At 35.3% G+C, this 72089-nt stretch overlaps 3 protein-coding genes across 3 annotated transcripts; all 3 read left to right on the top strand.

Moving 5' to 3' along the window:
• Nucleotides 1–7510: 7510 nt before the first annotated feature.
• LOC129269893 (D-aspartate oxidase-like) lies at nucleotides 7511–15012 on the top strand. Its single transcript, XM_054907352.2, has 7 exons — nucleotides 7511–8051; nucleotides 8664–8775; nucleotides 10570–10652; nucleotides 11179–11244; nucleotides 12059–12113; nucleotides 12384–12485; nucleotides 14926–15012. Exons 1-7 carry the CDS (start codon nucleotides 7792–7794, stop codon nucleotides 15010–15012), a joined length of 765 nt encoding a protein of 254 aa, XP_054763327.2. The 5' UTR covers nucleotides 7511–7791.
• An 11861-nt stretch (nucleotides 15013–26873) lies between these two features.
• On the top strand, nucleotides 26874–39568 carry LOC129269905 (D-amino-acid oxidase-like). The gene is made up of 4 exons (XM_064095369.1): nucleotides 26874–26976; nucleotides 34175–34292; nucleotides 35183–35284; nucleotides 35867–39568. Exons 1-4 carry the CDS (start codon nucleotides 26912–26914, stop codon nucleotides 35981–35983), a joined length of 402 nt encoding a protein of 133 aa, XP_063951439.1. The 5' UTR covers nucleotides 26874–26911; the 3' UTR covers nucleotides 35984–39568.
• A 2274-nt stretch (nucleotides 39569–41842) lies between these two features.
• LOC129253822 (geranylgeranyl transferase type-2 subunit alpha-like) lies at nucleotides 41843–67799 on the top strand. The gene is made up of 12 exons (XM_064095368.1): nucleotides 41843–41963; nucleotides 50095–50205; nucleotides 51748–51872; nucleotides 52217–52404; nucleotides 54735–54932; nucleotides 56902–56985; nucleotides 57760–57938; nucleotides 58895–58994; nucleotides 61413–61553; nucleotides 63371–63606; nucleotides 64456–64654; nucleotides 65234–67799. Exons 1-12 carry the CDS (start codon nucleotides 41961–41963, stop codon nucleotides 65389–65391), a joined length of 1722 nt encoding a protein of 573 aa, XP_063951438.1. The 5' UTR covers nucleotides 41843–41960; the 3' UTR covers nucleotides 65392–67799.
• Nucleotides 67800–72089: the final 4290 nt, after the last annotated feature.

Genomic DNA, 72089 nt, shown 5'->3' with positions numbered 1-72089 from the left:
AGTAAAAAAAAATAATAATGAAGCCAACGTATAGTTCAGCGGAACAACCAAAATACAGAGACTGAAGCTTTTGGTCTATAAGCTCAGCTGCAATTATATGTTCTGCGGATATCTTCCGTGCGGACTTTTGGATCGCGCGCCCAGCTGATTATGTAAACAAACGCAAGGCCCTATGTTTATATAGGGCCTTGAACAAACGCAGACGTAGACTCTTCACTAGTCGCTTTGTGGCTATTTTTCCGGAAAATGCCTTCGCCAGGGTGTAAAACGGAAACGCGCCTCCCGGCAGCTCAGCGTGTTTTTTTCCGTACCGCTAACGCGTCTTAATGCCAAAGAGCGACTTGAGCAGAGGCCGTTAACGTTATCTGTCTACGAATGCCTCAAACGAGTCAAAGATCAGGGGGCTATTGCACGACGAGATGAGCGATACTGTCGTAGTCCGTAGATGTAGTAGGACCATTCTTCCGAGATAGGAAGATTGGCGACAAATCAGCGCTTTCCGTTTCACGAAGCGAAGGCAATTTTGTCTTCCAAGTCCGCGACATCGTTTGAATTTTGATCGTCTTCATCGCCACCTGAGCCTTTTAGTTTTATTTCGGAATGACGACTTCATAAAATCATATATTTCAATAAATGGAGAACAAATAATGTTTTATTTATTACTGATTGTAGAATCGATGTGTGGAGCTTACCTTATGTAATATGAGGTAAAAAGAGAAAAAACTAAAGATTCACAAACATAACGGGATAAAATAAAAAATTTCATCGGCCCCCATTCCACAGAACGGAGACCGTTGAAAGACCACTGAAAGACTTAAAATTTATGAGGTCTTACAGCGGTCTTCAAGATCACTGAAATTTGTCATCTCTGTGGAATGGCTCAGAAAGACCCCTCAAAGAACTCTGAAAGACTGATGGATATTTCTTCATTCTTGTCTTACTGGTCTTAGAGTAGTCTTACAGAGATCTTTCAAAGACAATGGTCTTTCAGAGATCTTTTAATGCAACAAGTGATCTTTCAGAATTCTTTCCATGGACTTTGCCTGGTCTTTCAATGCCAATGGTCTTTCAGGAGTCTTACAGTGATCTCTCAGGAGTCTTACAGTGATCTCCGCAAAAATCTTGAGAGACTGCCGAAAGATCATTGAAAGACTATTAAGACCTTTGAAAGTTCATCGAAAGACTGCTGAAAGACCGCTGAAAGACCACTGAAAGACCATTTTCTTGTAAGACCGTTGTAAGACTGTTTTGAACCGTTTCAAAAAGTTTTGTAGCCCATGAAGACTGCTGAAAGATTGGTCAGGACTCGTGTAAGACCTCAAAGACCATTGTAGGTTTATTGAGAGACCTCTGTAAGATCAACCAAAATTCATGGTCTTTGAAAGGTCTTTCAGCGGTCTTGCTCTCTGTGGAATGGCCCCTTTATTCAGAACACGGTGTACTTTTACTTTTAGAGACACCTTTCATTGATATTTCAACGAAAGAGACCCTTGTCCGACATAAAAATTGAATTAAGTAATTTATATTTTATTAGTTCAATATTCTGATTTTTTTATAGAATACTTATTTATAATGATAATGTTGCAAATTATGCGTACTTAAATATTATTTTTTTAGGTGAAAATAGGGTTTGAATGGAGTATACAAAATCAACGTGTCTGATTGTACGAGACTAAATAGGAAAATATGAAAGGCTGCGTGTCAGATATAACGCAAGAAATACAAATGTTAGTGTTTAGAGGATAAACATACATTTGCATGACGAGTAACCGAAGACAAGCAAAATATGAAAATTGCTGCAAAGATGTCCAAGTGGGTAAAGTAGTGCTTTGCAATAATAATTAATAAATAGAAAAATGTGTTAAGTAATATCACAATGGAAAAAATACTATTTACAGAAAAAATGCTAAAAATGACAATGATCATAAACGTTGGTCATATCTACAGTGCGTCTCAAAAAAAACTATACACTTTTGAAATGGGTACCAAACAAAAAATATGTCACTTTGGGGGAAAATACCTGTATATATGGAAAGCCAATGAAGCTAACTTTTAGATGACACCAAAAAGTTGGAAAACTATTCATGCTTGAGTGAGCATTACCCACTTAAACAAAGGGTATGAAAATTAGGGTGGGCAGGAATTAGCCTTTCGATTTTTTCAGTTTTTGAGATGCGAGTCCCTTGGAACTTGCAAAGTTGAGGGTGTTCTGATAAATCAATGATCAAGCATTTTCAATTTAGGTTTTTAGAGCAAATTTCAAGAATTATTAAATTGAAATTTAATGCATGAGTGAACATGAAATATAATTTTTAACCTTTTCACGTGGATCTCAGCAATGTGTTCATGGAATGAATAGGACTTAGGTGGGGGAAGTAGGTTGGTGGGATAAGGGTCCACAGATCACTTAACCCCCCCCCCCCCTCTCTATCTCTCTCTCTCCCTCTCTACCCCTTTCACCCCTCCTGAGAGACTAGTCTTTGCTAGGGTGACAAGGAATTAGCCTTCCACGTATGTTTTCAAAGGTGAGTCCTTTGGAACTTGCAAAGTTAAGGGTGTTATGCTAAATTACTGATGAATTGAGATCAGTTACTTTTGGTTTCTTAAGCAAATTTCATGAGTTACTAAATTGATGTGTAATGCACGAGTAAACATGAATTAACATTTTAGTGTAGCATTTTTAGTTTATTATGTGGATCTTTGCAAGTGTGCTTGTGAGAGCCAGAGTAATGTGATGGTATTTGTTACATGCAGGGGTGAGATAGGGTAAGACTGGGTCAAAAGGGCATTCTTCTTTGTGTTCTCTTACAAATTACAAATCATGTACTCACCCCCGCCCTCCAACCCCTTCTTTCTCCTGGATGATATACTTAAATGCCAAGTGACTAATGGTTGATGGGACTTTCTTTTCCGTTGAATGATTATTAAGAACATGACTAATTATGGTGATTCGTGAAATAATTTATTGAAAAAGCTGAATGTTTGATAATTTATTGAAAAAGGTGAATATTTGATTGATCACATTAATTGAGTTGATTTACTAACAATTTGTTGATTGAATGATTGATAGGTGAAAGTTGATGACCTAATTTTTAGAATTTATTATCAAATTGACAGTCCGCTCTGGACTTAATGCGTACATGTAATAGCAATCAGTCTCAATCTCAACAGGAGGGGGGAGGACCTGTAGGAGGGAGGCTAAACGTTCTGTTGACCCCCTTTCCCATCAGCTTACTTCACCCATTGAAGTCCTTCCTATCTTACCCCTATTCTCCTGACTCCAATGAACACACTGCTGAGATCCACATTGTAAAGTTAAAACGCTGCACTAAAGATTGCAATTCACGCTCACTCATGCATGAAATTTCAATTTGATAATTCATGAAATTTGCTGTAACAATTTAAATTGATAATGAATGACGATTAATTTATCACAACACCCTAAAGTTTGCAAGTTCCAAGGGACTCGCCTCTCAAAAACTGAAAAAAATCGAAAGGCTAATTCCTGCCCACCCTAATTTTCATTCCCTTTGTTTAAGTGGGTAGTGCTCACTCAAGCATGAATAGTTTTCCAACTTTTTGGTGTCATCTAAAAGTTGACTTCATTGGCTTTCCATATATATAGGTATTTTCCCCCAAAGTGACATATTTTTTGTTTGGTAGCCCTTTCAAAAGTGTATAGTTTTTTTTGAGACACACTGTATAGTTGATAACTTTATGAAAGTTTGTATAAGAACATAAGCTTCAAGAATTAATAAATAAAAAATATATGTTCATTGTTCAACATTTCAAAGTAAGGAGTCGAGACGTATATTATTGCTTTGACATGACATAGGGCCTATACCCTACGATTTAGAATGCACCTTTTCGTATGAACTTTCCATAATCTTATCTTTTATAGGTACGATGAACTTATCTTCATTTATAATGACTGTGATGGGTTCGTAAGCTATAGGCCTTATCTATATATTAAATTCAATTAGCTATTTTGTTACTGCAGATTTTTTGTTTGTTTCATTCATCATCTCAAGTTAGCACAAATCCAACAAATAATTTTCATTGATGAAAATTAATCTCAGCAAAAAAAAATTATAATTAAAACGAAATTAAAAAAAATGTTTTAGCATGTGTAGTAACATCTTAGTTTTGTATCGTGTTTTTTTTTTGTTTTGCTGAACGTTATGAACAAGTCAGTTTTTTACCATATATAATTCATTTTCTTAAAATTTGTTTTCATGTTGACTGTATCTACTGAGAAAGCATGAGGGGTCAGAGATATTGCCGCGCCCATTTCGAAAAATTGGAAAATGGGTGGGGAAAAGACGGAGGGAGAATAAAAGAAAACATACTAAAAAATTATTTGGGCCTATTACCCGGAGAAGTTAAAATGACTTCCGCTTTCTGAAATTGATGACAACTAGCCCCCATATATAACAAATAACTTGGTGCCATCCCAGATAAAATGCATCAGACTGCAATCGAATGGAATGACACCCCCCCCAAAAAAAAAATCTTTAAAGGTGATATGTCAGTGTGGCTTGCCATAAACGCATTTTCTCTCAATGCCGACGCCGGCGGGCGGTGTGCAAAGAAGATCATGCCTACGTAGGACATGTCTGGAGGTGTCTTTCCAAGGACCATTCTTCGTATCGCCCAAATCGGCTTTGTGAAACAGTTGAGCGATATCTTGTTCTTACGTAGAACGGTTCTACGAAAGACCCTTTCATGCAACAGGCCCCTGCTATCTCGATCTCACGCACGCACTATACGATACAAAAGTACCTTAGCTAGCTAAATGTAGGCCTATTGTGATAAATACTTGCAGGTACAACTGAAGAACATACATGTATATGGTCAGAGAAGTGTTTTGAAGAATGATGTTCAAACTGATTGGAACATACTTCTCTACTTTTGTTGATAATGTTAACAAATATTTTACTATTAACATTACAATAAATAAACATGTACACCAAAAATGATACTCAATAGTTTCTCATCATTTGATTGCATTGATTTACATTTGGCATTACAGGGATGTGAATAATATCACCAGTGTTGTGTTTGTTACAGATTGATGAAGATGGTGTTGGAAAATGATATAATTATGAAGTTTGGTGATAATATGATATAAAGGATGGTGTGGGTGATGATATTTATAAAGGCAGTTGTGGTAATGTGATTATTCTATACCATGAATTTGTGTGTGATATGATAGTGACAATGCTGATGGTGATAATTAATATAGAAATGATGGTGGTAAGATGGAAGTATAGCAATATGTACTGGTGGTGTAATAATGATTGAATTAAAATAAATTTAAACGTCCCTAGAAATTTAAATACATGTTGATTTTTATTAATACAGGTGTATGTATATATACATGACATCTTGTGACATTGTGATAAATTTGTGTCATAAATTTTAGAATATTTAAATAACCCCGTCCCTTAAACAAACTTCCACTGAGAATATAGGGATGACATTTGTCAATCATCAGTCAGGTAACATGAATAAAATAATAAACTGGCAACCTGTTGACGATATCATATTGCTTTTTTTATACAATGTCAACTCACAATTATGCAAATACAATTAACATTTTTTTGCTGTCAGAAATCCCCATGCAACATCAGGGAAACCACATCAGCTATGATGGGATATTCTAGGAAACATTCAAATAATGTTATCGCGATCAAATAGCTAGTACATGTAAGTAAGCAGAATCTGAGTTTTCTTAAGGGGTGGCTTATTGAAGATTTTCTTTTCTTTTAAAAATTAATCATATGATTTAGATGTGATATTACTTTGATACAGATCATAAGAGGTGACCAATCTGCCATTTTTACCTCTGCCAATATTACCTCTGCCATTTTTACCTTTGCCATTTTTACCTCTGCCATTTTTACCTTTGCCATTATTACCACTCCCACTTTATACATCTGCCATTTTTAGCTCTGCCATTTTTACCTCTGCCATTATTACCTCTGCCACTTTATACTATCTGCCATTTTTACCTCTGCCATTTTTACCTCTGCCATTTTTACCTCTGCCATTTTTACCTCTGCCATTTTTACCTCTGCCATTATTACTTCTGCCATTTTTACACCGAACTGAAAAATCAAAACCACTACTGATCTACCCCTATAAATTATGAGATCTGAGACAATACATAGAGCAGATTATTTACTATAGGTAGTTCAGTTTTTGTTTCTAAGTATATCCATAGAATTAATCTGCACGAATTTGGAGGTTGGGAAGGGCTTGTTGCAAACTACCATTACAATACACCCCAATTTATCCTCATTATCAGGTCCCTCGGAGAGGACCTTAAGCCGTCGGTCCCCTGGTTGCTTGCTCACAGGCATTCGTGCTTTCTTAGCAGTCAGGTAAAAACCTCGATATAAATATAAATAATTATTATACATGTGTACTCATGTCAATATAGTGACTGCAATCACTAACAATGAGGCAAAGTCCATGCGCATGCGTATTGCACAATTCTACTTCTGTAGTATTGCACTACTTCCGTGGTATTGCACTTTTTTGCGTACCGAAAGCGATAATGGCCCCTGCTCAAGACGCTCTGCGGCATTAAATTAGAGAATCTGATGCGTTAGTGGTACGGTAAAAAAACAAGCCTCCCGGCAATGTCGCCCCCGCAAGACAAGTCAAGCAGGAGCCCGAGCTCAAGGGCAGGTGGAGTCAAGCCAATTGCATGAACAACAACATGAAAACTTGAAAATGGTCTTACTATTCGCTTGCACTAGGACCGTATTTTGTGTCGCCATTTTATAACTTGTGTCTTGTAAATTCATTTTTAGCTCAGCCTCACTCAGCTCAGACTCACTCTCTCGGGACATTATCATTTAATTATTTTTATAATTTTTTTTTTAAATTAGCATGATTAGAGAGTCAAGTAGATCTATTTTGTTTTGTATACATGCAGCATTCATGTATTTAAGTATTAAGGAGACGAGAGTGCATGAGTAGTGATGAAGGGGGATGATTGGAACCTAGCTCTGGAAGGGGGTGTGTGTGTCACTGTGTGTGCGTTTGTGAGGGGGCATGAGAGTGAGTGCTCGTGTCGGCGTGTGTGAGAGTGGAGTGCCGTTTCTGTATGCAGAGAACATTTATTTATTTTAAGTGATTGAAATGTATGAAATTAATGAAAACGTTTAGTTCTTTTTTTTTTATAAGTTTTTGCAAATCATTAATTAAAATTGAGTCTCGTAGAGCACATCGCAATAAATAAAACTTTATCATCTCGAATTCAGTTGACTTGCTTTGATTATGAAACTTGTTTTTTAAATACTATGATGCGCAGAGAAGGAGATTTATGAAATTGAAATAATTCCTCTTCCTGCCCAAAGGGTGGAAGCAAACACGTTTTATCAAATTTTGAGAAAAGAAAAAGGCATTCTTGAAGTTGTATCAAATCTCCACTTTCTATCATTACCAAAGCTACATGTATCACAATGGATTGATTGATTCCATGTCCAATAATGTTTTTTTTTAATTGCTTCATCTTTTGCATAATTTTGGATTCTAGCATTAACAAGAATTTGATCATAGTATAATGAAAAATGGATATAACGACTTGTTTTCACTCTGGTATAAATCATATGCGTGTTTCAACCATCAGTTATGTCATGTACATGTAAAGGTCAGTATACTATCGTAAGATGCAAATATTTGAACAGTATGATGAATATTTAGATAGTTATAAAGTATTTAGATTGTTATAAAGTCTTTGTTGCTTTGATGCTAGGGAATTTGTGAAAATCTACTTGTATGCCACATAATTGTATTTCTTTTGTTGTTGAAATATTAATGTCTCTCTTTCTATCACATAGCACTATGAAGAATAAGAGAGTAGGCGTTATTGGTGCTGGTATTATTGGGGTGTCCACGGCATATTATGTACAGTTGTTATGTCCCAGTGCCGAAGTGTCAATCATTGCTGCAGAGTTTTCACCAAACACAACATCTGATGGCGCGGCAGGTTTCATTCAGCCTTATCTTGCTCCTGGGACACCAAAAGAAGACATACAGTGAGTCTATAGAATATTATATGAGAGGACCTACCCTTATTATGCATTGTAAATGTGTCTTGAATGCATGGAATCTAAAAATATTTATGTTCAGTTTGTCTTTTATATCTGAAAACATTTTCTCATGATGACTGAAGAACCACTTGGGCCCGAGTGAATTTTAAACTTTAACTTTCAATGGACTAGTTCCTACAAACAGCCTAAAGTTGATTTCATGCAGTGAAAGCAAAACATTTTTTTTTTTTTTTTTGGTCTTAGTCACACTTTGTACAGAAATCACCTCTTTAGGTAATTTTAGCCTGACATTCAAGTATCAATTATTGGAAGTATACATGTACCTCTAGAGGCATTACAAATTTGTAGACTTGATAGAAAAATGACAATCAAACTCTGGATTAATTGTTAATTGCCCTTTGGACTGGGGAGATGTGCAAAATGTCAAATTTGGGGGTGGGGCGTTATTATATGTTATCGATTATTTTTATTGTTTGTTGTTTTGACAAAATTTTACATCTTGAATTTTATGTTGTAATTCTTTTAAGAGTAAAAAAATACTTTAATGAACTTGAACTGAAGCTGCTGTTGATCAAAACAAACGATATTGTTATACAGGAGATGGTTTAAATCAACATGGACGCACCTAACCAAGCTCATCAAATCTGCTGATGCTGGAAAGGCTGGGGTACATTTCACATCAGGCTTCAATCTATTTAAAAAATTTGAGGTATGATCATGAATATGTAGCTACTTATAACTTTAATTGCACATGAACAAAAGAGAAACATTGCCATTTTTGTTATTCCACCAAGATTCTGGGGGAAATATATCAACTTGTAGCCCCCCCCCCCCCCCCCCCCCCCTCCGGTTCCATGACAATTGCTGGGACAGCAACAATTGCTCTGATGGAAAATTTGCATGTTAAGCCAAACCTAAAAAATAAAGTTCTAAATAAACCCTATGCACTCTGAGATATTAAGACGAGAGTTATTGTCCCAGCAATAAATGCCGTGTCACCTCCCCCCCCCCCCCCCCACCATCACCCTCAAACAAATTTGCTTGAATTAGGTTAGCACAATCTTTGCAAATATATATTTTGTTTGTAAATTGAAGATGGTTAAACACACAAATAGTGTTAAAAGCAATAGGCCTACCATGCACTAAATACCAGGAACTACATGTACTCAAACAGTCAGTACTCATTGTTTTCAGAGTAGTATTGCAAGCTTGAAAATAACAACTGGTGATGCTGTAATGGATTTCATAATGCTGCACCAACAAAATGAATTGGAAAATGGAAAAAGGGGTCAGAAATAGGATGTGAGAGATTGCAGAAAAGAGGGAGGCCTTCTTTTGCAAACACCATACATTGCATACGTGTAAGTGATATTGGATATATTGGTAGGTGGACACTAATGTGATGCCATATTTTCTTCCCAGTTAAGTAACCAGGGTAAGATAGAGTTACAGAACATAGATCTCCCATTTTATACTGGCTTTTCTTTTCCCCCTTTTTTCCTTTTTTTCATGTAGTCTTGTCCGAACGAAGTTTGGTAGAGACCTAGTAATCAATTTTCCTGTTGGTCTGTTACAAAAATGTTAGTTTTTGTTCAAACTTAATCTTATTCATTTCTGCATCAATTGTATTTACCCTTGGTACATATGATCCTTGGGTAATACTGCACATGTGTTCATGAGGATGATAGGGTCAAAGGTCATCTCGGGGTCAAAAGATCATATTGCATGTTTTATTGATTGGGAAATTGGGCGAGACTCATGATTCGCAAACCACTTTGTTCTCTTAAGTTTTACACTGCTTGATATATCATTGGGGGAGGGAAGGGGTGGATGCCCCCTGCTTCTCCCTGTTGTGTCACCCTTGCCCTTCTATTATTGCCAAAGTTCATGTATACTTTGAAATACACTATACATATGATAACTTGTGAGATGGTAGTTTGGTTATAAAATATGAAAATAATGTTTATGAGTATAATAGACAGAATATTTCATCTTTCACCTCGAGTATTCTGTCCATTACATGAATGGAAAAAAAACGTTATATATGAAACCTAAAAATAGATCCCTATCATTTGACATTTAGGAATTTGGATGTAAAAGTGCATGTACCTGAGCATTCGTGGTCCGTTGATTTTCACATATACCACACGCTGCAAACGAAATTGTTTTTACATGTACTAATGCTGGTGGTTTCGGAGAGATGGTGATGTCATTGTAAAATAGGCTGAATGATCAATATCAAACAACCAATCAAATGACAAGGATCTGTGTAGGTGTCATATAATATCAAATGATTTGCAAATGACACACAAACACAAGTTCATTATATGATCAATGTAAACACGGGTTGAGGCTGTGTTCAAACTATTGCATAAAGATGTTTGATAAATAGGCGAAATGAAATGTTGCCTTAAGTACATTGATGAATTGATTAGAAATTATGTGTAGTTTACTCTTTAGTTTTATCAAAACTTTCATCCCTTTCCATTTTTTTGTCTTACAGCCTGACCCTGAATGGAAAGATGATGTACTTGGATTCAGGCATGCAACTCAATATGAACTCAATGATTTATTTCCATCTTTCAAGTAAGTTAAAATGATAATTAGCAAACAATTTTTTTTTTTAAAACCCCCATAAGTTTAGCTTTGATTTGTTAGTTATACTAAGGAGTGATTTTCATAATTTTGTGTACTTCAATTATATGACCACACATCTCCATAAATAAGGAACTTGCAGTAAAGAAGGATACCGGTATTCCCCTTTTGTGAAGAAGATATGATGCTTCATTTTGAGAAAAACATAAGACATGCACATTATGTTCAATACTTTCTTCCTTGTTCTCTTTTTACTTTCCTCTTCTGTTTTTCCCCTCTGTATTCATATTTTTCTCTTATTGTTGCATTTTTTGTCGGGGAGTGGTAACTTCCTGTCACTTTTCAACATTTTTTTACACAGACATACTTGTACATGTACTTGAAAAAAATAGTATTGAGCTTTTCCAACATTGCTTGCAATGTTGGAAAATTAAATTGTAATTTGATGATCTTGCACAATCTATATACAATGTTTAATGTGTGTTTTGTTTTGTTTATTTTGTTTATTTCAAATTAGGCATGGATGGTTCTTCACATCTTTGATTTGTGAGAGTCAGAGATATATCCCATTCCTAACTGAAAAGTAAGTATCCATCATTTTCCACAATTTTACATTTACTTGAAGGAAATTAGCTGCTTTGATAAGAAAAACACGTTCAAGAATCGTTTAAGGACAGAATGCCTCTGGCAGGCTGAAAGTAATATGATTTTAACAGATCTATAAAGAAAAATAAGACAAAAAAATAACTATCAAAATTTGATTAAAAATCGGCCAAGGCATAAAAAAGTAATGACATTTTAAAGATGTGCATTATTTCGGTGAAACCGTTCTAAACATGTCATGAATATTCATTGAGCAAACTTATGATTTCATACCCCCACCTGTTTTTATTTCATTACGGGAAATTATTAGATTTTTCCTCCATGAACTAAAATAATATGGATTGACAACTGGTTAATGCAGTAGATACTCATTGCTGCTACTTATTTTATTATAAGTCACACGTGCATGAAGAAATGAAGTAATTATGATTTCATGTAATAACATAATAAAAAAAAGAAAGTGGGAATGTGACATCATCAGCCCACCTTACGAGAATTAATGTAAGCATGCTTGTAACTGCTTTTACAAAATATTGCTACATTACATGTTTTTGATCAATAAGTCTGGAGAAGGTCGTAAATAAGCAATTCAACATTAACTTTAATTTCAGGTGAAGGCTTGTAGGCCCTACAATATAAGACAAAAAAGTTAGTATTTCATCTTGACATCTGTGAATATATATATTCTCTTTGCTGTGAATGTCCCACAGGTTACCACAGATCAGCTTGGATTTGCTCATTTTCATTTTTGGAAAGATATTGAATCAATAATATCTTTTAATTTCTTCACCTAGATTTCTAAAGAATGGTGGAAAACTGATTCAGAGGAGGGTTAATAGTTTTGCAGAGGTAAGTAATATAAAGGGGGCCTGACAGGAATTTGATATGCAGATCGTGTAACTGATGCTCTGCCGTAACCAGAGTAATTCTCCCTATTGCATATAGCTGTCCAAATCTGGCCACCTGTGGCACTACATTTCCGGTTTTGAATGCGCACTTTAATCATGTTTACTCTCGCAAATAAACGTATTTTACAATTATCATAAACTTCTGATAGAGTATTTTAGTTGCTACATGTAAGCAACAAGTATAATTAGTGTTGTTTTTGTCCCTTTACAGCTGGGTGATCAATATGATGTAATTGTCAACTGTAGTGGTATTGGAGCCAGATTTCTTGCTAATGATGATTCAGTAGAGCCAGTCAGAGGACAGGTCATGAGGGTATGTCACGACACCTTAATTTCAGCTTAGAATTAAATTCTATCAAACAATTTCAGGTCAAACTATGCTAGCATAAAATTTAATGTTTCCTGTATTGTTGGAAGGAGTACTTTTTTCTTTTAATGCCTGTGTGAATAAGTTTTTCTGTTAATTTTTTTTCGTTTTCGTTGAATAATTCTAAGTAATAGTGGTTGTATTCATGTGTCTGTCATATGAGTTTAATACTTTCAGTGACTTGACACATTTTATGAATGGTTTATTCATTTCAGAATTTCTAAAATAAATTACCTTGAGATCATGTTCATGTTTGCACAGTCAATTCAATTGCTGTTTGCATATTAAGTAACTTCATAGCTTTTTGAATAATTCCATTAGGGATAGCTCTAAAATTATTGTTACTGATTTCATACTTATTCCGTGCCATAATAATCAATTGGCCACATTCTTTGTGTGGAAGGAGCTGTGACTTTTACTGTTTCAGAAGTTTTGAGAAGCTGATGTTATAAAAAAAAATGCTAGCCCAGCCCAGGTCTCTATTGCCCGTAGCTGGTCACAGTCAATAACCTCAGACCCTTTGGAATCGTAGCTCTACTGTTTTTTATGAGCCTTAGGCTGCGTTTATGCGACCTCAAGCCAGAATCATGATTTGAATCATGATTCAAAACACAAACATGAATCACAATACCACAGAATCAGCGTTTAGACGATCTTCATTCCAATGCTGTTTCTCCTCGGATTCGGGCCAAACCAGTGCGCATCACACAGTACGCAGTTTGACAGCGGAAGTTTTGCACGCGTGTCGGCTCTCGAAATATTAATTTTTTGCTTTCATAATTCAGTCTATATAACCTCTTTTTTTTTCTTTTTTTTAAATACTTTTATTCATCTTGTATTAGGTTTATCGAAAATGGTGTTCGGAAGTGAATTTTAGCGTAGCTCCAATTTAATTTTGACATTGTTAACTCAACAAGATATCATTGTCCAGTTAGTTCATTTACTAGAAGTTGAAGTTGAAGATATGACCAAAAAAAGACACGATGTGATGACCAACACAGAACTTGAAGTTAAAAGCATGTGACAAAAAATGCATGCGTAACACATATGTACCTTTACCAAGACATGTACATACACTGAGTATAGCACGCGCCTTCAGCTTGGCAAGAGTCAAACCGAAAGTAGCCCGACACAGTGACGTCATAGAATCATGATTCAAATCACGATTGCGTTTATACGACATTTTTCGTTCGTGATGCTACAGAAACGTCTTTCCAAATACCCCTTTTTCCGTGTTTTATGTTTGTGATTTGAAAGATGTTTATTTTCAATTTTGACTAATCGCAATCGTGATTCTACAGAATCATGATTTGAATCATGATTCTGATCATGATTCTAGGGTAAAAAGTGGTGCATCAACACACCCTAAGTCTTCAGCAAGATTTATTGATGACTTATCTGGGGGAGTTATTAAATCTTTAAAAATTGAAGAGGAATGTTCAAAGTTTGAGGCTAATTGATGCACCAGGATACAGGTGGTAATTGTATCACCTTCAAGATTGAATTCGGATGATAACTTAGACATTTATTGTTTTGAAAAGTCAACTGGCACAACATATTTTTTATTAAGGCAGTGTTGCTATTTCTGTCTGTAAATGTTAGTCATGATTTTTATGCCTCCCCCATTGAAGGCATTATCTTTCCGAATTGTCTTTCCATACGTATGGATTTTGGTTGTGTTCAGTTGCGGAAGTTTGAAAAAAAAAAGCAAACTGTTGAGCTAGAATTCAAGGCCTGTATGTTAGTCTTCATATTGAACTTGTTTCATTGCGTTTTGTTGGATTGACTGCGTTTATCTGCATTCAGGCAATATACAGCTGAAGGCAGGGTTACAAATAATGCAAAGTTGTTAGTCAGGCTTTAGAGAATTACATGAAATTGTTTTGGCCAGGAAGCACTGTATTTGAGTGTTAACTGTTACAGTGACCTCAAGTTCAAATCTTATAAGATAGCTGTATCTGTTTAATTGTGTGGCTCAGTGATGCATTAGTCTTTCTTTGAAACAGAGGGTCGTGGATTCGAATCCTTGCAATGGCATAATTTCCTTCGGTACAAAATTGAACCACATTGTGCTGCACTCAAACCAGGTGAGGTTAATGGGTACCTGGCAGGAATTTATTCCTTGAAATGCTTCTGTGCTGTATAGGCTGAAGGGCTATATAAAAGCTAGGGTAATAATATCCAAGTTATTTGGCAGCAGCACATAGGGACCTTATATCATACAGTATATGAGCTACACAGCAACTGCATTATTACTATTACACTGAAGCGCCTTGAGCATCTAATCAAAATGGAAAGTGCGCTATACAAATCTCATGTATTATTATTATTATTTCCTCTTGTTCAGTGTGTTCAATCCTTTTATTTTGACTGTGATTGACCTCAGGTTCATGCGCCGTGGATCTTGGGTAATAATCGTTACCGTGGAGATCCAGGTACAGGGACAGATAAGCACCATATCTATGCTCGGTGAGCCCATATAAGCTGTCAATATATTAAAAAACTTTTTGCTTGTTGAATTTTCTCAAAGTGCTAATATTTTTTAAAATACTCTCTAGGCCCTGTCACATTTTGCCATCTTACAATACCTCAGAAGATTATAAAAGGCTGTTAATAAATGGCTAGCGTAATCTGTCAACGTCTAGATTATATGTCAACGTCTAGATTATATGTCAGTAAATCTGAAAAAAGCTGAAAAGATTAAGAGCTACATTATATAGATGTAAGTGGTTTATTAGATGGCAATATGTGACAGGGTTTGAAGCTCTTTTTTGTTTTAATGGATAGTAAACTTTCAAGCTCTCTTTTTTTCCTTAGATAGTCATTTATAAATGATTTCATTCACTGTTCATTCATTTTATAGCTGCTTATATGTTTAAACTCACCCCACAAAAAGGTGTTTTGTTTTAGTCTTTTGCAAATTTTATTATATTTAAATGGTGCGCTAGTGCCCTTTGGTAAGGCATTAATCATCATCACCAGGTCCCTCAGAGACGACCTTAACCTGTCTGTCCTCTGGTTGCTTGCTTACAAGCATACATGCTTTCTTAGCAATCAGGTAAAAAAAATAACCACCATTCAACAGGGTTGTAATAAAAAACGTTAAAAAAAAACAAAACAAAAAAACTTCGTTTTAAAACGTTTTTTTTCCAACGAATGATGCAATTTTCTGTAAATCAATTAAATTATACACTAAATACAGTATGATTTAAGCTCTTGATGTTTTAAAAAAGACATGACCACAATTTTGTTAATGAATTTCCAACAGAAAAGTTCATATTTCTCCCAAAATTACTAAATCATGGAAATTGAATGCCTAAAAAAAAAAGATAGGTTGACATTTTATTCCTAATACATGTAGTCCCGAGGTATATTGAGTCTTGTCAATCAGGGGGGGGGGGGGGGGGGGGGGTGTGGCGAGAAGAATTTGCACAATGAAAGAAATTGACCTACATGGGGTTTCAAGCTTAATTTCATTAAATCAATACGCTTTATTTCATTTGAATCAATTTTAGTGCATGAAATACAAATTCAAATCTATAAATAAAACCCTTGAACTGCTTATTATTTAATTCAGGAATTCTGATTGATCAAATGTATATTTAAAAAAAATTCGCTATCGAATGTTTTTTTAACCCTATTAAGACTGCGGGGCTGATTCAGCCCCCCCTCGTCATTTTTTGCGATAAATCCACGGCGCAAAATTTTTTACCGCGTTGCTCACACTTTCCTTTTTCGAGTCTCATGCAAATTTTGAGACCAAAATTGCGACCCTCTGGTATGCGGTTCCGAAATTACGCAACATTTTGTAAGTGCATGCAGACCCAAAATTGCTCAAAAAACATGAATTCGTGTACAAATCCAATGCAAATAGTGTTTTTAGGCAAAATTCATAAATTTGTCATTATTTTTCCTTTTGCCGTTTAAAATCAATTAATTTCACCTTGTTTATGGTCAAAATATAGTCCCTAACTATTTCCATTGAAAAAACAATAAAAATCATAAGAAAATAAATGTGATGTTGAAAATTTTTGTAATGAACATTTGATCAGATTCCTATAGAGTCTGTGAACCAAAAATGAGCATTTCGGGGGCATTATTTAGTTAATTAGAGCAAACTTTTGATTTTACGCATAAATTAGCAATGAGATTTATGCAAAATTTGATTTACAGTTTTTAGATTATGCCATGGGTAATGCACGTGCCAATTTTCGTTGTGATCCCGCGATTGACGGCCCAGATCATAAGGGGGCCCCCCTCGGTCTTAGGAAACGAAATGATACAAATACAAATTTTGACAAGAACTCACAATGGGTTTATACATGAAATCAAGTTTTTGAGCAATTCAGGATCCGATAACAGCACTTGTGGTATATATCATAAATTCATACCCATGCATGCATCCCCAAAATAGTCTTGAACGATATGGCGTGGCCCTGTTGTGTCTATGGATTTATCATATAAATTTTTGAGGGGGCCATTAAGGTCCCCTCGAATTGTTAGGGTTAAGGTTTGCTAGCTGATTATCTTATACTGTTTAAAGTACTTTTCTTCATCTTTACGAAACACGAAGTTTTACCTGCTTTTGTGTGTACCTCAAGAGTATGATGTCAGGTTTACAGTCTATTTGTAAAATATTATTGTGCTTGTGCAACACTTCCATTTCATTCAAGCACTTCTATTACATGTACAGTACATGTATTTGAGCTCATCAAATCAAGTTGAGATTATCACAGAGTTAAGATCTCCATCTACATTGCGATGTTCTTGAGAACCCTAGATGTGATACTGACTGGAAATTGATTATTGATAAAGTATTTCTTGATTATATTGTACATCGAACATTCCTGTGTCATCATTGATGCTCCCAATACGACATGAACGATCCCAACACAACAATATGCACAGAAATTTGCAACATTTATCATGCCAAATAACGAGGGTGATTTGAAAGTGGTGGAAGTAGTATCACATGTAACTTTCTGGCCCATACTCTGGTTTAACTTAAATCATGGGAAGGTATGACTGTCAACTTCTTGTATGGGATCCAGTCGTAATGGATTAATGGTGAACCAAAACTATTGCATTTATCACTTCATGATACTTGGAATATTTGTATGCCAAATGTGATGTTAAATTGATCATCTAATTCCAGATACATGTTTGTATTGATGTCTTATTTGGCCTCCCATAGTTAAACCCCAACTTTAGACCATGGTTTTAAGTTAAACCAGAGTTTATAATATGAGCATTTAGGTTTGGTGTACTTTGGTACTAAACATAAATGGATTTAGTGCAAAATGGGCTAGACATTTGATTTAGGGTGTGTTTATGCTTCCATTGCGAGGACAGTATCAGCGTTTTCAAACGTCAATTCAAAACGCTGATCGTAAACGTGGTTCTGGGAGTGCTGTTTATGCTTAACTTTTCAGAGGCGAAATCACGATCTCCAGCTGGCTTCGCATTGTAATTTTCGTTGAGCAGGAAAGCGATGTCAAATTGGGCGCGCCCTTTTTCGAAAGTTTTTTTTTCCGAGTGTTGTTATGGGGAAGGTACGTCAACTGTTATATAAACATCGAACAATTTCTGATATTTTAGTCATTGCATGGAGCTTCTTGATATAGCCATATAATTCCCACCATGGTGAGGATAATAGTAAGAAAAAATAAAGAATATAAAGTACACAAAATAATAAAATATCTATTTGTTTATGCTACTGGGGCATCTGGCGATGTCTCCTCATTTTAACTCATGTTCCAGGTTGGTTTTTTTTGGTGTAAATCTCTGTCTCAACGTTCATCGTGATTACAAATTGGAAGAGTATACTAGTAATAGTACTACACATGCAAAACAAGAGAGATGAGAGGTAATTCCATGGAGGTAACATGCGACCATGGAGCAATGCGACTGTATTTGCCCGCGGATTTTCATCTCGCCGGAAGCATGTACCATGCATGTACCAAATGACGTCATTTAAACACGTTTACGATCGTGGTTCTGTTTATACTTCCCCAGAAAGCCTGATTCTGGTCAAACGACTTTTACAAACTCACCTTTTTTTTAGTTTACGATCGGCGTTTTGAAACAGCGTTGTTTTGGACTAATCACGTTTGGAAACGCTGATTCTGGCCTGAAAAGTGGAAGCATAAACACGGCTTAAGTCTCATAATCCTAATTCCATGTAGGCCAGGGAGGGGCATCCGATCCCCCCAGACGTTTTGTGCATTATTTTTGCAACATAAAAAGCTCTTGCGACGATGTATCATGACTTTTTTCCTTTTCTCCAGCATCTCTTAAGACCATGTCCTGAATATTATATTTTTACTCAAAAGATTTTAAAGACCCAGACCAGACCTAAAAGTGAAATTGACAAATCATATACCAATCAAAAACTTATAAACTACTTACACAGAAATACAAGCTTTGTGTTTTAAAATCTTTCCACCTGAGTATTTTGCTTACGAATAACTCCAATTATCGGTATTCAAAAATAGGCTTACTTGTACGTGCTTTCACGGCCTCGAGACCATGACGTCATTTTGTGTTAGAAGCGTTGTGATTCCATTGGTTTATACACATAAAATCTATGTTAATTTTTCTTCTTTTCCAGATTCTGAGTTCAATTTTTGAAATTTTAGTGTTCAAATGGATGGAATCCTACAACTCTTCACAAGATTTTTTTGTGATTTCATTGTTTTGCTCTTATTGGGCCTAAATTGCTAGGTCAGGAAAAGTTGCTACACATAACTTGAATGCAGGTAGAATTGGAAAGCTGCGCCAAAAAAGCAGAAAATAAAATATGGTAAAAAGTATTCAAAGGTTTTAGATTTCATCAATTCAAGCTTGCTGAAAAGATATTTAATATGCTCTGCTGCTCAGGCGCGAGCTTTGAACACTCCAATTTTTTAAAAGCTTGCAGAAAAGATATTTATGACATCCCTTTGTTATAGAAGTGAAGAAGTTAAAGTATGTAATCTCAAAAGCGGAAAAATCACAAATTTTTTTGTAAAACAAATGGAATCACAATGCTTCTAACATAACACAACACCTGTGAAAGCGTGTACAAAAAAAAATCTATATTCGAAGCCCGATAAGCAAAATACTCAGCTTATAAGCGGTGAAAATGCATGAAGCTTGCCTTTGTTTGTTAAGTAGTTTATAAGCTATTGGCTGGTATATGATTTGTCAATTTAACTTTTTGGTCCGGTCTGGGTCTTTAATTCTTTGTTCTTTATTCTTTTATGCCCCTTTAAAATATTTTATGACTCTTTATTCTGATATGTGCACTATGGGTGACATAATGCAGTAGGGCAAGTTCAAAGAGCATAAAACCTTCTTCACTTTATTCGCATGGTCTTCTACACTTTGTTCACATCAAAAGATGATGTTTTTATGATTAGCCTACACTTTGTTCACATCAAAAGATGATGTTTTATGATTAGCCTTCTACGCTTTGTTCACATCAAAAGATGATGTTTTTATGATTAATGAGTGAAAATGTTTTATGATATAGCTCTTGAATGTAATGTTAGGAATTTATATGATACAGGTATTTCCTCCTTTAACAGGATTATATATTTCCTGAAGTGTGACATGCTCATAGAATGATTTCCGCTGAGAAATGTTGGTGTTGGATGTCAAAGGAGATGTTATTTGTACAAGAAACAATACACCAGTGCCCTGTAACATAAAGCTTAGATATTGAATATAGGGTTGATTTTTACAATTGATCACACTCAGTAATCAATGCAATCAGTCGTAGAGATCACCCCCATGATCAATCGCTATGCTTTATGTTACAGGGCCCAGGCAATGAAGATAGTGAAGAATGTTATGTAGTGTAGTTGATGCACGATCCAAATTAATAATGAATACCCAAAATGTGATTCACTGAATCCAACCCAATAGACTGTTCTTTTAAGAGAAGAAAGAAAAGGGAAAATAAAAGACTCAGTGCATAAAATAAAATAAAATAAAAATAAAATTGATTATGGTAAACTCCCACAGGAACTCGGCAGGACAGCACTTTGCTGGTAAACGCCAAGCTGCTATATAAACAAAATTACATCAACGAAACATTTTACGTCTAAAAAGTTAATCAGGCATTATTGGCTGACCTTATAGACAACAGATATTACTCTTGGGTCTTTTAAATCAAAGTGGAGACAATGGCAAAGTGGGGAGTCGAACTCACAACCTTGTGATTATGAGTCCAATGCTCTAACCACTAACACCACACCACCCCACATTGGAACAACATATAAAGTTGTATTATTATCACTATACATGTACCTTAAGTACCCAAATCATGCATGGAGTCAATGGAACTAAATTTGGCACACATGTAGATCAGTGTTGTGGTGCCTGATGCTTGTTCTTGGCCTTATGCCCGGGGGGGGGGGGGGGGGTGCACTTGAATTATAACATGATACCTATGTGCCGTACCAATAAAGAAAATAGGGGGCTCTGGAACTAAACTTTGGTCTTAAAATGGGGATCTCTGGAACTGCTCTTGGATCAACGATTGCTAAAATGCAATGCTCTGGAAGGGCACAAATTCTGTTTTTCAGAGCGTTGCATGAATATGCATGAAATTGGTCATGACGTTTCTGCGCAATGAACCAATCAGCGGTCTCCAAATCGCTGTCCATTGAACACAGTTAATGATATTTTGCCTCTGTGCTGTGCTGAGTATGAGTGGGCACTGGAATGGAATAAAACAAAATTATAGGTCTTTGGAATGGGGAAAATAGGAATTTCTTTCTAAATCGGTGATGCTCTAACAGAAATTTAGATTGAAAATGGGGGTCTTGATCACGGTACATATGTATCATACATTTATACTAAGTGCCCTCCCCCTCTGGCCTTATGACACCTTATAAAGGCCTACCAATGCCTTGGCCTTCAGCATGCCATAAGGATTTGAAATCCCAGAGAACTTTCCAGGCATATCAAGATTTTTGCATCAATTCAGCCCCCCCCCCCATTCTCCATTATAATTCCTGTTTATAATCTTAATTGTTCTTTTACTTAGAAAATAATTGAATCAAATGAATAGATGACTAGTCTATGTTTTAAAAATTTAAAACACCATAATCTTTGCTAATAATGCCTGTTAAAGTATACTATGCTCGAAACATAAGTTTGAGGAATTTATTTTGAAAAGTTTATTTACATGAGCTTTTATAATTTGTTTGCTGAGCTCATTTGCATTTTAGTAGATGTCCTCTTTCATTGCTTCAGACAATTATGTCGAATTTAGTTTTGCTACGGTCTGCAATGAAGTGTTTTTTATCAATCTTTCCTAGATGGGTGTTGATGTTCATTTCAAATGGCTACTAGCATGATTTTCATTTTAGGATATGTTTTTATATATCTAAAGAAATAGAATGGAGGTGAATTGAATGGAATTGAATTTCCCATGCTATTGCAAGATCAAGATGTCGCTTTGTCACCAGAATATTTGCTGGGATTGTTCCTCCTGAATGTACATAGAGTGGCCTTGTACATATATGTAGATCTCAATGTACTGTCAAATTCCTTTTTCCAAATAACTTTCTGTGTAATTTTATAGATTAAGTTCAGGATTCCATTGTGACGTCATACTGTATGTATCTTTCTAGCATGGTGGGACAATATTACATGCCAGAATTAATCACCTTGATTCTTGTGGTGTTTGGACATAAATTGATTTTCTGGTGTTACTTTTCACACCCTCCTGCTTGAATCTGCTACATTGGTATAGGCCTGGTCCCACTGGACGACGGACACAAAACGTATTCACATAACGGATAGAGCGGACAAGCAAAATTTTGGGGTGGCTCCATCCGTTTTCATCCGCTCCAGACAATGGACAAAATTGGCGACCAACGAAATCACAGTGGACGGCTCGATGGATATAAAGCGTATGAAACATGTATGCAAAGAGTACACAACAGATATATAACGTTTTCCAACGGGTGTCAAGATATTTTTTTCCGTTTTACATCCTCTCTGCATCCGCAAGTGCAGTGGGACCAAGCCTTTAAGCGTTAATATTGTAGTGAATGGGTATATATTTTGTTTTAATTTCCAGGGGCCACAAGCCCCCATGTTATTTTTTTCCTGGTTATGACAGAAGGGGCAGTGTATTGAATTTACCCCAGCAATGTAGATTTGATTGACTCTATCAATGCATTATTGCATTCACTGCAAGGGTTAGGAGACTGTGAGGTAGGATTGTACATCACTGACTTCCAAGTCAGATTTTCATCCCTTGAAACAGTAATGGTCTGATCCCTCATTCAAGTAATAGAGGATGTTCCGTCTTCTATCAACGAGTTGGCTTTTTTTTTCCTTTAGTTGAAATCCACAAAGATATTTCTCAAGTTAACTTGAGATTGAAGTTATTTATGGACACTGTGACAGATTGATACAATTGATTATTTTTTAACCACTTTTACTCTGGCTCCGAAGTTTATCGACAAGTAATCTTGATCATTATGTAAGGTGTACTGTCTGTCTTCCAGTGTATGTCTGACAGGCGACGGATTATATTTAACACTGTATTTACACTTGTAAATTATTCTGGTGTAATCCCTAAATTAATTTCTACATTTAATTAATCTTTCAAACAACAAATAGTTTCCCATAATTTCTTAATCAGTTGACATTGCAAATACAGATAGTGTCATCATAAGATGAACAGATAGGATAACAACTTGATTTAAATTGAATTTTCCACAAATACAAGTTCCTTCAAGAAAGTTAGCACAATTTGAACCATCTGATTGCACCATCTAGTATTGTTTTAAGGAATTTTTTAATGAAAAATTCTCCCTTTTCTATTGTATGGTAAAAATGATTGTTTAAAAAAAAAATCTTTCCATCTGTCTTCTCTTTGAAATTTGGAATATTTGACACAATACGGATGATGTTAGTTTGAGTGGAGTGGCAGTTTATTTATTTGGTTTGTTTTAGTTATTTCATCATGTGTGCAGTACCGGTATATAATTTTCTCAATGACAACAAAGTAGTGTTACATTTGCAGATAACAGTACATAATGGTAGTAGGAAGTACTAGGAACTAAGCATAAACTAAAGATGTTTGAAGTGCAGAGTCCTTTAAATATGTAGGTATAAATTTGCTTAAGTACTGCAAAAGATGGCTTGAAGTATTATCATTCAATGTAATTATAAATGTATGAAATTGATTAATAGTAATATATTTCATAGAAAATAAATGTTCCCATCTTCAGATAGTCAAAGATGTTATAATGCACCATACATTTATGAAGATCACTTTGAAAAAGTAGAAATAGACCCCTCATATTTTTAAATGATAAAATATTGTTGCAAATTCATAAATTCAAATTTGAGGTCCTACATATCTAATCGATTATGGTCTAAAGCAATTCTCGGAGTGAACAAATGGAAAACATCCAGAGATATACTGCACATATTGTTAATCTTACAAGTTACAGTTCATTATATGTGAAACTTGCTCATATTTGAGTTTCTTTTACAGTTTGACCACAAAATTTCCTCCTTATTTGTGCCTATAGATACAGGCTCCCTTTCTCAAAGAATTCTACGTGTATGAATTTGAAGACGGTTCTGAAACCTACTTGTTTGCACGGTAAACCAAAAGTCCAAATTACATGTATCTTCTTTTTTTAAATCCAGTCACCATATACATTCAACATCATCAAACGGTGAATTATCGGATGGTCTAAAACCACTTGGTCTACTTATCAGTTCATCCAACTTCACATAGTCTAAACCCAGTTCATCTACAACCACTTTGTCTAATTTCCATTTGGTCTAATGACCAGTTGGGGTAATTCTCACTGGGTCTAATATCCAATTTGTCTCATTTTGCTAATCATCAACTGGTCTAATTTTCATTTCGTCTAATTTTCATATGGTCTAATGATCGTTTGGTCTAATTCACACTTGGTCTAATCAATGTCCATTTTGTCTAATATAAATTCATTATGATTTATTTGATCTGAAACTAACAAATATGGTCATGGATAAATAAATACACCATGCATCATTTAATACATGTTGCCAGGATCCAGAGGGGTAGAGCCAGGGTAGGGCTGGTGGCGGGCGCAAAACCTCTCCTACCGATGACGAGATAGTCGCTCATGGAATGAATAATTCTGATTCGAATCAAATATAATTCTTATAATTAGGCCTATATTGATTAAATATCTATGATGCTGAAAATTGTATCATACTCATAATCATTACATCACCGAATGCACATTTACAGATTCTAAGTATTGGGTGAACAATAAGTTGGGGACCTTGTAGCTTATAATGGTCAAATGGTGGGGGTTTCATCAGAATAACATTATTATGAAGAAAGGAACAAAAATATAATGTAATTGATTGTGTGGAATGTATCTGGTAAACATGTTTATGCCTCCTTTATAATCATTGTTGATGTTATACACCATTATGAACGGTACTTGAACTTGATGGAAGATAAGCAATAGTTATGCAGTTTGGGGATTCGAAAAGTTACAAAGCCATTAGATCATGTAATTTTGTTTTGAATATTTTGTTAGAAAGTTATTCATCTTATCATCTCATTCTGTTTTTTTTTTTCTACTTCTTCGCCTCCTCCTACTTAAAATGGATTGGGGGAGGGGCAACGGGTGCGCGATCCCTAAGATTATGAATGTTGTCCCCAACAACATATTTGAAAGAAATTGCAGTTTTGTATGTGGTAGCAAGATAAGTTCTTTTCGATGTCCTATGTTTCTTTTCACCCTTTTCTATCTTTTCATTTCCTTTCCCTCTTATTTCCCTTTTTTCTTTCTCTCCATTTCCCATTTTTCTTCCTCTCTTTTCCCCTCTCCTTTCTAATCCCAAATGGAAATTAGACAAATGGGAAATTAGACCAAGTGGTAATTAGACCAAACGGAAAGTGGACCAACTGCACATTAGACCAACTGCAATATAGACAAAATGAATAATAGACCAAGTGAGGATTAGAACTGGTATTAGACCAACTAGTATTTGACTAATTAAAGGACAAGTCCACCCCAACAAAAAGCTGATTTTGATAGAAAGAGAAAAATCAAACAAGTATAACACTGAAAATTTCATAAAAATCGGATGTAAAATAAGAAAGTCATGACATTTTAAGGTTTCGCCTCATTTCTCAAAAGAGTTATATGCACATCCTGTTCGGTATGCAAATGAGGGGACCGATGACATCACCCACTCACTATTTTGTATTTTATTATATGAAATATGAAATATTTTGATTTTCTCGTCATTGTCATGTGAAACAAAGTATCATTCCTCCCTGAACACGTGGAATTCAATTTTCTTAACATTTTGTGGTTCAAGCAAGGGGGTCCTAATTGTCAAATTCGTAAAAATTGAAATATTGTATAATTCAAACAATAAAAAACAAAAGAAATAGTGAGTGAGTGACATCATCAACTCTCTCATTTGCATATCATTGAGTTGAGCATAGAACTGTTTTGTGAAAAATAAGCAAAACTTTAAATGTCATAACTTTCTTATTTTACATCCGATTTTGATGAAGTTTTCAGCGTTATTCATGTTTGATTTTTCTCTATTTATTTAAATCGACTTTTTCTGGGGTGGACTTGACCTTTAAGCGACAATTAGACGAACTAGTATTAGACCAAATGCAATTAGACCAAGTGACAATAAAATGCATTAGACCAAATGAAAATTAGACCAAGTGACAATTAGCCCAACTGGGCATTAGACCAAATGGCTATTAGACCAAGTGGTCATTAGACCGATTGGCTATTAGACCAAGTGGTCATTAGACTAATTGGCTATTAGACCAAGTGGTCATTAGACCAAATGACAATTTGACTTAGTGGATTTAGCCCAAATTGTTAGTTCATCTGAAGATTAGACCAAGTGATATTTGACCAACCGTCAATAAACCCAACAAACATATTACACCAATACCCCTTTTCAGTGATTGCTCCAAGGAAAAAATACATGGTGGGGCTCGGGGGGGGGGGGGGGGGGTTCGCCTCAAAAATGCTCAAAAGGGCCCTGGAATAGAAGGAGCCCCGAAAAATTCCCATTCACTGCCATTTTAAAACTGTTGCTGATTTATTCAGTAGGTTGTAACTTGAAGCCCCCCATAAATTAAAAAAAATAGCCTGGATTGTTCTCTTGAGCGGACACTGACACAACCTGAAAAATTTTCAAGACAAGGGAATGATATGATCATGCTCATGCAAAGCCATTGTATTATTCAGAAATGTTCCATTGCTCAATCCTGCCATGTGTACATGACAGTATTGTTTCTACTATGCATGTAATGTTCTCGACGCAACTCCATTGTTTTCATTTTCATGCTGTAGTTGTCTTACCATGAGAACATGTGTCGCTCACATATAGTAACAAGAGAATCTACTGGCGAGTCACATACTCATACACTCGTGCGGTAAGTTTTTGTCTCACCTGCATAGCAGAGTGAGACTATAGGCTTCGCTTTTCCGACGGCGTCAACACCAAATCTTAACCGAAGGGTTTTTGAAATGACAGCATAACTTAGAAAGTATATGGACCTAGTTCATGAAACTTGGCCATAAGGTTAATCAAGTATTACTGAACATCCTGCCTGAGTTTCATGTCACATGACCAAGGTCAAAGGTCATTTAGGGTCAATGAACTTTGGCCGAATGGGGGTATCTGTTGAATTACCATCATAACTTTGAAAATTTATGGATCTGATTCATGAAACTTGGACATAATAGTAATCAAGTATCACTGAACATCCTGTGCAAGTTTCAGGTCACATGATTATGGTCAAAGGTCATTTAGGGTCAATGAACTTTGGCCAAATTGGGGGTATTTGTTGAATTACCATCATATCTCTGTAAGTGTATTGGTCTAGTTCATAAAACTTGGACATAAGAGTAATCAAGTATCACTGAACATCCTCTGCACATTTCAGGTCACATGACCAAGGTCAAAGGTCAATGAACTTTGGCTATAATGGGGATATCTGTTGAATTACCATCATAACTTTGAAAGTTTATGGATCTGACTCATGAAACTTGGACATAAAAGTAATCAAGTATCACTGAACATCCTGTGCAAGTTTTAGGTCACATGTTCAAGGTCAAAGGTCATGTAAGGTCAATGAACTTTGGCCATGTTGGGGGTATTTGTTGAATTACCATCATATCTCTGTAAGTGTATTGGTCTAGTTAATAAAACTTGGACATAAGAGTAACCAAGTATCACTGAACATCTTGTGCGAGTTATAGTAGTTTTCAAAGTCAGCACTGCTGCTATATTGAATCGCGTGATGCAGGTGAGACCGCCAGAGGCATTCCACTTGTTTTGTTTTAGAGAAACTCTCTGTTTACTCTGCACTCGACCCAGGTGAGGTGAATGGGTACCCGGCAGGATTAATTCCTTGCATGCACTGAGCGCCGGTGATGGGAGCTCGAGCTAAAGCCGGGGTAATAATAGCAGTGCTTTGTATACTCAGGCAAAAGGCACTTTATAAATACAGCTATTATTATTATTATTATTTTCATCAGTAATTAGACATATCCATATGCTTGCTTTTTCCGAAATTATGCTTTCTTCAATATATTTAAAACCGGTCATAAAAATCTCCGGGTGGCACTTGCTCAACCACATTTCTACACATGCAATCAGAGTATGGAGTCCTTGGGCAGTATTTCTAAGGCCATTTTATGGTTTTAAAATATTTCATCTTTAAAAATGAAATCTCTCAAAGTATGAAGTTTTATCTGAGATCATTTTTAGTCTTGTGTATCTAAAGACGATTATGCGACAGAGCAGTGTCTGCGTAGACATATCCATCGCTTATCGTGCACAACGCAGATGATATGCTTGCATCCATGTTACTTTGAAGAAAAGATAAAATATACTTTAAATAGGGTGGGGCTATTTCATCCCTGTGACATCAATTTCAGCAATATTTAAATTTTCTAGGTGATTTAGCTCCAAAATTCTTACCGTAAATGTAATAAAGGAAAATTATATAATCATTGAGGGTATTAATTCAGGGTTGGCACGTTTTTAACGGTGTGTTTTAAAACACCGTTTTTTTTTTAAACAGAAAAACGTGTTTTAAAACACCGCATAGACTCGTGTGTTGTAAATTTGCATGGATGTGATTTTAGATGAATGCTTATTTTATACTTTTATTTCTTTGGTGGTGTATTATTTTCTTCTCTAAGTAAAACTCTTTCCCAACACTTCTCTTTTTCCCCTCTTTCTCTTTACCCCTTCTCCATGTGCACATCAATCCATAAGAATATTGTCATTTTAACAAGCATATCTGAGTGTTCTGCTCACTTTTTGGAGGGGGAAAGAAACACTATTCAAAATTACATGTAGCTCAAATATACATGTAATAGTAGTACTTGAATGAAATTGAAGTGTTGTGCAAGCATCATAATATTAAATAGAATCAGTCTTTAAAACTGACATTGTACTCTTGAGGTACACGTGAAAACAGGTGAAACTTTGCACTTCGTAAATATGAAGAAAAGTATTTTAAACAGTACAAGATAATCAGCTAGCAAACCTTAACACTAACAGTCCCAGTGGACCTTAATAGCCCCCTCAAAAATTTCTATGATAAATCCATAACACGACAGGGCCACGTCATATTGTTCAAGACTATTTTGGGGATGCATGCTTGGGTATGCGGTCATGATATTACACAAGTGCATGTCAGACCCTGGATTGCTCAAAAACATGATTTCATGTATAAATCCAATGTGAATTCTTGCCAAAATTTGTATCTGTATCATTATTCGTACTTTTTGTTAATGATTGGAAAATTATTGATAATAATTCCATTAAAAATAATAATAAAAAACAAAAAGTAAAAAAAAACTTCCATAAGAAAAAAAAAAAAAAAAACACTTAAAAAACATTACAAAACATTTTTATACTGATATTTTTTTCTAATATGCATTTGATCAGAATTCCTCAATTAAAAAAAATAATTTACAGATTTTAACCTAAATTTGTATTTCATGCACTAAAATGGCATAATTGATTCATATAAAATAAAGCTTGATTTAATGAAATGAAGTTTGAAGCCCCATTGATTACGTATGTCATTTTCTGCCATTTCAGGCAAATCTCTGATGCCATTAGACACTAGCGCCGGTCCGACGGTCCCAGACCGGTAAAAATCACTGTCAGGCCAGTAGATTTTCAGAAATAGCAAGATTTACTGGTCCGACATGACCAGTAAAAGATATCATTGTTGGGCCAGTAATTTTTCCAAAAATAGCAAGATTTATGGATCCGACATAAACAGTAATAAAAACCATTGTTGGGCCAGTAACTTTTCCAGAAATTGTCAAATTCGCTAGTCCAACATAAATATAAAAAATATTCCATGACTCAAATTGCAAACCATTTTCCTCCCGTTAAATTCTGGCATTCACACACAGAATGAATCGCATGCAATTTTTAATAGGGTAACATACAGTGCATATGGCTAGCTAGCTCAGCCACACAGCCCACATGGTAAATTTTCTACTGGCTGCTCGAACGAAACTTGGCTAACCTCTGGCAGAAATCGCTCACAGAACTGTAAAAATTCACATTCACACTAATGAAAAGCTCTTATAATGTCCATATTTCCTAAAAATTGGGGTAACTTTGTCATTTGTAAGCAGTAAAAGGAGAAATTTTCACTTTTGCTTTAGTTCAAAGAGATCGGGTTTTGAGTGATATCGTCTGAATACATGCATGATAGCCCCACATATGCATTTGTGTGTGTGTTGATACACTTGGTTTCTTTCGTAGCTATATATCTTAATTGAGCCAAAAAGAAACTGATAATTTATTTATGATGATAGTTTTAGCTTTCTTCCTTTGTTTTCTTTCAATCTTTCTTTCCTTCTTTCTTTTCAATCTTTCTTTGTTTCTTTCTCTTCTTTAATTTTTTGTTACTGTCTTTTTTTTTATTTTCCCTTTTTCTTTGTCTTTCGTTCTTTCATTCTTTCTGTCCTTTTAATATTTTTCTCTATTTCTAATGCTTTTTCTTTCTTTTTTGATTTCCTTCTTTCTTTAATTCTTGAGTCCATCCATCCTATATTTATCTCTTCTTTCTTTCTTTCCTTCTTTCTTTTTCTCTTTCTTTCCTTAATTCTTTGTTACTTTCTTTGTTTCTTTCTTGGATCATTCCTTGCATCCTTTCTTTACCCTTTGTTTTTATTTCTTCCTTCTTTCAGCCCTTTCTCTCTTTCATTCCTTCCTTTCTTCTTTCTGTCTTTTGTTCTTTCTTTTTCCCCTTTGTTCCATCTATCCTTTTACCTTTTCTTTCTTTCTTTTTTTACTGCTTGCTTCCTTTTCTTCTGTCGTTCTTTCTTTCTTTGAAATTCGGTCTTTCTTTTTGTTCTTCCTTTCATCTATTCTTTTTTTTTTATATTGCTTCCTTCCTTCTTTATTTCTTTCCTTCATTCTTTTTTCCTTCTATCATTTTCCCTTTTCTTGATTTCTTCCTTCTTTTAATTCTTTCTTTCTGTTTTCCTTCTTTCCATCTCTCCTTTGACCCTTTTTTTATTTTTTTTATTGCTTCTTTCCTTCTTTCTTTCATTACTTTGTCTTTTGTTCTTTCTTTCTATATTGCTTGCTTCATTTCTTTCCTTCATTCCTTTTTTTCTTTTGTTCTTTCTTTCCTTCCTTTCCTTCTTCAGTTTTTTTTCCTTCACATTTTTTCTTTACCTTTTTCTTCCTTCGTTTCTTTTATTCTTTCTGTCTTTCTTTCTTTTTTCCTTCTTTCGATCTCTCCTTTTACCCTTTCTTTCTTGTTTTATTGCTTCTTTCCTTCTTTCTTTCCTTTTTTCATTACTTTCTGTCTTTTTTTTTCTTTCTTTATTGCTTGCTTCATTTCTTTCCTTCTTTTTTCTTTCTTTCCTTCCTTTTTTTTCTTTTGTTCTATCTTTCTTATTTTTGTTCTTTCTTTCCTTCCTTTCCTTCTTTCTTTCTTTAGTTCTTTCTTTTTTTCCTTCCTTCACATCTATCCTTTCTTTACCTTTGCTTTTTTCTTCCTTCCTTCCTTTCTTTTATTCTTTCTTCCTTTCTTTCTTTTTGTCTTTCATTCATTCCTTCATTTTTTTTTGGGGGGGGGGGGGGTAACAAGAAAGGACAGCAAAATAAACTCACGCCTTTTTTTTTCATGTTTTCTATATTTTTTGGGACCAGTAGATTTTAGGTTCGGACCAGTAAAAAATTGAAAAACTGGGTATCTACTGGTCCGACATGAATAGGTTGGACCAGTAGAAAAAAAGGGTTAGTGTGGAGCCCTGTCCTGCATTATCATTCTGACCAAAGCCATAATAGTTTCACAACAGTAGATCATTGTCACACACGTCCTAGATATATTTTCACAATGGCCAAATTGGATTCATCCTAATACGATCAGACTCCAGGGGTAGTATTCTGGAACGCTGTCATTACTTTTGTCATAAATTTTGTAATTTCTCTCCGAGATGTGACACTGCTATTCCAGAAATTAAGCACAACCACACACATTTGAAGTTAAAGAATGTGGGGGGGGGGGCGGTGTCTTAATTTGCTTTATTTTCTTGAATATAGAATGATGCAGGATACCCAGTCAGTGCTTCATTCATTGATTTGACTCCTAGGACAATATGTTCATTAATTTCATATTAAGAGCATCTGGTACATGTAAGCTTATCATCACGAAATAGGCTACTTTAAATCAATTTCCATTCTAGTTCCAATCGAGTTGCCATGGTAACAACATATTATATGCCCCAAATTAGGTAAAAATATTGCGGCTCATACACTTTATCAGTTTTCAACCAATTCTCATGAAACTTGGCTCACACATTGGTCCTGAGGTAAAGATGCACAGGACATATTTTCTATGCGTTGGAAATTGTGTTGCCATGGTAACAACAACATATCATATGTGGTTTGAACTACATCATCTGTTTTTAACCACTTCTCATGATATTTAGCTCACGCATTGGTCTTGGGGTAATACTAGGCAAGACATATTTTTTCCGGCCATGTGTTAGAAACTGTTGCCATGCCATGGTAACGGCATACGGAGGGGGGGGGGGTATTAATCACCTTCAGTGATAGTTCTAGTTAAATTTGTTGTGCTAGTCAAGGGGTTGGGATATATGAAGTTATTATGTAACAACAATTTAGTTACTGGTACAGCATTCCAATTAGTTTGACTTTTATAGGATCACTATCTTAACCATTAATTATCACAAGATTTTATTCTAACTTGTATTGAGGGTCTGCATGACCTCATTTTCGGTTGGGTCAGAGTTAAGTCCGTTTTTAGTGACATCGCTGTCATTGTCCTGACTTTTTAAGATGTCATATACCGGTAATATTTAATTGGTTTAATTTTCTTTGATTTCTTTGTTTTGATCTTGTTTGCACTTTGTTATCCTCATTCTTTGAATTTCATTTAAACTGATTGAGCGGGGGGTTCCTAGATAACAATTTTAGTGAAAGTGTCCCAATTCTTCTTGCTAGGAGTCCATGCAAAGCTGCAATGGCACCTAGTGTCGCTAGTAAGGTGTCTAGTGGCGTGCGGTGGCTCAAACTGCCTCCCAACTGGTGCACGGTGGTGCGTAATAGCGCCAAAAATTAAATTTGGTGCAGCAAAAATCAATTATTTTTTTTGCGCCGTTTCTTGCCACCACGTGCCAGTTGGGAGGCAGTTTTAACCAGTGCACATTACTAGGCACCTTATTGGCGGAACTAGATGCCACACCCACTTTGCATTGACGCGAACTGGTGCTGCATGGCACTGGCCCAGTGGACTCATAGCATCGATAATGTAAATGTTCTTGTCATATTCATTGTATGTTGCTTTCCATGCAGTCAAACTATTCAACAATTTTACCCCAAATTATGTGCTATGCAGAACATGCATCATGCATCAGACATGTCAAGCCTCAGACTCCTGCATTAGGGACTCTCAAATCTCTTTCTCATGCATGAATCACACAGTTTATCCCATACACATTTTACTGTACACAATGAACGTAATCTCATGCCGCGTTACAGAAACTTTCACGCTTAGCTGATTTTTTAACCTGGCATCTCTGTGCATTTTCTAATGATCGTAATGGATTGGGGACAGGTCCATATAAATGTTCTTTGAAAGGTCTGGGCTCTAATATAATATTGCTTTCTGCTCCTTGTCATGATTTAAATGTTCTATTTCAGGCTTTACTAGTAAGGGCTTTCTTTGATTGATAAGATAGGCTTACTCATTTAGTATGGGCACTCGGCGGATGAGTTGCATGATTTGAGCGTGATATTTTTAGGCTTGATCGTTTAGTATTGCACTCTGCAGGTGATTACATGATTTAAGTGTGCTGTTATAGTCATTTAGGATGGCTCTCTTGCAAGTTGTGTGCATGAATTTAGGCGTTAGTTTTACCGGTACAGCTAGAATACAATTTAGTTATCATAAAGTGTACCATAAAGACAACTGCTCACAATGCCAATAATGTAATATTTAGGATTCAGTAGCTTAGGATTCAGTTGGCATATTGAAAGAAGAAATATATCTCTAATTGAAGTTTCATATGTATATCTTGAAAATTAATCATGAAACCTTTGAATTTTGTTGACAGTCAAGATGATGTCACTGTAGGGGGCACAGCTCAGCTTGGGAGATGGGACACGGAGGTAGACCCAAAAGATGCTCAACAAATCTGGGAGAGGGCCTGCAATGTCATTCCAAGTCTTAAGGTATTTCCTATTTCATCCTTTTTAATTTGTATGGATATATGGGGGGAAATAGTCTTTGAAGAAATCAAGACATGAATTCATGTATACAATAGGGTGATATGTCATTTGATCCTTTGACAATTGTTCCAGGCTTTATTTCATTTAAGATGAAGGGTTGAGGTTATATAGGGTAGGGTATTATTTAATTCAGGGTTGATGTTAGTTTTTCAATAAGTATGGGGATTTTGTAGTGGAGCAATTGTCACCAGAGCAAATGTCATGGAACTATACAATATCTATTTGTTCATCACGAGGACTTTCATTAAATCATTAATATGTGAGGTGTACTTTTTTCACTCACCCAGCACAATAATTCAGCCCTCTGATGAACGAACAAAACTTTTTTTTTACAATGTAGTAAGTATCTTCACAATGGAGCTCTTACACTTGACACTAGTATTAGGGTGCTAGCTTGCTTAGGGCCCTTGTTCATGTACCTAATTTGGGGTTTTAGGATAGGCCTATTCATAAGGCCATATCTTGGATAGGGAATGTCGTCATGGCAGGTACATGTAATTTTCTATAACATTTGCTCCTGCGACGATTGCTCCTACTAAAAAAAATTAACATGTTAAGCCAAACATTGACCTGAGCTTTAAACTTAATCTTGCATAATTCTGAACCAAAAATGCTACCACAACCCTCGCCTTATATCTTCAGAAAAATCAGTGGAGGAGCAATTGTCATTAGAGCATATGATCTTATATATGTTGGTGCTGCTAGATGTATTTTGCACAATAGTGTGTACACATTTCTTATTTCTTATTATAAAGTGCAAGAGGATTTTTCCTTCTTCATTTTTTACTGAAAATGTAGATTAAACATTGAAATTGTTTCTTTTGTTTTTTCAGGGTGCAAAGATCAAGAAACACTGGGTTGGACTGAGACCACAGCGTTCTAAAGGAGTGAGGGTAGAAGCAGAAACATTGACCTATGGCTCAAAGAAGATTAAGGTACAATACCATTAAGGAAACTTTTTTTAATTCTGTGTCGTGTCTTATTATTAGCAGGAATCAATTCTGCTAAGATGATGCTATGTTTTTCTCATAGAGACTTTCCTGCATTCCTCATTATTTTTTCTGTTATGAAATGTAGGATTGGTAACAAAAAGCTGCTTGTTTAGATATTTGCTTATTGAGAGTTATGAATGAAGGAAGAAAAATGTGCTGACAATTTAATTTTTTAGGCCTACTGTTAGAGATTTTATGTCTTATTTCACTGTCCATATGTGAAAATATCCCTTTTTGCAATTAATAAAACAATGTTTTTAGTGATCATCTTTGATCCTACTTCATGTATGCATATTTGTGTGAGGGTGATCTGAGTAGATTTCGGGGTCACAAGGTCATATATTTTTTCTTCATTTTTTTTGTTTTACATTATATAAGTTAGGTATATATAATACTCTTGGTCTGGCAATGGTGGAGGCATAACATTCTACCGTGTGCATTCAAGAATCCATTTTATTTTCCATTTTATCTTTGAATACTAGTACTTCATTCACTCTCCTACCACTTTTTTTTTAATCCTTACAGATTGTCCATAATTATGGTCACGGTGGATGTGGAATTACCCTGCATTGGGGCTGTGCATTGGATGCTGCTACTCTTGTACAAGAACAACTGATTCCAAGAACTGCATCTAAACTTTAATCTCCACTGCACTTCAGCAATTATACATGAACAAGAAGACATTGGGAGTGTCAAGCATCCCCCTCCCCATTTCTTTCCTTGAAATTGCAAATTGACATATTTCATTAACTAGGGGCCCTAGTATTCATGAATTCTGTAATTTGATTGGTCAATTTGCCTGAGAAACAATCCCATATTTACTGCACTATCTTGGTCAAACAGGTAATAGAAGCCTGTACCACCTGTTTGAGGTTTGGTATTTTAATTGTACAACGCCTACATAGCTTGTTGTGCGCGAGCAAATGGGAGGCTGAATGTCGAACGTTCGTACCGTTACACACAAGACGTGCCATCCAAAGTGTTCCGTTGCACGGCTTTAGGAGGTGACGTCACAATACGATTTAATTAATTGCGCTCAGCAAAAATGAAGGTGCAATACGCGTATAAACCTGCTGGCTAAATGCGCAATGCTGCCCAAGGTCATGTGCACTTGTGGGATTTTGCTTTTTACTTTCCATATTTTTGCTCCCTTTTCATAGATTACTGCAGGGGAAAACTCTTGTTTTTTCATATTTTCGATAAATTCTGAGGCGTTGTACAACACAAATAACGAATATTCTTATTCGTGCAATGGTGCGAGGTTTCACATTTGGTGAAAGAAAGGGACGCTCTATTCAGCATCTTTCTTTCATCTCATGCGGAATCTCGCACCATCGCACTCATGCCTATTCGCTATTTGTATACTGTAATGATCATCGTTATGCTCATGCCAAGTACTGATTTAAATATCTGAATATGAGGCTGTATTCCGTGGTGTGTACGTAAGCGTATTCAAGCACCGCACTGCCCACCACTAATTGCGCATCATTCTCAACGGCAATGCGCACTTTATATGTAGGGCATTGACTGCTTCGCTTTGAAGTGAATTATTCCTTTTCTAGATTTAATAACAAACTGCAGAGATGCAGTTGTTATATTTGTTATACCGAGGTTTTTTACCTGACTGCTAAGAAAGCACGAATGCCTGTGAGCAAGCAACCAGGGGACCAACGGCTTAAGGTCCTCTCCGAGGGACCTGGTAATGAGGATAAATGTCTTACCAAAGGGCACTAGCGCACCATTTGGAAAGCGAACCCGGGACACCGGAATCCGAAACCCCCGCTCTAGTTGTGAGTTCTAGTGTCTTGATTTTGAACAATAATATGGAAAGATCTTAAGACATTTAGACAAAGGATACAACTTTTTTCATAACAAATCAAGTTGGTAGCTTTATTTAGACCCCCTTCCATAAACCAGGGGCAAAATTAGAGGTAGACTACTTTGGCAGGGTAATTGTCTTTAGAATATTCACCACAAGCAATCTGAACATAATCAATAGATTTTAAAGGTAGCCTACACAGATGAAATCATTTATTTACATCCTTGTTCCATATACCATGCGGCTTCTCATCTCATGAGATGTGGAACAGGAAGGCAAACAAGCAAGACGTAACAAATAATATAGAGCAGAATTTTTCAGGATAATTTTATTCTGTTTTTTTTTTCATTTTAATGAAATGAGAAAAGTGTGTGCAAAAAAAAAAAAATTGGACCTATATGTCATTTATACAATTTATAATTTTATTTTGTGTGTAAATGTATGCTAATCAAAATATTGAAGTAGATTCCACTTCCTCTGCATCTTTTTCTGTACTTTTTTCTCATTGCTTTTTTTAGAATTTTAGAATATGATATATGTGATAGATGATATATAACTGGTGTGTTGGCTCAGCTATTAGAGTGCCTGTCTCACAACCAGGAGGTCGGGAGTTCAAGCCCCGGCGTGTCAGACCAAAAGACATTAAAAGATGGGAGTTGCTGCTACACTGTTTTGTCGTTCAGCGATGTTTCAGGCAGATTGAATGTCCGTCTTCTAAAGATGGACAAAAATATAAATATTATAAAATTTGTACAATAAAAAAGTGAATATAATAGTGAAATACTGATTGAGTGAATGGCATTATTGACTCTCATTTACATTTCACTGTGTTGTGCATGTAACTATTTTTGTAAAAATAAGCACTTTTTTTAATTTCATGAATTTCTTATTTTACATCTGATTTTGATGAAATTTTCAGCATTGTGCTTGAAAATTCTTGATATTTAGAATTGATACCATTAAATTACCACATGTTTTTTCCTATTCAATGATTAAAAAATAAATGAATAAAAGGAAGACCACATATTTTATATTACTAGGATAGATTTTTTTGGGGGTGTGGGGTAATACATGTACTGTATCTGGTGATCATTGGTGTCAAATGCTTAGATTAAATCCATGAAGACACTTGAACGTTATAGATTAATTTTCTCTATCAATATTTTCAATAATGTTGAAATGGAGAGCACCAAGATGAGTGGAGTCATTTTTCTGAAATCAAATTGCTCTTTAGTTAAATTATTTTTTATGAAGAAAATATATACTCTCAGGTGTATCATTATCATGAACCCTTCATGAATAATCAGCAAGAGTGTAACGGGTCTTTGATTTTGTATAACATTTTTATCTTGATAAATACAAGCATTTTTTTAAATAAATATTTTATCTGGTAATGATGTTGAATAATAATTCAAGAATTTCTATACATGGAGAGGAAAAAGTAGTAATGTGACAAGACATAACTTGAAAATGAACGAACAATGAGAAATGTCAGTGCTGACAAGTAAAGGTATTACAGGAAATTGATGTATTTTATTGGATCTGCTATGAAATGTATAATTATTTAATTATCCCAAAGGGAAGTGTAATCACAGACAATGTCTCTAAATGGATTTAGTTGTTTTTTGATGGATTTACCTTTATGATACACGTATGTTATTGATATTTTTGTACAGAAAACCAAGTTTTCTGAGTCATATCCATGGTATCTTGCACCTGTATCTTGTATGCACCTCCAAGTGGCTTCTGAGTTGCCTAGATTGCTGAACCGATCCAACTTGGCTCAATGTACTGAGCTGGGCATCGGCAAGATTTTGACTCATATAGCAAAGGGAGGTTACCTTTTATGTGTGTATTTAGTGAATCAAAACTTGTATGCCCTAGCAAAATATCTTTCACCCAAACTAAAGCCTTATTTTTCTTAAAATCTCTCTCTCATGTTTATGAAAGGACTAATCTATTGAGAAATAAAATAATGACAGTAATGTGAGATAATTATATAATTTTGAGTGGTGCATATGTTATTTTTTGGATGAGAGCGCCACTAAAAACTAAACAACAACAGATAATGGGTTTTAATATAATGTAGCCTCACTTTTACCTATTGAAAGGCGATTGTAATGAGTTTCACATAGCAGTTACATAATTTCCTATGTTTCCCCTATATTTGCTCAATACAAGTTTGAACACATCAGTAATTTTCTGTTTATCTTAATACCAGGGGGTACACAAATACAGACTATTCAGAAGAAAATTTTGTTTAACAAACTATTATATGTAATGCTTTGGTTAACATTACAAAGGTTTTGTTGAAAAAATCATGAACTTTGATGTGTGTTATATTTGATGATATAAAAAAAAAAAACACTCAGGAAGAGTGGGAAAAAAATAAATTCATGCATACAAGATATCTGTGACTGAAAAATTATTGTTTAATTTCTCTGATCTGAGCTCCAATTGTAGTATATGGAATAAGATTATTACAGTGTTTCTGTTCTGTTTACCTGTTCAAAGCACTAACTGATTTTCAAGTGTTCTTTTTCAAGGTTTTATTATACAACATATCACACACACAGAAGAAATGGGACATTGTAGCTCAACTCTAAAGTCATATCATTGTTAAGAAATGCCTTTAATATTTTACTAGATATATTTTTTTTTTTGCATTCATTTTTAAATTTTTGAAATTATTTAAAACTAGTACCGTAGTGCTGCTTTGCAGTTAAAATATATTTAGTAAATTTATTTTTGTTGTATATTATTATTTCTGTCTGCAACGACCAATAATCCATGATTGGATGACGAAACGGAGGTGGTCATATTGGGAGGTCAGATAAGTCGGAACACAATCGTCCCAGATAATATTGGTCATGAATATAACAAATATATGATTATATGTTAGAGTAGATGTAGTTGCAATCTGAGAAAGCTTAGATATTAGTGGAAACATATTTTGTGAGAACATTATCTCTATCAAATCACTAGTTTCGTATCATACACTCTAAAAACACAGCAAAAATTTACCCAATATTGGGTAGAAAGGGAACATGCATGTTTGCTGTGTATTTTTTTTACCCCATATTCGGCTATTTAAATGCGACATTGCGTAAAATTAAAAAAAATATTGGGTAAGCATATTCCCATTTTACCCAATATTGGGTAAACCTTTTTTAGAGTGTAAGATTTAAGTTCTTTTAAATGCAAAAGGTCTACTTATATGGACCAATGTATACCGCTGTATATTAACAAAAAATCAAGTCAATATTAGGAAGAAACTGGATTTAAGAAATGCCATTGCTATCAAAGTGAGAGTTATGGAAGTTAACAACATTTAGAAATCATCAAAATTACCCCTTTTGCAACTAATAATGAAGGTGCCATTAATTTTATAAGTCCTCACAAGATAAATGAGTATAGTCACTGTCCGAATGTAAATTCATAGCATGGTTCTCATCATCATAGAGTACTGATACGTAAAGGACAACTTCTGCAAATCTTTTCCACTTTTGAACAGAAAGGTTCAGTGGTGTATCCACTGGGGCACATCTGGCCTGTGCCCCCCCCCCCAAAAAAAAAGAAGCTTTTGAAACATAAAAAGAGGGAGAGGGGAGAAAATAGAAGGAAGGAAAAAGACAAGATGATGAAAAGAGAGAAAAAGAGGGGGAGAGAGAGGATATAAATGGAAAAAAGAGAGTGAAAAATAATAATTAAGCATAAGAGAGCACCATGGAGTGGGGGGAGAAAACGGTGCAAATGACAGTTCAAGGGGAAGTTCACCCTGACAAAATATTTGTAAAAATAGCAGCAAAAAATAGAAACATTGGTGAAGGTTTGATGATCATCCATCAAAGATCAAGAAAGTTATTAGAATTTTTTTTAAATTTGTGACACCATACGAGCAGCTGCCCTGTATGTTATGTAATATGAAATACATAAATTTCAAAGTTTTCTAATGGTTCATAATGACTTACTTTTCTTTCTCCCAGGAGTGGGTGTGAAATGATTTATCTATTGATAAGTTATACATGGTACAATAAACACTAGCCAGTTTCAAGTTCTGAGAAAATGAAATTTCACTGATTTTTATGTGGGAAAACTACTTGCATATGATGTCACAACTGCATGATCAAAACATTTATATTCTAAATTATTTTTAAGTTCAATGGAGTTTCCCCAAACCTTCACCAATATTTTTTTTAATTTTTTTTCTGCTATTTTTATAATTTTTGTCAGGGTGAACTCCCCCTTTGAAATAGTTACTCTTAGCGAAGGTTGACAGTAAGATCCAGAGCTCACTGAGCTTTTTTTTCACTCGTTTTCAAAGTTTTTTTCTTTTTTAATTTCTTTCATCTTTTTTTTTCCAACAAAGGATTGGATGATAAAAAGAAGGGGAAAGAAGAAAGTACGAGTTGCAAATAAGGATCTTGCCTGCGTACGGTATATACCACGCAGCAAACTGAAAAAAAATGAAAATAAGCCAAAGGAAAAAGAGAATAAAAGGAAAGGGGAAGAGAAAAATAAACTACCAAAGTAGGATGTTATATTTTTAATGAATAATTCTTCTTCTTAATAATAAATATTAAATGAATAATTTTTCTTCTCAATAATGCGTACGGTGCTACACCGGTGCGTCATTTTAATTATTTTCCTTTTTCTTTTCACAAATTCAACATTTCGACGACACTGTAGATAGTCAATGTGATCGATCCCGCAAGATACCTCGAAGAACTCAAGAAGACCTGTCTATTTGTCAGAATTTTAGGGAATTTTTACGTCCTTCCGGATATTAATAGAGGCAAAATGGTATATTTTTGTACATTGATCATATCTTAGAATTTATTTGATTGATTGATTTTTTACAGTCTGGTCCTTTTGGCGTGTTTGAGAAAGAAAGAGTGAGAGACTGACTGACTCGGCTGAGAGTGAGACCCTGAGCGCTGAGTCTGAGAACCGGTACCACCCGGCCTGCCAGGGCTCGGAAAGCTCCTCCGCGCCGCTGAAGTTTCGGGGACGCTCGGGTGCAAGGATGGGGTCAAGACTTGCCGACTAAAAAGTTACTGTTGGACAGCTAACTTTTTTTACAGCCGTCTGTTTCGAGGAGTTTTTTAACATTTTTTTTATATTTCTCCTCATACACAGATGGCTCGCGATCGTGCAGCCGCCAATAGGGGGTTAACAATTAATAATAAGGGTAACGCGCCCGGTATTCGGTCACCTCCCAGAATTCGGTCAGACAGCTGTTTCAACAGCTGTTGAAAAAAAAAAAATAATGCATGAGCCAGAAAACTTTGGCATATCATGCAAGAAACCAGCACTTCCAGCCCACCTCAAAAAAAATGTCGATTAAGACAAGCACACAGCCAAAAACTAACCTTAAAATTGACCGCGTCGGGGGGGTTTTGTTTACTTCCGGGTTTCTTAGCTATTGAGTTAAACGGACGCAGCCTCATGTAAACTCTTGTGACGTCATGACTTTGTGTGTAGGTGTAGTGAATTTGGTACGAGTGTGAAGGGGAAGACTTGTGTGTTCACCCAGTCGCAGCGAATATGCAACTAGCAGTGAAACTGACGAGTAGCGAGGGCTTATACATTGCCCCTATAGTGAGAGGGCGCTCGACCAGAATTCGGTCGCGCAACATTGAGTGTTTTGCCGGTGTGTTTGTGAGGAGGGAAGAGCGTGCAGATACGTTGCTCCTCGCAAGTGAAACACTTATCTTAATCCATTTTTTTGTTCTGTTAGGCCTAAATAAGTTTAGAATATATCTAAAATTATTTTTCATGAATAAAAATCTTAAATCAAAGATGTTTATTGCCTATGAAAATGCAATTTGAGCAGGTGAATGACGATGGTGACGAAGTTGGTAAATTTGACCAAGGCTCATTTTGATTGCCTTTGCGTGATTGAGTTGAAGTCTACATCTTTCTCAAATGATAGGGCAAATGATATGCCTACGTTAGGCCTAAATAAGTTAAGAATATACCTACAATTATTTTTATTAAATAAAAATCTTAAAACAAAGATGTTTATTGCCTGTGAAAATGCAATATGAGCGGGTGAATGACGATGGTGACGAAGTTGGCGAATTTGACCAGGGCTCATTTTGATATTGCCTTTAACGTGATTGAGATTAAGTCTTAGTGATTTCCTTTTTGGCCTCAATAGTCAAACTCAACCTCAATAGTTAAACCGTGTTATTTTTTTAATGTTATTGTTATTTTCAATATTATTATTAATTTGAATAATACATCCGGTTCCAGGGAGGATGTACCCCCCAAGAAAAAAAAAATTAAAAAGGCTCTTCCACGAGTGTTATTTTAAAAGACGTCATTGCTAGTTCAAAGGCTGGAAAATTGCCCCTCAATTTTGCCCGTCCCTCACATATCAGAGGGCTGCGGCTAATTTTTTTGGTCGTTTTATTTTAAAACAAGGGGCCTTTTAATATTGTCATCATTGCTAATAACATCAATCGAAAGTGGATGACAATGTTGACGAATTCGGTTAGAATTATCAGTTACTGTTGTGAATTCAATTGGAATTCAGTTGCCCGAGTTAGGCCTAAAGTGATTTATAGAATTAATAAAATGTTCCTTTCGTCTAATATTAATTTTAAATTCTTTGAGTTCATACTTTCAATGACTTTTCAAACAGATATCAAAATCTTTACTAACAGTATATCAAACAGCAGGTTGACAACTCGGTATTGGATGGTAGACAAGATGTCAAAAAGGAGGGCGTCTGAGGTATATGGGATACCTAAATCAACGCATAGGGATAAAGTAGGTCTACATCTTTTTATTTACTTAACCATACTCTGAACTTAAACTATTATATCAATCGGTAATTTCCATCATGCTGTGTAATTCAAATGTTCTAAAATTTTTCCTTACCAGTTTCTCCACAGATCGATGGGAAGACACCAGTAAAATCGCGGCATGGTTCCAGCCCTTACCTGTCCGTTGCTATGAAAGCAAATTTGGCGGCATGGGAACAGCGGATGGCAAAATTCGGGGTGAAGAGACTAGAGTTTCAGCAGATGATTCAAAATTAATTGTCGGTCTCGTCGTTATTTTGTCTTTCTTTCCCTTTTAATTTTTCTCGTTCATTTTTGGGGGATTTAAAGGACCATTGATGTAGTAAAGGAAATGACAATAGCGAGGGCAGTAGTTTTGTGTTTTAATATGGAACCAGTAAATGATGATATTGAAGGAAGTTGCAATAAAACAATGAGCATAATTATGAAAAGGATAGTGTAAGAATAATAGATTAAGGCCATTATGATGAAATTAATTTATGTACATTATCTTCATTCAAATTATTTCATCAAGAAGGCGTACCACACTTGTATTCAAGAAAGATTTAGCATTGAGTGAATTAAAGATAGTCTTCAATGACCTCTTATATGACAATGTTCCCTAAAACTTTGTTTGATTTATCAAAGGAATGATATGAAATCCAAATTTCCTCTTCGCTTTCCCTATATCGGAGGCCGACGTAGATCTTATAAGTATCATTGAGCCATTAATTTTATTGTAAAAAATAAACTAATATAAAATCCAAGAAATTACAAAGAAAATATATATTCTACGCAGTTGTTACGCCCTGGTACTAATTATTTTGCAGTACAAGAATTATTTTTACATTCTATTGTTTGTATTCATATCATTCTTAATTTTATATAAATTTTATGTATTGTACGTAGATGGCCAAACAGTAAATTTTGTTAGAGTATTTGATTTATTGATTTCTTTCCATTTATGAAAGACAAGAGTATGAAACTTATTGGCAATTTGTATTAATTCTACATTCACCTTGCCATTTATTTCATAGACTGAAAAAAATAAACAACATCTTGACTGCAAAGACGTGAAGTTTCAATAACATGTTGCCCATTTGACTCTTTGTCTGTAATGAAATTGACTGAAACGATGATGCTGTGCCATTTTCTGGTTGATTCCGTTTTGGATTGTTGTATTAAAAATTCTGAGTGATTGAACATTTATATAATCTTAACGAGAGGGGATTGATATGGTCAGCAGAGCAGAGGATTAATATGAATTGGGGACCTCTATTGTTGCATCCACCCCCTAAAAAATACAAAAGATAATCCTCTTCTCCGATGCCCATAGTTTGAATGAGCTAGTGTTGATCTACTATTTGACATAGGTTGTGTGGCTGATTATCTTTTGGTGATTGACTGGAGCGACTAAAAACAAAAACCAAGTTATTTGATAGATTTTCATGAATGACTATCAGGACTATCGGGATGGCAGATTAAAAATATGATTTTAGAAAATTATGAACATTAAGTAAAATCTCCAAAATAATAAATTCTACTCAGTAGCGGATCCAGGGATGAGCCCCCTTAATTTGACACTTTTATCATGTAAAAAGAAACGGGAATTACGGGTACACGGACCTTGCTCCCCGCTTGGATTCCCCACTGTACTGAATTACCAAATAAGCAACAACAAAAAAAAAATAATAATAATAAACAGACCAAAATAATTAAAGACTCCCTCAAACAAAAACAGAACAACCCCAAACAAGCGAGCATGCATCTGAAAATGAAAACGGCAAATGGGTATGAAACCATGCAAGTTGGAATGTTACCAAAACAAAACACAAAAACAACATAAACATAACATCGAAAAGCAAAACAAGTGATTGAAAGAAGGAAATTGAAATTCATAAACAAAATATAAGAACACAAACCCCCAAACAAACGAGCATGCATCCGGGGCATGCATAGGAATATGAAAACGGCAAACAGGTAAGAAACCATGCAAGTTGGGATTATATAAATACCAAAACAAAACAGAAAAAAAATAACATGAAATGTAACGTCGCAAAGCAAAACAAGTGATTGAAAGTAGGAAATTATAAATCATAAACAAAGTAAAATAATACAAAAGGAGTTTTGCCTGTAAACGAGGGAAGAAAAATACAAAAGTTAATTATTAAACATGTATTTTCATAGAATGAATAATGAAACATATATTCAGTTTACGCCATCACATGGCGTAATTTCAAACAATACCGTTCAGTCTCAATTCTTCCACCTGTTCTGTTATTTTTAGTGGACTAATTAGGTTTTATTGTTGCTATTATTAAAAAATAAACACTAGAAATGTATAATTAAGATGTGGAGATCACATAAAAGGAATAAAAAACAGTAAGCATAAGAGAAATTCGAATAGTTAACATCAGATAAATCGCGCGTTTTCGCGCGACCGAATTCTGGGCGGCGTGACCGAATACTGGGCGGAAAACACCACCTCGGTCTATCGGCAATATTTTGTTCAACAATATTCAATATTCTAAATGAGTTCAATAATCTGAAAGAGGACAATTTTTTCTTTCTCCTGGTCGGTGGATTTACAAATAAATGAGGTAGGTATTTATTTTACCGGCGATTTCCCCTTAAGTGACCAAATACCGGGCGCGTTACCCTAATATAATGTAAATCGGATCAAAAATCAGATCGAAAATCGGATCGGCAGTTAGGCTTCTAAAATCGAATCGGCGATGTTTAAAAACAAAGGAATACTTCAAAATTTTGTTCGCGGTCGCGCGCATCTTCCTGACAAAGTCATGTCGAATGCATTGGATTCTTTGGAATGGAAGTCACCAACAATACATGCGCGATCGTTTGGAACATGTTTTAAAAGGGTTTTGAGGTGTTACTGTTACTAGTGTTTTAAAATAAACCGAGTGATATTTATTAGAAAGATAAACGAATGACGCATCTTCCGAGCAAAGTCGCAAAGGAAAATAAAATGAAATTAATTCTCATAGATCACAAGTTAATGAACAATCGGCGGGACATCTTTTATAAGTATTTTTAGGTGCTAGCGATCAATAGAATTATTGGAATGATCTCGTACGACGCATCATCTTAAAGTCGCAAGTGCAATTAGAACGTAGTAGAAGTCGCAAGCACGCGAGATGATTCGGAACATGTTACAAAAGGCTTTGAGGAGCTAGCGTTTTCAAATTAATTTATTACTATCTTGAGAAATGAACTTATGATATCCAAGAAGAAATATAAAAGAAGCATCTCCCGACGAAGTTGCAAAGACAAATAAATTGAAGTTGAAGAGAAGAATATGTCTATCATCATAAAGGAGGTAAGAGAGTAACGAAATGATTTCCCTCAGTAATACGAACTTTAAAAGTTAATGGCGGGGTCCGCTTTCACCACGAGGTTGAAGAGAAGATGTATATCATCATAAACGATGTAAGAGAGTAACGCAATGAGCTCCGTCAGTAGTACGATCTTTAAACGTTCACGGCGGCGTCCGCTATCACCACGGGGTTGAAGAGAAGATGTCTATCATCATAAATTAGGTTAGAGAGTAGCGCAGTGATGTACGTCGTTAATACGACCTTTAAACGTCCACGGTGGCATCTGCTATCACTATGAAGTTGAACAGAAGATGTCTATCATCATAAAGGAGGTAGGAGAGTAGCGCAGTGATGTCCGTCGGTAATACGACCTTTAAACGTTCACGGCGGCGTCCGCTATCACCACGAGGTTGAAGAGAAGATGTCTATCATAAATTAGGTAAGAGAGTAGCGCAGTGATGTCCGTTGGTAATACGACCTTTAAACGTTCACGGCGGCGCCCGCTATCACCATGAGGTTGAACAGAAGATGTCTATCATCATAAAGGAGGTAAGAGAGTAGCGCAGTAATGTCCGTCGGTAATATGACCTTTAAACGTTCACGGCAGCGTCTGCTATCACCACGAGGTTGAAGAGAAGATGTCTATCATCATAAATTAGGTAAGAGAGTAGCGCAGTGATGTCCGTCGGTAATAAGACCTTTAAACGTTCACGGCAGCGTCCGCTATCACCACGAAGTTGAACAGAAGATGTCTATCATCATAAACGATGTAAGAGAGTAGCGCAGTGATCTCCGTCAGTAATACGACCATTAGAAATTTCATGGCGGCATCCGCTATCACCACGAGGTTGAAGAGAAGATATCTATCATCGTAAACATCGTCAGAGATGGTACCGCGTCTTTCTCCCTGATTAATGCGACCTCTATTATAGTTAGCACCTCAAAAAAAATCTTGAAATATGTTCTGAACGATCACGCACTGAAACTAGATCTACGCCGATTTTTTATATCCGATTTTTTCCTTCAAGGGGCATGATCGAAGATCGGGAGGTGATCGCCGATTGTGGTAAAATCGGGTGAAATCGGGAGCCGATTTTAAAATCGGTTACAGCCTTATTAACAATGCAAAATGTCTTCTTTTTTTTTAAGACTAAGATCTAATATGAACTGGACCATACATAGATAATTATTCCGTTTTGGCCTGAAATGTACCAAAACGGGGAAAAATAAACTTAAAAGGAAAAAAACAGGGACTTACTTCGGCTGTCCCGCAACTTTCACTTCCCTGGTTTATCCGAACTTAGTTAAGACTCAGACTTCTTTCTTTAAAGTCTTAATACATTATTGCCAATGATTGAGTCCCTGTACAGATCGAGTTAGAACTTTGGTCTCTGTAATTGGTGAGTGGAGCCAACAGAGTGCAGCGGAACAACCAATATAACAGAGACCGAAGCTTTTGGTCTAGACTACTGTATCATGGTAAATGTACTGGTACTACTGGTAGTGCAGTGGATCATATTAACACTTTTCATGAATTCAATTATATCAAGCACATTATTCTCATAAAATTCACCAAATTTTCACCATAAATAGAGACTACTACAACATATGAGTAAATCTAGATCTATGTACAAAATTTGACGAAATCGTTTTTCTTTTTTATGATATCAATTATCAGCTTCCAACTGGACCCCTCTTCATATTTTGCCTTGGTCATTTGAAAAATGTATCATATTAGTATACTAATTACTATTACCTAACACGCGCACCATACGCATCAGAAAATGATTTTATATGCTCAAAACTTTGCAACATCCTTCCATAGGAAACTTGAATAGAAGATGAAAAATGATCAAAAACACATTTTCAAAGTCTCTATCAGTGATTCTCCAAATAATAAAACTATGGTAAATAGCTCATTAGTGATTTTGTTGTTTTCTCAACTTTTCACATAAAAAACACATGTTTGGTAATACTTTTCACATAGAAAACACATGTTCGGTAATAGTATTACTGAATGTGTTTTTTTTTTCTTTGCGAAAAGTAGAGAAAACAACAAAATCACTGATGAGCTATTTGACCATATTTTATTATTTGGAGAATATAATTATAAATACTCTGAAAATGTGTTTTTGACAATTTTTCATCTTCTTTCTATTTAATTTCCCTTTAGAAGGATGTTGCAAATTTTGAGCGTATAAAATTATTATCTGATGTGTATGATGTACGCATTAGGTACATGCCAGTCGGTAATAGCCTACAATCACTCACTATACTAGACCCTAGTACAACTTTCTATCGACTGTTGATATAATAAAGTCATGATTTTAAACATTCAAAGAAATACCTGCCAGGTGCCCATTTACCTCACCTGGATTGAGTGCAGCATAATGTGGATCAATTTTTTGCTGAAGAAGATTTTTAAAGACTCGAAATCATGTCCATGACCCTCTCTGTTTCAAAGTTAGGAGACTTATTCATTCTGCCACAACATACCAATATTCATTCAATAATCCCAAACTTTTTGACAAATTATTTCTAAAAATAATATGTCTAGTGCAAAGTTCTATTTCCTACATTTAACTGTTAGACTTGCATGTAAACTTTTTAAAGAAATGGCAACAGCAGTTTGCTTTTATGTACTGTCTGGATAATTCTGTCTGGTTAATACAGAAAAATTAAATATTTGGTAAGGTTTCTTCATTTACCAGTAAATTAATTTTTAGAAATATTGTTTTGTTTTTAATTGATGTTATCCACCAAGTCCAGTGACTGACCCACAGTGACATTCATTTGCTTGCATTGCAGCATGGCCGATTGAAAGTGAAGACGACTGAAGAGCAGCAAGAGGCAAAGAGAAAGGAACGTGAGAAGAAACTAAAACTCTATACAGCTGGTACCCAGAAAGTGTTTGAAAAGGTAAGATTATTTCAGCACATTAAATCATCAGGTAAAGTGAGCTCTGAGGTGTATCATGAGCCATACTGTAAAGTACGCATGACATTGACATGTAACTCTCTCTCTCAGGTTCTATCAGATTCTGAGTCATGTTGATACCCAACAGCTACAATTGAAAACCAACATTTGTCAATTAAAATTCTTGTTGCTAAAAGAAATGAAAATCATGCACAGTTTGTTATGTCAAAATTTGAAAGGGTTCTAGGATATTCCGTCTTAAACACAAGTGGACATTTTGGGGTATCTCACAAAGGAAAAAAAACAACAGTCACCTGTCACCAGTTGTGCATTAAGCCATGCATTATTTATAAACTGCTTTAAAGTAATCTTGCAACTAAAAGTGATTTTAAAAGTTTATCAAAATATATTAGACCCTCTGTGGACATTTATTATGGAAACGCCCATTTTAATGTTTTAAAATGTGACTGATTTGTATGAGACATAAAACCAGCAACAAGAATGTAAAAAAATCAAATCAAATTATTAGAAAATTTATAGTAAGGTAATCCATTTTTTTTTACTTCCCCAAGTCATACCAACCATATACCATTACCAATTTATGGAGATATATTAATTAAATGAAAGTACAATAAATTGTATGAATTCAATTTGACAATATTAATTCACTTTTATTTTCTGTAAAGTTTTCGTTTTTATAATTTACAAAGTACTTGGGTAATGCTAGATATTTGAAAAGGTGGTGTTTCTAATTTTAGACTTATAATTTGGAATATTATGTTTGTAAATGTGTTTGTAAATGCATTGATATGTAGTCAGGAAACCAAAATTAGTATGTGTTATATTGAATGTTGAATATAACAGGATTGAGTTATATTGACTATTATACAACGCTGCAATATGAGAGAAAATAGAGAATGTACAGTGTCGGTATTTTATTAGTATGTAGCCCATTGAATAAGTCAGCTTGTGTGGAAACAAATAATGAGAAAGTTATGAGCACTCTAATGTTGTGATCACTAATGATTTACATCCTCCCATTGGCAATGTGACCAACATTTGTGATGTCACATTGTCACATCTGTACAACTCCCCCATCACTTTCCTACATGTGCATACTGCATAGGTTACTGAAATTGTCACAAGTCTATCCTAGAACAGGTGTGTGTGTGTGTTTTTTTTTTCATGGGAGGACATGTACTCGGGTTTCATTAAAATATGGACAAAGAGTTTGTACTATCATCAGAATGGGCAAAAATAGATGTTTTGAGTATATTTCAGTGCACAGATGGGAGCGTTGTGCTTCTCTGATGTCACAAATCATGGTCGCAAATTGTTGAGGATGAGAGGATCTCTATAGCATCAATTTGTGATCTCAACAATCAAATGCTCATAACTTTCTTGTTATTTGTTTAATTTCTTAAAAACTTTCATAGATTTGTTTGTTTTATTTTTCTGTTTACTTACAACTTAACTCGCTCTCAGGGTTTCATTCCCTTTAAAACTGAATGTGAACTCATCAAGTTCTTCCCAATGTCGTTTCAGAGAAAGAAGAAAGAATATGATGGGGAGATCTTAGAAGTGTGTGCTCAGCTTCTTTCAGCAAATCCTGATGTCTACACACTTTGGAATGTAAGAAAAGAAACATTCCAAGTATTTGCAGAGACTAAGTAAGTTGGCACTCTTTACACCTGATATGATCCATTGATAGTTATGCACTGTATGGAGTCAAAAGCAACTCTCAAAATATCTTTAGAGTAAAATCATGTATTGTAATAATAATAATAATGATGATGGTGGTGGTGGTGATGATGATGATGATGATGATGATGATAATAATAGCAACAGAAAAAAAACAGAATTTTTCCCATATCACAAGTCAGTGAAAGTTAAAGCAGACTCATTAATATTTGCATGTTGAAATAATAGTCCATTATAATTTGTATTATTCATTCAATCTTTAAAAACAAACTGTTCACAGCATTATAATGGTGGATTAATATTTTATTTCCAGGTCATGTGATGAGATGAAGGATCTGTACGATCGTGAGTTGGGATTTATTGAGAATTGCTTGAGGGTGAATCCTAAATCGTATGGTGCTTGGTATCATCGATGCTGGGTTATGGATCATACACCAAAACCAGATTGGAAACAGGAACTCAAGCTCTGTAATCTCTATCTGGAATATGATGAGAGAAATTGTAAGTCTAATCCATCGTTCTGTTTGTTTTCTGTCATTTGATAAACAAATCTTGTTTTTCCCCCAATTTTCATACTCGGGACAGTGCCTCAGAGGAGGATGGGATGTGATGTGGGCCATCTTTGATATTTCAAGTGATTAAAAAGATGAAAAGGGGAAGGAAGAACGAAGATTATTGAATAGAATACACTGGGCTGTGCAACTGTAGATGTATTTAATGTTTATGTTTATTTAATTTCCAGGAACATGTAACAATGAACAATGACATGGCAACAAATTTTCCATATGAAACTTTAACAATGTATTACCAACATAAGCCAACAACCAGTACCTGGGGATTACCTATAAGAGTTCAAGTTCAAGTTCAAATTTATTCAAACCAATCAAGAACAAGAGACATATCACATAGCTTAACAAAAATGAGAATGCATGATAGGTTTGGGACCCCATAGAAGCAGAGCTTGTGGGAGGGGCCCCTTATAAAGTACATTACAACAATAATGAGATGAAAAAAATATTTACAATGATAATCTAAAGAGTAAAATAAGAAAATACATACAAACACAACACGCACACACACACACACACACACAACACACATGGTTTATCAAGAATCAATTTAAGATATTTTGTAATCTTTCAAATAAATATTTTCGACATGAATTTTTAAATATGGGCAGTGTTGGACTGGATCTAAAGTTTTGTGGTAAATTATTATTTCTGTTTAAATGCTCTCCTCATTGGTTGTAGTTAGACTAAATTGGCAGCATTAACAATGGTTCTGACTTCTGTCTCTTGATAATTAAAGGGTCATGGTAGTAAGTTCTTCTCCAGGCAGTAATTTCCTTCAGAAAGAAATATAGATATTGTGCTGAGAAGTCAGATTTTTATCTGATTTCAGATTTTTTTTGTTTTGATTTTCAGCTTAATTTCAGCTTATTTTTGGCTTTCCTCTGTACAAAAAGTATGGGAGCTCTTTCTATTTCAGACTTTTTCAACACTCTTCAGCTTTTTTCAGGTCTTTTTATTTGTGATAACTCACTCCCCTGTGTGCTGCACTCTATCCAAGTAGTATGAAATAGGGACCTTTTATTCCTTGATGCATAATTAGGTATACAGCTGCTCTGATAGAGCCAGGGCAATAATGCTGTGTTAGGCAAAGAAAAAAATGTTGATTGGAGTAGGGGTCATTGAAAATAAGGTAGTTTTTTTTTCCAATCTGCATATGATTCATGTGCCATTATTTACACTCATACATGTACATGCATACAAACATACACCCATAAAAGACAGGTTCATTTCGCCAAAGTAAATGGTTACTCACTCACCCCAGCATGAGATTTTCATGCACCACGTCATTATACACAACAGACCAAGATATAAAATACCACCATTTTCAAGAGTAGATAGTGGCGTACCAGTACATTTTTTTTTGTTGGGGGGGGGGGGTTGAAAATTATTTCTCAGTGAATATTCAATTTTGTAAAATTTTTGGGAATGAGGAAATCATTTTTTCTGTCTACAATACTTCTGTGTTTATAATTTGATCACAAAGTCAGCAGGACATGTGATCGAATATTGATGCTTTCGATAACACACCAGTACAAATAAAGAAAAAAATCCAAGGGTAGGTGATATTTTTCGGGTAGGGTGGGTTAATCCAATACAACAATTTTTTTCTTTTTTGGGGGGGGGTCTTAAGGTAGAGTGCTTAGAGATTTCTCATAAAGTAGACTTGTGTTTGACACCAATGAGTCTATATAAGCAAATGAAATGAATATTATTAAAAATGAATATGATTTTTAGATTATTTTTATGTCTGTAAATGCTATAAAATTATAATTTTCTGTATTTCGTGATTTTCATTCTTTTTTGTTGATCTCTATGAAAATTGGAAGTTTTAGGTATCTAGCACCCTCTCTCTTTAATCTTTTTCATTAAAAATGATCCTTCAACACTTATCTTACAAATTTAGTAATTGGACATCTGAAAGCTACATACATAGATCATGAAATTTTAAAACACATTCTATATTTGTTTTAATATCAAAGCAAAAAAAATGTATGCATATGTTTATTTTAGATTGGGCACACAATCAAATTAGTGTTTGTGTAATATTGTTTAAAAATCCACTGAAATATTTTGTTTTATTACATATTATCTGCACCATACCAGCTTTAGGACAAACTCGTTCATTTGGTGGTGTAATGAACGGAAACAGTAGCAGCCACATTTAGGCGTTTTACCAAAACTTAAGAGAGGCTTTAAGATGCGATGTCAGTGAGATTTCCTGTATCTTATCTTTATTTTCACCTTGATGTCTTCATTCAGTTCACTGCTGGGACTACCGTAGGTTTGTCGTCGCTAGGTCAGATGTAGCTCTGTCAGACGATCTTGAATTTACCAGTACTAAGATAAGTACGAACTTCTCCAACTACTCCTCCTGGCATTACAGGAGTAAGCTACTCCCTCAACTTCATCCTGATCAAGAAAAGAAAGGGCGGATCAAAGAGGAAATCCTCATGCAAGGTATCGTCAAGACTTTTCTTTCTTCTTTTTTTTTAAAGATTATTAGTAGTAGTAGCCAAAGATATCTAGCATAAAACTGATCATAACAATTCTCTACGGCCAATTTTCTGATGTCCATTGTACAAACTAATATGGCAGCCTACCCCAAACTCTGACTCACTGCTAGTTTTTGTCTCGCCTGCATAGCAGAGCGAGACTATAGGCGCCGCTTTTCCGACGGCGACGGCGGCGGCGGCGTCAACATCAAATCTTAACCTAAGGTTAAGTTTTTGAAATGACATCATAACTTAGAAAGTATATGGACCTAGTTCATGAAACTTGGACATAAGGTTAATCAAGTATTACTGAACATCCTGCCTGAGTTTCAGGTCACATGACCAAGGTCAAAGGTCATTTAGGGTCAATGAACTTAGACCATGTTGGGAAAATTATTTTCAAAATCTTAACCGAAGGTTAAGTTTTTGAAATGACATCATAACTTAGAAAGTATATGGACCTAGTTCATGAAACTTGGGCATAAGGTTAATCAAGTATTAGCGAATATCCTGCTCGAGTTTCAGGTCACGTGACCAAGGTCAAAGGTCATTTAGGGTCAATGAACTTTGGTCAAGTTGGGGGTATTTGATGAATTACTATCATATCTTTGAAAATTTATGGATCTAGTCCATGAAACTTGGACATAAGGTTAATCAAGTATCACTGAACATCCTGTCTGAGTTTCAGGTCACATGACCAAGGTAAAAGGTCATTTAGGGTCAATGAACTTTGGCCGTGTTGGGGGTATTTGTTAAATTACCATCCTAACTCTGAAAGTTTATGGATCTAGTTCATAAAACTTGGACATAAGAGTAATCAAGTATCACTGAACATCCTGTACGAGTTTCAGGTCACATGACCATGGTCAAAGGTCAATGAACTTTGGCCGTGTTGGGGGTATTTGTTGAATTACCATCCTAACTCTGAAAGTTTATGGATCTAGTTAATAAAACTTGGACATAAGAGTAATCAAGTATCACTGAACATCCTGTACGAGTTTCAGGTCACATGACCATGGTCAAAGGTCATTAAAGGTCAATGAACTTTGGCCGTGTTGGGGGTATTTGTTGAATTACCATCCTAACTGTGAAAGTTTATGGATCTAGTTCATAAAACTTGGGATATAAGAGTAATCAAACATCACTGAACATCCCCTGTGAGTTTCAGGTCACAAAACCAAGTCAAAGGTCAGTTAAGGTCAATAAACTTAGGCCATGTTGGGGTAATTGTTGAAGTGCCATCATAACTTTGAAAGTTTATGGATAGAGTGAATGAAATGTGGACATGGGTGTAGCAGAGATGCCAACTGTTACGGATTCGCCGTATTTGTTCCGATTTTATTCCTCCAATTACGGTGTTACGGCAACAATAAAAAGGTTACGGAAAAAACATCTACAATACATGTGTATTGTGTATTGCTTTGCTGTGCATGTGTATGCGTGTATTGTGTATGTACATGTATCGTGCATGCAGCGTGTGTGTGGCCAACGGTAAACCAACGGGAGTTTCTCTACTGAGATTTCTATTGCAAGCGCCTCCGCGCGCTGCTGCTGAATACACAGCGAAGTGCGGAGTGCAAGCCGCGGTTCATGCATGCACAATGTCAATGGCGATGCTACTTCGCGGGATGTTCCTGAGAAACTCCCATTTGTTCCTGACAAATATGGTAAATATTCCTGACAACCATCCCTTTAGGTTGGCATCTCTGGCATCTCTGTCTTAAATCTCCGTTCAAATGTCATTTATGGTCAATGAACGTGGTATTATGTCATTATATGAATGATGTTTTTGTGAATGATTATTTTATAGTATTTTTCAAAGTTAGCACTGCTGCTATATTAAATTGCGTAATGCAGGCGAGACTGCCAGAGGCGTTCCACTTGTTAATGATATAATACCATTGCTTTTTTGTTTTGTCTTTATAATATATTAGAATATGAATTGGTGCAGAATGCTTTCTTTACTGACCCCAATGATCAAAGTGCATGGTTCTATCACAGATGGCTCATGGGTAGAGGTAAGTGACTAGATAAGCAACATAGCCCTACATACATCTGCTTCTTAAAAAACTGAATATATTCAGGATAGGAAATACATTTTTTTTAATGGAATTTTTTTTTTTTGGGGGGGGACGTCAAATGCCACCAGATTTCCCATGTATCGTGAAGTAAAAAAAATCAATGAAATGTCAATTTCTCAAAATGAAAATGTTTTTTATTGTACCTTCAGTATATCAACAGACAAATCATTTCACACTTTTTGTCTGGTATTTGTACAACAAACTTATCATCATGGTGAACTTCTCCTGTAAGCTATATTTGTCAGACATCTGTTTATGCTAATCAAAAAGTCAAACACACCCCCCCCCCTTTGGTTTTAAAGGAAAATGATTTCAATCCCGTAGGTGATTTTGAAGTTGGAAATGTTTGTTTTGTATTTGTCTCCAACGGTACAATGCACACCTTTGTTTCTCAGTGTAGTTTGTTTTACAATGGAAGTATGGAACAGGGGGAGCATTCTATGAAACAAATAGCGACTTTCACTGACAACTGTTATAAGCTACTGAAATCCTTGCATCTGATTGGCTCAAAGCAAGTTAGTCAGTGAAAATCACTGACTGTTTGCTTCATGAAAAACTCCCTTGATCTCAACCAGACGATCCTTATGTTTTGGCCAGTATGCCTACTCTTGCACTCCAGTGATTTATTGAATTTTCTTTTTCTCTCCAATGAATTATTGACTTTTTCTTTTTCTTTGATGGTTATTATTTGTTTTATTTGTTGACTTACAGGTGAGAAACCGTTAGGGATCCAAGTAATGTATGTAAACAGCGCCCTCAATCAAATCATGGTGATATTCAGTCAACCTGTAAACCTCCAGCAGCAATCAGCAGTGGTGTTTCTAAATGATCAAATTGTAGATGGAACATGGAAGAATTCAAGGAATAATCAATACCACAGCATCATGTGGGTATCCTTTCTATGTAAAAAGAATAAATGTTCATTGCGGTGAAACAGTTATGGTTCTTGCTAATCCTCTTTTGGATCATGGATCATACTACGATTCATGTCTGGACATGCGTTCCATATAATTTGTGTTGGTCTAAGCAAAACAGACAGAAACATTGATTCGTTTTAAACCAAGCAATAATTAAACTGGTCATATCATTTACTATTTAGATACAGTTAACCCTGTCTATAAAATCCTCCAAGTTGAAATGTAAAGAGGAGCCACTGGAGACAGGTGACCTTTATGAACAGGTCCTATAACACATATTCTTTCCAATAGGGAGTACATTTTTTTGCCCAAAATACTTGCTTTCACTTTTATAGACAGTTGGCTGGTTAGATTGTAGATATGTGTGTCTACCTGTGTCCAGCTCACCTGCCCTTCTCCTTGCTTAGCGGCATATTCATTTTTTCAGCTTTTATGAAGACCAACTTCAGGGTAATCTCCTTTTAGTTGACTATGGATGCTTGTTAGAGGAAATCTATATTATATGTCCATGTGCTTGTGATCAGGGGTAATGAATCTAGGGCTTTGTGTATTTGAGTACTTAAGCAACACAGGTAGACACATATATCAAATTAAGTAAATAATACAATCAATTCTGATCTTGTCTGTTTAGAGAGCTAGAGTTTTTTTCCATCTTCTTTCATTTTGGCACATTTTTTTACATTGTTGAAAAGGACTTGGTGATTTTTTTCATCACATGAATTGAACAAATATTTTTGCGGTCCTTATGGTCCACAACACAAAATTACAACAACTTTAGAATTAGATTGTATATTCTGAAGTTTATATTGAATAGTATAATCCAATTTAATTTTTCAGACTCTGAAATTTATCAATCGGCATTGTCATATGAATGAATCAGCAATGATATGAGATTATTAGAGCAGAAATAAACCTTAACTCTTGGTAAGATCTACACAGTCAACAGTGATGCATTAAATCAGGAGAATAGAAGAAAACTTGAAGTCAAACTGAGCGAAGATGTTTGTAGAACATGCCATCTGGATGAAGGTAAGATAAAAAGAGGTATAATTCCTACAAAATGTTACGATAGGTTCAAATCGAACTCAGATTGTGATTGATCTTAAAGTCCTATCTCACAACTCCATTGCAATTTGAGTTTGATTTGAATCTATCATAAATCTATGTAAGATGGGCCCTAATAGCCAGTGATGCTGAAACATTTAGATCATCAAAGGATCAAGGGGGGGGGGGTCATTATTGCTCAGAGCCTTCTGGCATCACTGATTCTTACCTGGTTCCTATTGTATTAAGCTGCGACCTATGTTTAAACTTCTTTATAGTTGTAGGCATTTTTCCAGGGGTTGGGGGTATTTAGGTCCATTTGATTTTGACTCCCAAAGTCTTGCATTAACTTTTCATTGTACACAGACGTTTCATTGATCTACATTTGCTGATAATGTGAAGCAAATGAATTGATTATTTCAGCTGAAATACATCTTATTGTTTACTCCTAGAACCTCTGTTATTTTGTCTCTCCTGCTCAGCAGAGTGAGACTATAGGCGCCGCTTTTCTGACGGAGGCGGGAGCGGTGTCAACATTGAAATCTTAACCAAAGGTTAAGTTTTTGAAATGACATAACTTAAAAAGTGTAGGCCTATTGACCTAGTTCGTGAAACTTGGGCTTAAGATTAATCAAGTATTACTTAACATCCTGCCTGAGTTTCAGGTCATATGATTAAGGTCAAAGGTCATTTAGGGTCAATGAACTTTGACCAAGTTGGGGGTATTTGTTGAATTACCATCATAACTTTAAAAATTTATGGATCTAGTTCATAAAACTTGGACTTAACCCTAACTAGGCCGGGCTTTTTTGGCTGTTCTGTGGCCGGGGGGGGGGGGGGGTGATTCAACCCCCTGAGATCTCGGCCGCCGATCGCGCGAGCGCCGCAAAAATTTGCATGCTGGTAGTGTGAGATGTAATCTACAAGGCTGTATGGTAAAATTTTCCAAAATAATGAGATTTTATTTTATATGAATTAATTATGCTAATTTATGCATAAATCATACTTTTTGCTCTAATTCACTAAATAAAGCTCCTAGAATGCTAATTTTTAGTAGAAATATTCTTTGTAGCACTCTTAACAATGGCAATTGAAAAAAACTTAAGTTTGGAAATAAATTTCTTATGTATTTTATTATTTTATGAATTTCTTATGTATTTCTTTGTTTTTCAACCTTTTGTTTTTCTTTGTTTTTTTCACCAGATTTATTGCACAACCTTTTTGAAGCATAATTATGCTAAAATCAATTGCTTTCAGCTGTTTAAAGTAAAAATAATCATATCTTTATGAATAAGATGAGAAAACTCAATTTGCATTGACTTTGGACACAAAATCATGTTTTGGAACAATTTTTGGTCTGAGATGCACTTACAAAATGTTGCGTATTTTCGAAATCGCGTACGCGAGCGTCGTGATTTTGGTCTCAAAAGATGCGCGAGACTTTAAAGTATAAACTCTGCAAGTAGCGCGGTCAAAAAATTTCGCGCGGCGGAATGATCGCAGAAAATGTTGAGGGGGGGGGGGTTGATTCAACCCCCCCCCGGCCATTTTAGGGTTAAGAGTAATCAAGTATCACTAAACCTCCTGTGCGAGTTTCAGGTCACATGTCCAAGGTCAGAGGTTTCATTTAAGGTCAGTGATGTTTGGCCATTTTAGGGGTAATTGTCGAATTGCCATCATTATCTTTGAAAGTTTATGGATATAGTTTATGAAATGTGGACATAGGGATTATCAAGTATCACTGACAAGACTTAGGTCACCTGATCAAGGTCAATGAATGTAGTTTTATATCATTATATGAATGTATGTTTGTTTTTTTGTGAATAATTAAATAAGTCATCACTGATGCTATATTGAATCGCGTAATGCAGGTGAGACTGCCAGAGGCACTCCACTTGTCATCTTTAATCATTGATAATAAAAAGGGAGATCAAACTTTATTTCCATTGAACCTCAATGTGCTATCCTACATGCTCACACTTGATAATACCACCAAAGTAGATGTAGAAGGACAATAGAGCTTATTTTGTAGATCCATATTCTTTCCTGGTAATCATTCAATATATTGATTTGCCTATATTTAGCCTTTAGGCTGGTAACAGTTTTTTTGATATATTACAGTGACACTTTAAACTTAGGCTGATTTTCTTACTTCAACAGCTTTTCTGTTTAGTCATTCTCAGTTTTGTGCTTTTGATGAAACTATATTTCATTATGTTAGCTCTTATGCTATTGCAAAAAAAAAACATGCATGTAAATGAAAAAAAAATGATTGATTGTTCAAAATAGAAATCTGAAACAGAAATGCTCTGAAAATAATGCATTTTTATTTGTGCTATTTTTTCTCTTTACTTTATTGGAATTGACATTTTATGTAATGAAATGTTTTTATATAAACTTCAGGTGTGACGGAATGTTGGAGCAAGGATGTCCAAGATTCAGGATCACTCTTTACTGCTGAACTCAGTGATGAAAAAACAGAATTCCTCAAAACAGAACTAGAGTCATGTCAGCAACTAAGAGAATTGGAACCGGACAATAAATGTGAGTCTTTGTTACATTATGAAAGGAGGCAATAAATTCCTCGAAAATATTTTTGATCTTCAAGTTTATTTGATGGTTACAACTGAATTTTTATTGTATGCTCAAATTTGCATACTTAAAATAAATGGATGCTCCCTGATGAAAATATTTATATCTGAATAAATAGAGTCACATTCACAGAGCAAATTGACGAAAAATTTATTTAAATCAGATAACAAATAAAAAAGTTATTGAATTTATAAAATTAGCAATGTTTTTTTAAAACAGTTGTATGTATGTCTTCATGAATATTCATTAGGTGGGCCGATGATGTCATATGCCCACTTTCCTTTGTTTCATTATTTCATACATACGTAAATAATATGTCTCCCTTATAATGAAATAAGTTGCAGCAATGAATATCTAATACTAAATCAGTTGTCAATCCAAATTTTTTAGTTCTTGGAGGAAAAAAATTGAATAATCCTAATTTCATGTAACAAAATACAAAAGAACAAGTGGGCATATGACATCAATGTGCTCATTGAATATTCATGAAGACATGCCTAGAACTTTTTCACAGGAAAATGCAAAACTTCAAAATGTCATTACTTTGTTATTCCTTGTCTGATTTTGATCAAATTTTCAGTGTTTTGTTTGTCTTTATTTTTATCTTTTTAAATCATATTTACTTCAGCCTGGAGTACCCCCTTTAATTTACATAAAGTTAATTAAAGTTAGGAAAGCAATTTCTTCCATCATGCAAATATTTGCTGTAATCATGCAATCTGAGGCTGAGATCTTAGGGGCGCATGGTCCCCCCCATAATAACAATATTAAAAATACACTGGGACTCTCATGCCCGTATTCTAAAATCAAGTCTAACTAAGGTAATGGCTTAACTGGCTGCTAAATTTATGGAAAACCAAAAATTTCTAAATTGCATTTACATCATATTTTTCCAATCTTTACTTGCCTATTCACGTTTTAATGAGAACAATTTCAGTTATTACTCCCAGTCAGTTATGAGTTATTTGAGAGTCAAATTAGCTTATAAATCAAAACCTGGAGGTGTTTCACAAAGATTTAAGAATGACTTAGAGTTTCACTTAAATGTCTAGTTGAGCGCGGTATAAAAGGCATCACCGCATTGGTCAGATCCTGCGAAGAGGACGCGCACTACTGCGTATTGATTAATAAAGATTGCGTGTCGCATATCATGTATGTGTCGGCATTTAAAGAGAAATTCCAGTAGTTGCAGTAAACACTGATTTCATGAGAAAGTCTGTAAAACCAGGCTTAATTGTCAGTATATCATCGATGATCTAGATCTGGTACAGTTACATAAACTGAACTTTGTGAAATCTTGAAATCTACGCTGAAAATGTTCAGACTGAACTTCCCCAACACAGATAAGCGCACGTGGGACTGTGTATAATTATTGCTTTGAGCGTCGGGCCCGACGCTCTACCCGAATCCTGTGCTTATTTGCTGATTTCTCAGCAATTACACAATTTCTTCCAGAATCCTTTGGCACATGCGTTTTATTTATACAAACAGACACTTTGGTGGTCATTTCATTGGATTCTGTACGAACTCATTTTGATATCGTTACCAAAACTAGCATTTACCTTTAAGTGCGACTTAAGTCAAACTTATTTTTTTGTGAAACACCCCCCTGTACTGGTAAAGATTTGTGTCACACTTGGCTATCCATAGTTAAGCACAACTTAAGACCAGATTTTTCTCATTCACCTTATTCCTGTCTTTTCTATCTGTAGTCCCATATCATATTTTCTGTGCTGTTATTTATAGCCATTGTTTGTGTGTTTGTATAGGGTGTTTATTGACAGTGATCCTTCTCATGAGGGTTCTCGACCCCTTGAAACTAGAGACGGAGATGCTTAGCTGCTTCACAACCATCCTGGCTCAAGATACCTACAGAGCAGATTATTTCAAGGATCTCAGGTCCAAGTTTATCATGGAGAATGCCATCATGAGATATCTACAGGAGAGGTCAAAGGTCACAGAGTCGTCAGAGGTCAACGAAATGACATTTGATATATCTGGCAAGGTCAGTTTAGTTTTGGTTAATGCCCAAAAGTGCATCTCAAAACACACTAAAACTTCTGCCATGTTTTCCAAACACCCCCTTCATTTTGTGACTGGATTTTGAAGGGGACCTAAAGCTACACACTCATCAATCATATGCAGAAATTGTATTTCCTGTGCCTCGATTTCCAAAAAAATGTTTATATTACTTTAAGGAAATAAGACATTCAAGAGAATATAACTTAAAATATGCAAACAGTTTCAGGATTTATCTGCATCTTGTGATTCATTGCAGCCGCTGTAGAAAATCTTAATCATTTGTCACACTGCGGGAACAGTCTGCAGTTGCTAGTCCCATACAGAGAGAGCATGCATGTCACCATTGCAATTGATGCGTAATGAGTGACGAGTTGTGCATAGCTTTAGGACCCCTTACCAACCTTGCATGCACACAAGTTGTGCCCTTATTGTGACGTCACTCATTCTTGTTAATCCTGAGAGAAGTACTCGCAGTATTTCTTTACAAACCCCATTTAAACATTGCAGTTCTCCTGGGATTCTTCTTATAGTTGGGATTCATCATTCAGTTGAATGTTCTTTCAATTTTTCAATACGCTTTTGCAGACCTGGGCTGTCTGGTATGTCTTTAAAAAAAGTGTTTGACCCACAACCCTCATGATAATGAACGTGGGTGGTGAATATACACACAAAATTTGGCTAGAGATAAAAATAAATAGCTGGGACTCTAGTTTTAAAAAAAGAAAATCTGATGTCCAATCCAATTCAGTTATCAAAACTATTGTACAAGGTCTATATGGTGGATAGGTAGTTCCGAATATTGTAACCTATCTACATTGTTTCTTTCTTACAGGAGTTAACAACACTACATCATCTCGAGCACCTATCATCTTTACGCTTCTTGGATTTCTCAAACAACAATCTTCTTGCCCTCAATGATGTAGATCTACTGTTTAGTGTGTCAGACTTAAAGGCTGATGATAACAAGATCAGAGACATCTCACACCTGCTTGGGTTGCCTTCCTTGGAAACTTTATCTCTGAAAAACAACAGTATCCTTTGAAAAGGTTTGAAATGAATAGCAACATGGTAAAGATTAAGATGATAAAGGTGATGATGGTATTAGGATGGTAATGATAATGATGAGGAGGATGATGATGATGATGGTGGTGGTGGGGGTGATGGGGGTGGTGGTGGTGGTGGTGGTGATGGTGGTGGTGGTGGTGGTAATGGTGATGATGGTGATGATGATGATGATGACGATGATGATGGTGGTGGTGGTGGTGGTGGTGGTGCTATGATGGTAATGCAAGTGGTTGTGGTGATAATTATAATGATCTTAATTATAGTGGTGGTGGTGGTGGTATAGATGATGATAAGGAGGAGGATGATGATGGAGGAGGAAGAGATGGGTTGGTTGTGAAGTTCAATAAAATTGTAAGAGAAAATAATGAATAGATTACAAAATTGGAAGATGGTGATCATATCATTTATCATTTACAATTCCAATATTTGCCTAATTCACTATAATAATTTGTTTTTCTTTTCAGCTTTTCCTTCCTATAACTGCAATCATCCACTCAACAAATATGTAGATCAATTGAAATAGTTTCTTAACTCCATATTTTCAGATATCTCTTCTCTCATACACATAGAACCCCTGGCAGCTTGTCCAAATCTTCAAAATTTAGATCTGACTGGTAATCCTATTTGCGACATTGACATGTTTAGGTCTGAAGTAGGACGACTACTTCCACAGCTAAAAAGTCTGAATAACAAGTCTCTATGACAATGATTAGTTTGTGTATAGGTGCGTGTTACTCATTTTCAAGTGCAAATAACATTAATTGCTCATTATTGTTTTGTACCAAATCAAGAGAGGAAGAAATTAAGTGTACTAGATAGATGAACGTCAGTATGAATTACTTTTACTGTAAGTTTGCATATAATAACAACAACGTTATCTACCAACAATTATAAAGTTCATTTGATGTCTTAGCTATTGTGTATTGACATAGCATTGGCTTAATTTGACTTCCAAGATAACTTTGTGTGCACATTCCAGTCGTCATTTTATATTGTTAAATGTTTCATTAATAATTTATAAAAGCAAAGTCCAAAAAAAGTCAAACAAACACGATGATGGATTTCTGTCATCGTTGACCCATTTGCATATTTGATATGATACATCCAATGATAACTACCCAAGGTCCCAATGCTTAATAGTCTATCAAAATTAAACTTATACTTTAATTGTAGTTAGCATTGAATAGTAACATTATTAATAGTATTAAAGAGGGCCAGGTATATCTAAACCATGGGAAAAGTTTAGTTTAGTTTCCTCATACTGTACTACATGATACTTATCTATCATGTTTTAAAGCCACAGACTGTAGGTCGTTATAATAGGTCTTTGTATACAACTATGCATGTACCTTATTTATTTGTACAATTAAGTGAATCATTTGTGAGTCCAAATTCATACTTTGCTGATGTATGCATATTAGAATGACAAAATATTATCTAAGGGGATTCTGGTATCAAGCCAAAGGTCTCCGGGGTCATTATATTCATTGAATTACCTTGTTTACACGATAACTTAGGAACGTAGTGACAGATCATCTTCAATCTTGGTTCCTGTTTGCACTTGTGATTGAGGATGATATGAGTAGATTGAGGTCACAATGCCAAGTTCAGAGGTCATTACATAAGCATTTAAGAAGTTACATTTTTTGGTCTGTCAATGGGAGAGGCATATAATTCGACAGTGTAAAGTCAAGGATCCATTTAGTTTGTAATTATTTAGACAAAGGTCTTCAGCTTGGCTTGTCCTCAAACTGAAATATTGAAATCATAGTATTGATTTATGACAACTTTCCATTATTCTTGTCATGCATACTTTCTTTTACATTATCTTATTTTTATTTTCATATCAGTAATATTCCATTCTCAACAAACAGACTGTTTATGTTGTTTAATAGCAAATGATGTTAACGTTGAAAGTCTATTTCAGATTTCGCTCCCCCCCCCCTTGTGTACATCTCACTAATCCGATTCATTACTTGATGATATGAATGTGCTTTCCCTAAAAAGATATGGATGAAGTTATTCATGAACTTTGTGATATCACATGAAATGTTATTTTGGTTGGGTACCCAGTCATATTTTTTTAATGTATATTTGTTATAAATATGAGGATACTTCTAAAAAATATAATAAAGATATATATGAAATCTGTCTGTAAGAAATTTCAGCATTTTGTCTGCTCTCTACAATATCTAAATATTTTTTTCTCAAGCATGCAAAAAAGAGCTTTATAAGAATAAATTTTGTATAGAAATATCAAATCATTTAATGAAATATTTCCTGGGCGAAAGTTTTTTTCAAAAGAAATAAAGAAAATAAACTGAAAGCAAAATGTTAATTGTAAAATGTGCACTGATGATAGTGATACCTAGAGGTATTGCCAACAGGCTAATCAAACGGCTGTAGATCATACAATCAACCTTTCAGTTCACAAGATTATATATATATATATACTTAAGCATCTTCCTTTTCCCCTTTGATTGTAAACTCCTTTGAACTAATGATGATTTACATTCAAGCCTGTTTACTCTTGCTCATGATATACAGTTGACACTTCCCACAAGAAATTGAGAACTAGAAAAATGCAACTCAAATTGAAGAAATGCTCAATTTTTTACAGCTGTGTTCTTTTTCGTCTTATCTTTTAAAATATGACTCTCTTGCAATTATTTTAAATAGTGACGTGAATTGGGAGTCAGAATTTGATCATGGAAGAATGTGAGCCATTGACAGCTACAAGAATAAGATCTTTTGTGTATGTCAAGACAGTGGAGTACATGAACAGAATTTGAAATATGTCACTATAATGGTTCTTCCGTTATCACAAGATATCTGTGTGTGTTATGAATTCTGTGACCTTTGACCTCGTGACCCATAAAACCAATCAGATTGTCACTCCCAAATTACAAGAACCAAGTTAAAAATTGATCCGCCAAATGTTGCTTAAGTTGGATGGAATGACTGACGGACAGACAGACAAACTGCCCAAAGACATACCGCCTTTGGTATTAGAAGGCATTTTCAATGTGCTGTTAACTAAGTGGTACTGTTGTTTTATCGTGATTATGTAAGGATATTAAATTATTGAGAAAAAACATTGAAAAACCTGAACACTATTTGTATATGTGTGGTTTCATTCTAATTCTCCTTGGAAAAGTCAAGAAGATGAGGGGGGGGGTGACAAGAGGACATTCAGGAGGGGGTGTGTGAGAGATTGGAGGGGAGAGGGAAACAGGGTGTGTGGGGGTGAGAGAGAATGAAGAAAGTGAGGGTGTGTGTACAAATGAGGAGGGAGTGTGTGTGTGTGTGAGAGAGAAAATGACTGGGTGTTAGAAGAATCAGAGTGGAAAATAAAATGAAAACAAAGAAAAACAGAAGGGAAATAATTAAAAGGAAAGATAGGGATAAATTATGGTCTTAATCTACAAGCCTTTACATCTCCCCCCCCCCCCCCCCCATTAAAAGAAGAATCGGATGCAATTTTCCTGTGGGGAAAGTCCTTTGCATCTCCCTCCAAGAAAAATGAATAGAACAGGGGAGCGTTTCATGAAAGGACTTGTCAGACATTTTACCCGACAAGTCCTGTTTTTTCCGACAGTTACTACACTGTAAAAAAAAATTAGTAGAAATTACTTAATAAAATTGTGGCAAAAAATTGCCTTAATTTTTTCAAGTATTTATGACTTTGGCAGTTTTAAGTAAAATTTACTTATTTTCTTTGCTTCCATTTTACTCAAGAAAATTAAGTTACAATAACTTAATTCAATTAAGTAAAACAATCACTAAAATATTTGAAAATATCAAATGGGGGAGTGGATGGACTTTCGTGATTCGAAAGTCCGCTCCCCCATCGTCCCATTTTTGGTGGCATCATTTTCATTTTATACATGTTTTATCCAAATATTAGACTTTGTGAATTGTCACTTACCTGTACATGTATAGGTACTGACATTGATATTTATACGCGATCGTTTCATTCTTACAAATAAAACAGTGAGAATAATTTTCTGCTAAATGACTATTTAATGTTGCCTTTTCTTTGATTCAACAAAAGAATACAATAGTTAGCACACCCTTATCCAAAACAATTTCAAACACAAATAGAAATGACAGTTATTAAAAAAAAAAAACATTTACTTGCTCTAATGAATATTCATGCATTATTTAAATATGGCGTTAATTGAAAATATAAGTACATTCAACATGATTTTATAAGTAATAATCATCTTTGCCTAATTGAGTTAGATTTACTCAATCAAAGCAAGCTATCAATACGTGAATTTTCTTAAATGTATATTGAACCCAAATAAATCAAGTAAATCAAGTAAATTAAAAGACAAGTTGAAACTACTTAAAAACAACGAAAAATAATTACAAATTGTAAATTCTACTTAAATACATTAAGTGTTAACTACTGATTCAATGTTTTTTTTTTTTACAGTGTATGGTAACAGTGCCTCTCAGCCAATCATAATCAAGGAAAGTTGTCAGACCTAAAAACTTGTCGGACGAAAATGTTGATGAAACGTCCCCCAGGAAGGGAAAGTTGAGAAAAATAAGAACCCCCTCAAAAGAAAATTATAAAGGTTACGAAAGCCATTCGTACCCCTCTCCCCTACCAACAAGAAAACAAAACAAAACTGATTGTGCACGCGACCTGCAGCAAGTGATCATAAAACGGGTTCATGTAAATATGTTGTTTTCATTTAATTTATAAATAAAACGAATTCATAATTTTCGTAGTTTACGTTCGGTCACCTAGATGGAATAGACATCGTCTTACGACTTCGTCTCCCTGAACTGCAACAAAAGTATGACCAAACGTGTAAAGACAAGTTTATACTTGCTCGCTCCTCGAAATGAAAGAAAAAGACCTTGTATTAAACATACATAGTTGGGAGTGCCCCAACCTGGAGCACGTCTTCATACTGAAAATATTGACAAACAAATATTATTTTTGTTGCGCTCGGTCGCTGGCTTAACTTTTTTTAAAGTTAGCGTTGATAAACTTGGGGTGGAGGATATATCCCCTCAATTATTTTATAGAGAGTGAAAATCGACTAATTTGATCCCTAAAGATCGAGTGTCCTTTTCATCTGAAATATGCAATGGAATAATCCACCGTAAAACACACAAAAAGACTCGTGTTATAATGAATAAACGTTAAATATTACGCCCCTAACTGCTGTAATCCGCATAACCAAATTTGCAACCCTAGATGATGTGACGAATAACAAAAGGCTATTAGCGATTTTCGGTAAATATTCCAGAAAAGGAAACCCCCTTTTCCCAAAAGACATTGACGATGCCTAGGTCCCTGAAACAGGACCGCTTTCGACGCCTTTCTTGGACGTGAATGCGGAGCAGGCCCTTTTCTCCTTTTATATGAAAATGACCTAGCCACGCCCTTTTACACGAAATCTATTGTACACAGAGGAACAATCTGGAATCCTTTGGGGGAGTTAACGCGATATATTGAGGGGTCCCTTGCAGAAAGAGTTTCGATCAAACGAAACTCGAAAAAATCAAACTTCGCTTGATTATCAACCAATGAGACGCGCGTGTTGGGGACTTGTACTTAATTCTTTTTAGTCGCGTTTAAACCCATCTCTTTTTGCAACGGGCCCCATGTGTATTATAGACGTATCGTAAATATTAAGAAGATAACCGAGAGGCGTTGAACAAAACCCAAAACAAACAAACAAAACTAGGTCGATCGGGCGGCAGGGGCGGATCCAGCTTTCACCAATAGGGGGGTAAAACTTTTTTCACCCATATTTCTGGTCGGCCGCTAAAAGTTGATTTTGTTGTTTCTTGGAAGGGGCTAGTCCTAACAGTCACCTCTTAGCTATATATAAAAAACATGAAAATATAATAACCTCATAAGCCCTATTGAAATAGTGCGAGCGCGAAGCGCGAGCAAAATTTTGAAAATTTAATGCATTTTGTCCTTAAAAATTGAACATTCTGGGCAATGTTTGTGATCCTGAACAAGAAGCGTATGCAATTACTGCTAGCGCGAGCAGAAATTTTTAATAGGCCTATACGTTGGTCTTGGCAGTTAGCCATGAAGACGATACATATTTCAACAATAAGATAATGCGAGCGCGAAGCGCGAGCTGAAATTTTTGACATTACGACCTAAAAAATTAACATAAGCACTTTTTGCAATCATGAACAGGATAGGTATATAAGTAAACAATGCGAGGGCGAAGCGCAAGTGAAAAAAAAATGAGAGTTAGACCTAAAAGCGGGACACTTTATTCATGTTTTCTAATTCATGAAAAGGATGGGTTATTATTAACCTTCCTAACATTAACAATGCGAGCGCGAAGCGCGAGCAGAAAATTTTTAATATTCTGATCTGAAACTGGATAATCTAAGCATGCTTTAAATAAAAGAAATAAAAAAAGCTGCTAATCTAAAAAATATGCGTGCGCGTGTTGTATATTTAGACCTATGATTAAGACCTAGAATCTGGGCATCCTAAATACATTTTTTATCACGAAAATCAATAATGCGATCGTGAGAAGCGCGAGTTGAAAATATTTGGTATTCCGATCCGAAAAGCGGTAAATTTTAGCACTAATTCAGGCACTGTGTGGGAAGATTGAGAAGTGGATGGATCGCACTTAATAAATGATGCGAGCGCAAAGCGCGTGCTGAAATTTTCATTATTATTATTTTGACTTAGAACTGGGACTCACATATGAAAGATGGTGACTATCTTCCTCTTCCAGTCTTCCTAAGTGCGAGAAAAATACTTGTCGATATTCCCTTCTGAAAAAAATTACAATTTAATCATTAGGAATTCATGATGTTACTATTTTATTTATTAATGTGATAAACCTAATGAGAGTCCGAAAATTGATGATATTAATGTCTGGAAACTGGACATTTTAAGCGCTTTTGTAATTGTACATGTATAAACTGTCATGAAAAGGGAATTTTAAGTAGTTTCTTATAAGATTACTTCAGTATAGGTAATGATTACTCCCCAATTAATTCATGCGAGTGCGGAGCGTACGTTAGCTGAAAGGTTTTGAAAATCAACCCTGAAAAGGGATATTTTGATAACTTTATGGAATACACGAAAAGAACAGGTACTAGACATATTAAATAACGCGAGCGCGCAACGCGAGTTGTAAATGTTGATATATCAATTGAACTGACATTTTACAGAGCACTTTTTGAAAATCAATTTGTAAATCGAACAAAATAATGAAAGCTCGATGTCCGAGCTGAAATATGTTTTGTATATTGACTTCAAAACTTGATTTAAGCTCCATATCAGCCTATTCATTGAGCAAGATATGTATCTCATCGAACATGCAATGCGAGCGCGAAGCGCGAGCGAAAATTTTGTATAGTGACATAAAATATATATATATATATTTTTAT

Source organism: Lytechinus pictus, chromosome 2 (assembly GCF_037042905.1).
Source record: "Lytechinus pictus isolate F3 Inbred chromosome 2, Lp3.0, whole genome shotgun sequence".
Taxonomy (NCBI): Eukaryota; Metazoa; Echinodermata; class Echinoidea; order Temnopleuroida; family Toxopneustidae; genus Lytechinus; species Lytechinus pictus.
The sequence above is the reverse complement of the archived record's forward strand: the minus strand, read 5'-3'. Positions and strand labels throughout refer to the sequence as shown.

Excerpts from the sequence above, each read along its gene's own strand:
- LOC129253822 (XM_064095368.1), top strand. Across the intron at positions 51,873-52,216 it reads CAAGTATTTGCAGAGACTAA|GTCATGTGATGAGATGAAGG; the intron begins GTAAGTTGGCAC and ends TTTTATTTCCAG. Across the intron at positions 56,986-57,759 it reads CAGATGGCTCATGGGTAGAG|GTGAGAAACCGTTAGGGATC; the intron begins GTAAGTGACTAG and ends GTTGACTTACAG.
- LOC129269905 (XM_064095369.1), top strand. The coding sequence starts at position 26,912 with ATGTGTCGCTCACATATAGTAACAAGAGAATCTACTGGCGAGTCACAT. Across the intron at positions 34,293-35,182 it reads ATGTCATTCCAAGTCTTAAG|GGTGCAAAGATCAAGAAACA; the intron begins GTATTTCCTATT and ends TTGTTTTTTCAG. Across the intron at positions 35,285-35,866 it reads ATGGCTCAAAGAAGATTAAG|ATTGTCCATAATTATGGTCA; the intron begins GTACAATACCAT and ends TAATCCTTACAG.
- LOC129269893 (XM_054907352.2), top strand. The coding sequence starts at position 7,792 with ATGCCACATAATTGTATTTCTTTTGTTGTTGAAATATTAATGTCTCTC. Across the intron at positions 12,114-12,383 it reads GGGTTAATAGTTTTGCAGAG|CTGGGTGATCAATATGATGT; the intron begins GTAAGTAATATA and ends GTCCCTTTACAG. Across the intron at positions 12,486-14,925 it reads TCAGAGGACAGGTCATGAGG|GTTCATGCGCCGTGGATCTT; the intron begins GTATGTCACGAC and ends GATTGACCTCAG.